The sequence below is a fragment of the Aulostomus chinensis genome, chromosome 19, assembly GCF_037954235.1.
Source record: "Aulostomus chinensis isolate RoL2024-O1b breed Wild chromosome 19, RoL_Achi_v1.0, whole genome shotgun sequence".
In the NCBI taxonomy this organism is placed as follows: domain Eukaryota; kingdom Metazoa; phylum Chordata; class Actinopteri; order Syngnathiformes; family Aulostomidae; genus Aulostomus; species Aulostomus chinensis.
In genome coordinates this window covers 12045472-12117560 of record NC_141338.1, presented here as the reverse complement: position 1 = coordinate 12117560, position 72089 = coordinate 12045472, and the positions used below count along the sequence as shown (strand labels likewise).

The 72089-nt window shown below is 41.6% G+C and overlaps 1 protein-coding gene across 1 annotated transcript; it reads right to left on the bottom strand.

Annotated features, from left to right (window-relative positions):
* Window positions 1-39301: 39301 nt before the first annotated feature.
* On the bottom strand, window positions 39302-59290 carry fgf10a (fibroblast growth factor 10a). Its single transcript, XM_086187814.1, has 3 exons — window positions 57924-59290; window positions 43481-43584; window positions 39302-40045 (listed from the first exon to the last, which is right to left on the bottom strand). Exons 1-3 carry the CDS (start codon window positions 58369-58371, stop codon window positions 39845-39847), a joined length of 753 nt encoding a protein of 250 aa, XP_086043940.1. The 5' UTR covers window positions 58372-59290; the 3' UTR covers window positions 39302-39844.
* Between the last annotated feature and the right edge of the window lie 12799 nt (window positions 59291-72089).

Genomic DNA, 72089 nt, shown 5'->3' with positions numbered 1-72089 from the left:
AAATATCATTAAGTTATTCACTGAATCATACTTCAGACATTGCTTAAATCTTACTTAGGGCTGAGATGATGGCTGGAAGACATCACATCCTAACACTTCTTTGACCATAACAAGCTCTGGGCTTCCATACACAACTATAAACGAAACCAACTGGTCTGAGAAACTCAAGCCGGGCTACATTTAATACAGGGGTGGATTTGTCATGTTGCCATTGAGCAAAAACAAGTAAAGTATCTTGACTGATCCGGTTGTGTAGCCGTGGCCTGTGCGACAAAGCAAGTTCACTTTGCCTCGAGTATCTTCAAGTTACCTGGGTTGGTGAACATCGACAATAACAACCTGGGTAAGTGGAACCACAACCATTGTTAAATCCCAGCACATTTACCCAAATCAAGATGCACAACATGACCAATCACCAAAATGGAGAGGTCAAGAGCCACATATTTCACTCCAGAACATCACACTATAAATCTGCACCAAAATGAGGAATATAAATCTATAAACCTGGCCAAAGGTAGCGTAGCTGCTGCAGCTGAAGAAGGAAGGAGAGCTGGCAACAAATAGCTGTCTGTGTGAGTGCCTCAATTACCAGACTTTTTGATATCACTGTTCCATCATTCATACACGAGAAGTTCTTACAAAAATCACCTGATCGTAATCACCGAGATTCACCTTTGATTGTCATTAAATGAAAAAGTGGTACTCAAATCAAGAAATGCCTCCCTCTTGAAGTTGCCTCCCTCTTGAAGTTGCATCTTAATACAACATCCGGAACTTGATCCCCCGCTGGGGTTTTATTTTATTTTTTTGAAGGTATTCTCAAAGGTCAGAGGCTTCAAACATGGTGTGGGACACTTTGGACACATTACTCATGAGTTAGTTTTGGGTGATTGTGTTAATAAAGGGTGAATCATTCCACCACTGGCTGGAGGTCTTTCCACCAGGGACTATTGTAAATATTTGAGAGGGACTGTTGACATGAAGATAACACTGACTAATGGATGTACAAGCACGGACTCAAAAAAGCACCGATGGGTCAGTGGGAGTGATGGAGAAGAGGATGAGATTGGAAGGGAGATGAGAAGAGAGCGAGAAGGATGGATGGAAATCTGGCTTAGGGAATGGAGTGGTGAAAAACAAGATGGGGAGGGTTGACATGATCAGTGAAACTGTGGGCGAAATGAAGACAGAAAGTGTCAGGGTGAAGTGTAACATTCGTCTCTCTGTTGTGCCCCTCTGTAAACAAAAAAACTTAATTCCATTTTTTGTTCACTTTGCTAACTAACAAAACACTAGAAAGCACTCAGAGAGCACGCACCTCTGCCAAGACCAACTTTTTGCCCCTTTTGTGCTTGGGCTCGTATGGAAGCTGCAAGCGGCAATGAGCGGACCCTCGCACCTCTGCTCACATCTGAGTGGGTATGTTCCGTTGAATGAGAGGGAGCTCCTGACGAGATTTGGATTTTGCATGAAGGGGCAGACTAATGTTACTCTCTGAATCCAGGTGGTATTACAGAACACGCTTTTACTTAATCAGTCAATCGCTTGGGTAATCGGGCTCATTTCCTGTGACCAGCAGGGGGCACTGCTACATAAATCCAGCTGGTAGAAGTCTTCAGGCTGCGACTCATCAAACGTGAAGTTTGTAAAGGCGGGTTTGTACAAATGTGACATGATCAGGTCTAACCACGAAGAGGAGTATATCAATGTGTTTCCTGTAGCCACCTGGTTCCAAAATGTAACGCAATCTTCCTTGGCCCAGACTAAATCTCTCCATCATGTTTGGTGAAAATCAGCCTCACAGTTTGTGTGTCATACTGTTGACAAATGCCATCTTCTGCAGAGGCGGTAAATACTGCAGCCTGCTCTCGGGAGGAAGGACTCATAATCTGAGGTTTAAATTCTTCCACTATACATTAACCTTGAGGAAAAATTCAGCCCTTTTGTTTCACTTTCTAGTCACAAGTTTTTCATTTCAGTAAATAGAAAGGACGAAGTGAAGGCAGGCTGGATGGGGAAAATTTTCCATTCCAGTGCTGGTGTTTAGTTTGAGATTATATCAATATTGATGATAATGTCTGTAACAGTGTTTTTAGACAGATTACGGTTACTATTCTGAGAATTGAAAGGAGTCGACAGCTGCTTTCTGATACACAACTTGATACAACACCTGCATAGTCTGTTTCCACGACAATACACATCTCCGCATCGAGATTGAAGCTATGGATATTTTTAGGATTTTTACACTCCAATGATAACACTTTCAGTGACTTCTACAAACACTGGAAAGGTTAGCATAACTGGCCCTGAGATTCATTTAACACAAATAATTTTGTCATTATTTCAAATGAACTCAAGCATTCAAGCAAAGTGTTCAGGCTGGCTGCAGGAGTGCACCTTACTTAGATTCCACCAGAGATGTCACAGCAAATCTCAGAAGATTCTCATTGCTAAAAATACACACCCAGTCTACAGGATGTGTATTTTTAGCAGGTTGTACAGAGCATATCAAGAAGGGCAGGAAATCAGACACAAGAATGTCATATTATCTTGACGGTTTTCAAAATAAAAGCCCCATAGACATGATCGAGATTTTCCAATCTAGAAAGTGACTCATTTTTTTAAAGGGGTTACCTTATTCTTAAACTAGAGTTAAATAGGAAAGAGTGACACACTCTGAATCACACTTTCATATTTGGAGATTCTTATTTCATACAATTTTTGTGACATTTGGGATTTTCTTTTTTTTTTTTTTTTTTGAAATAGTCACCCCATTAATGAAGCCATTCCTCAGGGGTTTGGTGATTCATGCAGCTTTCAGCTCAATAAATAGATTCTAAGTGGATGTTCTCCAGATTGATATCTCATAACAAAACCTGAGCTCATGAGATTTAGGGTGGCTTTTGCGAGACCAAACAGCGAAGCAGTAGTTGCAAGCAGGAACAGTACGCAGCAAAAGAGGAGTCAAACTCTTGCCCTTAAAAGGAGGAGAAGATGCTTATGGTCTATGCAAAGCAGTGTTCCCTTTCATCCAAGACTAATATTTGTGACATTTGGAGGATAGACGCTCTCTCTCTGGATTGTTGCAATCTTGATTGAGCTGTTTCTATTCTTGCTTGTCTGTGTTTGTTTGTCACTTTAATATGACTGTATTCCAGCCGACACACTCTCTGTCTTGCAAGTGACAAGCATTTTGTCTACTGTTTATGTGCATGTTTACTTATAGTCTGTCCTGAGCTGTGGGCATGCAACATCCTCCTAAGTTTCATGAACTTGCAAATAGCAAGTCAACATGTATAGAACATATATAGAAGTTATGCCACACGAGGGTCATTGGCTCCCTTTCTACTGACAACAAATGCAGATGCAAGTATTAATATGTGCTCACAATTCCGAAAGGGGAACATAGTACAGCTTAATGTAGCTCACAGTGTTAATTTGGCAATTTGGCCCTATTCAAGGACCTCTCTGCTCTTATAATATGCAATCCCCAGCAAGGACCGTGCTACAATAATATAAGATAGCGATAACTCACTTCAGATGCCGAGGACAGATGAACGGACATAATGGGGAGGGGTGAAGGAGGAAGGAGGAGGTAATCTGTTGGCTAGTCTGGGAGGACATGCTGAAGACCAGACAGAGTGTGTGTGTGTGTGTGTGTGTGTGTGTGTGTGTGTGTGTGTGCGCATGGGGGGGGGGGGCGGCAGTCTCTGAAGTATTTCCACATGAGCTGGTCCCTAGAATGAGATGTTTGAGAAGTATGCACTTGGTTGAACAGGAGGGGATGAACAAAAGAGTGATGGCATAGGAAGGTGAGAAAGCTAATAGAAGTGTCAAAGTTAAAGGTAGAGTGGGTCAACATATCTGAGACAAAAGGGCCAAACGGGTTTAAGTCAGCTCACCAGGTGCCTAAAGGTGTGGTTGAGGCGTGCCCTACTCCTGTAGCTAAGCTAATAATTTCACTTCATTATGGGAAGAGCAGTAAAGAACCTTACCAGGGTAAAGAACAGAGCAAGCAGCTTTGAGAACAGAAGTGACACTGATAAAGTCAGTTAGGGCATGTAAAGGAGGAGGGCAAGACAGTACTCAGGGGATGCAGGAGGCCTGGAGCAGTTTACGTGCGCACTTCATCTGATATTTGGCAATCTAGTTTGTGGAAGGGAATCAGCTGAGTCACCTGAATGCATGGAAGCAGTCAGCCGATATAGCAAATAGGCCTGTAAATAGCCTGAACTCATGCTCTGTTTTTGTCTTTGCTCAGTCCCTCCAGCATTGTACCTGTCTTTCAGTCCAAACACATAAATATATAGAACAATTCTAGGCTAACACTTATTTCCAGGGATCGCCATGGCTCTGTTAACCACCGTCTCCCTTCAGTGCACCTGCAGCGTTGTTGGCCTAATACTTGGGTTTATAGCCACATACCTACAAAACTATTTATTTATATAGCTTTATTTATATAGCGCATTTCATACACTAGGTAACTCAATGTGCTTTAAAAAGATTAAAAGTTCCACATTTAAAAGCATTACAAGGCAAGAACAAAGAGCATTTAAAAACAAAGAACAGAAAATAAAGAATACAATAAAATTTCTAAAATGACTGAAAAGAGCATACAGTGCAAATAAAAGATTAAGAGCTTGTAAAAGAGGTCAGTCATAAGCACAAGAGAACAGAAGAGTTTTCAACCTGGATTTAAAAACATTCACACTTGGAGCTGACCTCACTTCAGATGGCAAATCATTCCATTTGTGTGCAGCATCACGACTAAAAGCTGCTTCACCATGTTTGGTTTGATCTCTGGGCTGCACTATCTGACCAACTCAGCTGATCTCAGAGTCCTACTGGGTTTCTAAGGCACCGGCATTTCAGTAATGTGTTCTGAAATGAACAATTTATTATTTGCTGCAGATCAATCAGCACAGACTTCGTAATAATTTTAGGAAATCAGATGGTATTGAGTCAAGACAGCTAGTTGATGTTTTAAGCAGCTGAACCGTTTCTTCTACGGTTTTGTATCAAACTGTATCAAATTCTGACACAGTAATTGATTAAATTCAGGGTGGTTTTAGGAATTGGATCATTTTATCATTTTGCTTATCTGTGCTGATATTTGACCTATGTTGTATATTTTCACTAAGCTGGCAAGCATTCATTGCATTTATCTGCTGAGGAGTTCTGTGGCGATCTGATTAGAGGGGTTGGTGAGCTTATCAACCACAGCAAACAGATTGCAAGTATTGTTGAGGTTCTTACTAATAATTTCAGAAAAATGTTGCTGTCTAGCCCTGACCAACTCTTGGTTTGAATTACAATGACTTTTCCTGTAGAGGTCATAGTGAATTTGGAATTTAGTTTTTCTCCACTTGAGCTCTGCTTTCCTGCTGTCTGATTTCAAGGCCTTTACCATCAGAGTGTTTCTCCATGGTGTTTTAGGTTAGCTAAAGGTTGTCTTAGTTTTAATGGGAGCAACAGCATCCATGGCATTGGAGATTTTTCGGGTTAACTTAACCAAAGGTTTATCAATTGTTTCTACATTCACAGCTGGTGACAAAGCTATGGTCTCCATAAATTGTCTTTTAAGAAAAGGTACATAAACGAGAATACCAGCACTCAAAGAGGTAGCCTGAGCTTTTGGGACGATTCTGACTTCAAAGAACACACAGAAATGATCAGGAATTGCCAAGTCCTTAATGTCAATAGATAAATGTCAACATCTTTTGAGATTACCAGATCTAGAGTGTGCCCTTGAGTGTGTGTGCTTGGGGCCTTTCACATGTTGTGAAAGGCCAGAAGTATCCAGTATAGCAGAAAGTTCTTTGTCCTTGTTATTGTCAACATGAATGTTCAAGTCCCCCGTTACGACTAAGAAGTTGTAGTCAGATAAATGACAGCAGTTCTGCAAATTCCTCCATAAAGTTTCCATTGTGTCTTGGAGGTCTGTAAATTGTTAAAACAATAATCTTTGGATCACCTTTAACTAAAAAAACAAAGATATTCAAAAGAGCTTAAATTGGCAATAACAATTTCTTTACATTGAAGTAAAGATTTTAAAATGGCAGCGATTGCCCCACCTCTGTTGCCAGGGCTACGCTTGGTCATGAAACTAAAATTTGAAGGTGCTGCTTCAAAGAATGCTGATCCAGCTGCATTCAGTCCTAGATCATAGATTTGAAATGAAATTAAGTTTAGATTAAAATCCTGTCCTTTCTTTAAAGGGAAAGAGAATTAAGTGTAATTGATTTATTTCACATTCATGATTTATTTTAATGCCAGACTAAGTCCAAAACACAGCCATAGTTAAAATAGGAACTACAATAATTCTTCAATACTCCAGCCATGAAAAGGGCATGTCAAGAATTTGGACGATGTGCAATGCCAAGATTCAGTCAAATAACCATCATGGCAAAGTGAAACCACAATCCAGTCCTTGGAATCTCAACAATCCATGCAAAATGTAGAAAACTAAGACTGTAAAAAAGTAGACAAAAAGTCTAGGAGGAGAAGGAATGAATCGCCAGAGGGGGTCTGGATGGCATTCTACCCTGTTTTTACACTAAAAAAATTCAACACATATGCTGACTCTTGAACATTTATTCAGCTACATATGTGCTAACATTTTGCATTGTGGTAAATGAAAAGTAAAAGGTTTGTAACATTTAACCTATGATAGAAAAATAATGATTTATCATCAGTTTTTATTTCGTAATAAATTGAACCTAGACACTGATATACATCTTGATGCTTGACAGCCAAACAGACAATAACTCATTATGAATGTGAAATGCTTGCTTATTCTCAGTTTCAAATGAAGACAGACTGGGCGGCTCGAGTTCCTATCAAGGAAAACTTTGTTGCTTGATTTGTTTCGCCATGGAATCACAGCTTTTATTTGCCTTCTTGATGCACAAATTTGATTAAAATCAAAGCAACCTTCATGTAGTTCTCAGTGATTCAGTGGGAGACAGGGGCTGACTGAGTGTGTCACTTGCTGCTGTAATGGAACACAGTGTTTTAGTGGTTGCCAAACTTGTTGTCAGCAAAGCGTCCATGACTAGTTAAGTGTGTGTTTTTGTGTGTTTGTGCTCATGCATGTGTGATGTTAAGAGTTCCGGGAATCAAAGTGAAATGAGAGGGAAAAAAGCTGGAGCTCCAAAGAAACTTAACTATGCCTCGGAGGGCAAGCACCTCCATGCCCCCTATTCATTCACACACACACACACACACACACACACACACACACACACACAGCAAAATAACCTGTAGCCTGTAGATGAACCCCAGAATGAGGAGAGAATACAGCAGCCAGCTGCATGTAAAACCTGTCTGAAAGAGTAACTAAAACAAGATGATCAACACAGAAAAAACCTGAAGTCGTTTTAGTGTTCAAGGCACGCCAGACTCAAGTATTTCACACGCAGTCCTTCTTTTTTGTACAGTTTACTAAAAGGTTTGATTAACATTAGGGATGTTTATCAGTGCATTAAATGGCTGGTATATGTAATGCTTCTGATTATCCCTGATAGCAAGCGTCTAGCAGTAGGCTAGAATATTTGGGTTTCATTTGTTAAAGTTTCTATAACTTGCTCTTTTTCCAGGATGAAGTAGTTAACCCCACACCAGATCCCAAACTTGGTGGTCTAGGGGCAGCTTGGTCAGCCTGCTAGCCAAAACCCCTAGAGCTAGACAATCCCCACCAACTTCCTGACTCTCCCAGTCTTCCCGGATCTTCTTCAATCTGGTTTCAGTTATTCTCGTGTCATTTCTCCCTGTTGTCACATCGGCTTCATCTTTCTCCCCTTGTCCTACAGTTACCACCAAATGCGTCTGTCTTCCCTATTTGAACTTGAAATCACTGCATCTGTACTCTCCTGGGATGTGTCCTATCAATCTAACCACTCTTACCAGGCCTAAAGCAGGGGATCTCTGTCCAGACCCTGTGCACTTAACACCGATGTCCCTCAAGAAACTGTCCTTGGGTGCGCGCTATTCTCTCTATACTAAAACCCTTGCTTATTTGATCTTTTCTCAAGGATTCTCCTATCACTGCTACGCACTCTTTTCCCTCCTCAGGTACACAACCTGAAAGACTCATGAGACATCAGGGCTTGATTTTCTGCACCACGACAAGCTGAACTGTGAAAAGACACCACCTCTTCCCCCTCCCAGTTTCCCTCTCACAAACCTCTCCATCGTCATTGACAGCACCACTGTGCTACCACCTCAGACCACCAAGAACCTTCAGGTGATCTTTTACAACCACTGTACCTGCCATGCCCACATTGCAGATGTAAAGTTTCCCTCTACAACATTCACAAAATTCAACTATTCTCTTTGAGGGAAGATGTAGGATGGCCCCTGGTCCAGGCACTCATCATCTCTGGACTACTACCATGTTTTTCCAGTCCAGCAGTACTCCGAGGTCATTCTGTGCCTTGATTTTCTGGTTTTTGGGTTTCTTTAAAATGCTTTGTAGAAAATGGAAGCAGCATAATTATTTTTTCTGTCAACGTTTGACCACTCGAAACATGGATGACTAAGACTCCTCTCTTTGATTAACATTTAATCGACTCTGACGGGTCAGCCCAAAACACAGCAGGTCACTGATTAACAGTAAATGACCCACAACCCCTCCCTCTACCAGATTCATGTCTGCATCTGGAGGTATGGCGCTGTCCAGAAAAAGTAATAAGTAATGGGATCTAGTTTTGTGATTTTGTCAACGATATAGTAAACATTTTATTTCAGCAACGTCTGTGGTAAACTCCCAATACAAGTTCTGTAAATAAGAGGTCTCCATCCATTGAGCCCAGTCTGTCACGCATGGAACAGTCCTGTCCCATACCTGACACAACATACCCTCATAGATATGTGCTGACTGATCCAAGTATTGATGGCTTTGATTCAAATCCATTGGCCCGATTAACTGAAATTATGAATATGATTTGAAAGAAGGAGAATGTGACTGCTGTGGCGATCTCTCTTGTGTCACAAGATGTGATGACAGGTTGTGTCACTATGTGTTACTGAGGTTATCCCCTTGTAAACAGTCGTTTGGCTGACCACAGACATTGTCTTGACGAGAGCACGCAAACTGGGCAATAGCCAGGTTTTATTTTGCGCTGTCAACATGATACACTCAGAATTAATTTCACTGGAGAAAAAGTCGATAGAAGTGTTTGTTTACTGCTCTTTGCAAACAAGGAAGAGAAATAACAGATCAGTTGGCAGAGCAGATGGACAGTTGCTGGCACTGGTCAACCAAAACTGTTTTTTTCCTCAGCCCAAGTGCACAGCTTGACATTTTGGGGTGGACACAGTTATGATTATACACAAAAACAAAGGGGAGATTACAGATCAACACCTGACACACAGCTGCTCCGTTGCTCCACCCAAAGAATTTTTTGAATAAAGGAGGATATAATGAAGATGAGGGACTTCCCTGTGCTCGTAAACTTTTAGAAATAGACAAGTATTTTAAGTGTTGAGCAGAGTCTGAATTCTTGCTTGTGTTGTCCGTCGCTTTGGACAAAAGCGTCTGCTAAATGAAATTGTAGAATTGTAGAGTGAGAGAGGTTTAAGTTGCATAATGAGCAGTTGTTTAGTAAAAATGATAAAGAGCATGACAGTAACTTTTTATTTTCTTATTTTCTTCATTAAATGTGACATCAAAGTGTACATCAGTGGATTACAGAGAAGTCCTTGTAGTCAATTCAGGATGTCTCCATTTTTTTTTTTTTTATTTTGTGCAGTAACAAATCTGTTTTAATGTGCGTGTGTGTGTGTGTGTGTGTGTGTGTGTGTGTGTGTGTGTGAGTGTCTTTTGGTCAAGGTAGGACTGTGTGAGTCATGCTGTGTACAGCTGTGTTCCAGATGAAGGAGGCCACCTGCCCCAACCCTTCCCTTTATTTTCTTCTTACCTCCATCATTTACACATTCTCCCAGACGTACAAACAATATCCAATTAGGTCAACCTTGACTTGCTCTACACACACATACATACACATGCCACACGCACACCCTGCCACCTCATCTTGTTGATGTAGTTTGTGTGACACATTTGATTAATTCGCTGGAAACGCAACATCAATTTTTGATCTGTGCCTCATTGTGTTATTTGACAGCGTTTTAACCCAGGACTTCAGAGGTGATACTGCCCAAATTGAGATCCCAGACATAATTCTCCCAAAAATCCTCCACACCAACCCGGCTGACACTATTGTGGGTTTTGGCAGGGATGAGATTTAAAGTTGTGATCCAAGTCATATTAGTGCAAACATGCCAAATAGTGGGATATCCAACTTGGCAAGGCTGTTGTTTGACTCAACTGCCAAAAGAGACCTTGTATTTCCAAAAGGTTTGGAACAAAAAAACTAACGTTGCTGTTTCAAATGGTTATAATGTCTTACAGTATTACTATGCCGGAGTGACTTGACTTGCCTGCCGCCCCCCCTTTGATAGCATTGTGCATTCCACCAAATTAAACTTTTACATGAATATTTTCTCAGTCAGGAATGGCTGAATGCTTGTGGCTTGTGTGTTTGTGTCTCATTCAGTCACGGTGGTCGTTGGTTAGACCACACTAGGTGTGTGTGTGTTCCCCTCTGTGTGTGTTTTAGAGTAAAGCAAGGGATAAAATGTATTGGTGTGTGAGTTGTAGAGGCAGACAGGGGGATGCGTGCTTGTATTTGTGTGTGAGTCCAGTCTGTACCAACCAGCCATATCAAATCTGAAGATAAATAATAGGCATTGCTTTGCCTAATTTCATCCAACCAACCAATCAACCCCAGTTCAGTCTTCGTACTGATTGGTGGAGGAGATGTGATCTGAATTCCTGTAGGTAATGCTAATTACCCAACATGCTGTTCTAGTTGTGTTCCATCATAGAATTGGTTTTACTAGATCAGAGATCCTCTACTTTGGCTGTTTTTCATTTAGTCTTGTGCAACCTTGGTTGCAATCATCAGCATCTTAATACAGACATGTTTAAAGATGAACTGTCTCCCCATCCTCCTATCAAACCTCATGGTCTGTACTGGATGAATTGTCAGCTCACCGGAAAGATGCAGTATTTACGTGTAAATCTACACAGGAACTGCATTTAATTTGCTGTATTCTGCCCCTTCCATGATGAATGAATCACAAAAAGTGGTGCTCAACTCTGCATCCGATTCACATTTTATGATGCTATGTATCTCTGTTCCCTCTAAGCATATGTTAGTATCACATTGAAAAACCGCCAAGAAACCATTCCATCCGCTTTACCACACACAATAAAATTTTCTCTTGGTAATATGCATAATTGACTTCAACAATTCCATATAAAAATTTAGTAGCTAGAGAGATGAATTACAGATGTTGTTTTAATTTACATTTGATGTGATTTAAAAGCCAGTGTTGGAGCGAGGGATTAATGAAACCAAGCCAACAATGAAAAAGATCGACTGCTCCTGTGAGCCCCTGTGTTCTATAAAGGAGCATCAACATGTCTGGTCTATAAATGCTATTTCTGTGTTTATCCCTGTTCTCCATTTCAGCCTCCATACATTCCAGCCAAATGAGACCTCCCATTGGACCCAGTCAGTAATCAGCCCGCTTGCTGCTGCTGTTCTGTAATAATATTCTAATAAGCAGTGACTGCTGCTTTGATGAAGGCCTGCTACTCCTACTACTGATCTACTGAACTCACTCCTACTTGGGTAATTAAATATAGCTGAACACAAGGAAACGGACCACCAGCTCTTCTTGTCTCTGCTCTAACTCAGTGACTTTCTCCATCCTTTTCTCTTCTTTGCTCAGTCTCTTTTTCCCATGCGTCACACTTCTTTCCTTTTGAAGTTCCTCAGTTCTTGTTTTTCTAAGTGTTTGGCAGCAGGAATATGGCTGAGAGAGTATGTATATCCACTGTAGGCCTGAGACTGAGTACTTCCACTCTTGCTGGGGGTGTCTCTTGAGTTGTTGGTCCTATGTTTCCCAGGCCATTTTTGAAGGACCAAACTTGGGGCCCCCAGAACACTTTGGTGCATGCATTCACGCTCGTTCTTAGAGCTGTCCACTTCGGATTGGATCACCCAGAATGCACATGAAATTGAAACAAAAACAATTATATCTTTTAACATCCATCCACCCATTTTCTACCTCTTGTCCTGTTCAGGGTCGCAGGGGGGCTGGACCCTATCCCAGCAGCCTTCGGGCGAGAGGCAGGGTTCACCCTGGACGGGTCGCCAGTCCTTCACAGGGCCAACACAAAGAAGTGAATTTGAAGTATTTTGAGCATGAGACTGGACAGAGAAAACTCTGACTGTATTCGTCATTGTGTTCCAGACTTTGAATACCTTTTTTATAGATGCAATTTGATTGTTAATCTTCAGTAGCCAGCAGCACTTGATAAACTTTCAATTCACCAAGAAGTCACGCTGAGGACAAAAAATCCTTAAGAATTGAAGACATCCAACAGTTTGCAGCTGATGGACAAATGATGATACGTATTTGTAATGTCACCTTAATACCAGCTAATTTAGTTCAACTGAACCCTCCAATGGATTCCTGTTCAGGTTGGCTTCTGCTATGACAACACAAATGTTCATATGGTTTTACTACAGTTTGAGAAATTAAAGGGAAATGTAGCTTTAATGATACATCCACATTTTCTGTCATTAAATAGGTGACATGAAACCTATGGATTACTGTGCAGGGCAACTCTGATTTATGTGATTTTGCTGTTGAAGTTTAGTAGACCTAAATAGAAAATCAGCTTATACTTAACTGTAGAATATTTGACATGCGTCATTTTTCTCTTTTAAAGATAATACTCTGTCTTTGTTATTGTTTCTCTAGTTTGATGGAGGCCAAGTGCTAAACGTCTGCTCTGATCTCTCATTCTCTCTCTCAATTGAGAGAGAGAGACATTGAGAGAGAGAGAGCAATCACGACCACCAACAGATTTCTCATTTTTATGCCGTCTTTTTAAATTTTGGTATGATGACTCATTGTCTGTAATTGTCTCTTCAACATAGACGTCTTCTGTTTCCCCATGATCGCTGTTTTTCTCCATGGTTGTCTATGTCTCCCTCCCCTCTCAATTTCTTGATTGTCTTGAGTGGGTGAAACTGGCCAATTTGTTCTCCGAGGGTCTAAAATTACCTGCCTGTCTGTTTGAATGAGGAGTGATTTCTGCTTTCCCATCAGTGACCACAGCTCATGTCATTCAAATAAAATCAAAAACAGCATTGTTTGTGAAGGCTTTTACACAAGGTCTCTCCTTGAGAACTGATGGGGTTATTTCCTGAAATGATATCAAAGTTGTTTGCATTTGCTTGTTACTCCTGAACTCCAAAATTGGGCCCAGTTGTATACTAAAAAAAACTACAAAAACTGACTGGGAAGATGCCAAAAAAAGTAAAAGAAAGAGAGTTAAAATGCTTGTTCCATTTTGCTTAAGCATATACATTCCAACAAAAAACAAAAGGAAGCAACTCCCAACGGTGCAGCAAGGTATGTCTGCTCCTATTTACATGATGATGATGATGATGATGTTTGCCTCTTGAGGCGTGAAAGGAGATCGCATTTCCTGTCAGTACTACCTTGATCTTCACCACTTCATATTGTTCTCATTCTTCTAGCTTCATATATCCCTGAATATGCAGGTTGCATTTTTTTTAAAAATGCATGGCCTTATACTGTATATAACAAATAAAATCTCAGAAATGTTGATTAAAAAGTTTCAGTGATGACAATTTTAGGAAGGAACACTGGAGCATACTGGCCTACTTCTATTATTGGAATTTCATCCGAAATGTTTGACTACTCATTAAACTGAGAAACCATATTGGAAATGTATTTTTCGAGGCAGTCCCAAGTTGTTCTGGCTCTCTAGAAGTTACCAGTTCATGGCGATTATTATTGTTTCTTGACTAAATGCTCAATTCTTTCGTACAGTTCACCATGAAGAGACCTTAGAATGACCTTTTTCCCAAATCCCCTTCTTCAGTGCTCTGTTGAAGAAAGCTCCGCTGAGAGATGTTTTCAAGATCGCTGTGAATATGATCGATGAAAGTGCCCTTCGGTGGACGCTCAGCGAGGTGTGAGTGAGTACTCTTAGTCTCAGTCTTGCTGATGTCTGGCCCTCGTTCAGCTCCCGTTTCACCAGTCTGTCAGCCCTCATACTGGGGGTCTGGACTTAAACAAAACTAAACATAGCGCAGATTCCATTGCGACTGTGAGGTTTTTGCATGTGACTTTGTGAAGTCACAATGTCTCATTAACAGTGGGTCTTTTAGATGTATTCACGAGCCTCCTGCCTTATCCTTAACCCTCACAACTGAAAGACCAACCTAGCACTAAAGGTAGAGCCACAGAGGACAATAACTGTTCTGTAGAAGTGGTATGTTTCTGAGTTGGAGTGCTGCATAATCATGAATCGTCCTCTACTTTATACAGAGGACATATATTTTAGCATACTATTTAACTGTAAAATGAGAACGTTTGTGACTTTCTGACAGTTAATCAGAGGCGTAGCTACTGCATTAGCTGACTGAAAGACCCCCATGTTAGGTTGACCCCTGAGGGATCCCAGAAATGGGTGAAGCTCTATTGTATTGGGCATTCAGGCGTGATTGAGGATGCGTGAGGGATGTGTGCATGTGTGATGGAGAGCCCCAACCACGGTTAATATGCACTCTAGCCGTCTTTGGCACTGCAGAGTGAGCGTGAACCACCGACCTCTAAAGTTCCCGTGAAAGTGATGCGAGTCCAGTTGTGCTGCTCTGATTGTGTCCTCCAAATTGCCAGATTCTCATCTTCATCAGGTTTTGCCATGTTTATATGCAAAATATTTTTCTTCAAAGTAACTAGAAACCATATGGTTCAGATGTGGAGTTTAATTATATAGTACCTTTTTAAAAATGCAAATATTCAAGTCAAGTACAGATACCTCAGCATTTAACTTCAGTTACTTTCCACCGCTGCTCAGCTGCCATGTTTAGCACAGTCAAACCCAGGTACTGGCCAACTACATAGAAGGTCACCAATCGCATCACTGCTACTTTACTTGATGCGTCTTCAGCTGAACTGCAACCCCAACCCTAAAGCAGCTATTCAAACTTGTGGTGTCCAGCATTTTAGTTCCGCAAAATATCAGACCTCACAAGTATAGAGGGCTCCCAGTATTCAACCCCACAAATGCAGTTAAATGAATCCTCACGCACACACGCACACACGCAGATACTCAATATCCAGATGAAATAACATTGCCTTCGTGTTCGAAGAGGTGTATTAGTATTGGCTCCACTCTCTCTGTAAAAAAGACAGCAGATATTTCTAGACAGACCTTCTAATTTTACTACTTTGCATTAAAACTCATCGGGGGACAGATTTTTCTCTATCCTCCAAAGATCAACAGTTATTGTTTTTTGTATGGTTGTCAGAGCCAGAGTTTTGTGGCCACATCTTCCAGTCTCCTGTGTGCCTGGCCTTTTGTGCCGATTCTTTGTGTGAGGAATAGTTTTCCACCTCAGCAGCTGCAGCGCTCGCCTGTTTTCCCTGCTCATTCTTTGGATGGAGAGTGTGTTTTCTCTTTGCTAGTGTGAACATTATTTAATCTCGACCCCAGTCTGTGGATATTGTGGTGAAAAGGGATGACCTGAGCTCCAGAGGAACTGTGTGTGTCTGTCTGTATTGTGTTGATTTTGTATTTTTTAAATATGGAAAAAAACATTGAATATTTGATCAATAATAACCAGACTAAATTCAAAATTCAGCAACAGACAATGCCTTGTACTGAGGCAGGGATTTATTATATTCTGATCTATTTCATGCCCCGTCGACCGTCACTAAACCGTCTATTGTTGTTACAGCAAACTGCAGGAACATAGCAACCAGGGCTGGATGGATAAGCATGACACCAAACCACCATCCATAAAGTAACTTGTATAATTATTCTCGTATAATTATGAATATAATTAATTAAAGCAAAAATCCATATTCCATTTCAAAAATGTTGCGTGTGTGTTATTGAACTCTAAAAACAGAAGAAGGCTCCTGCGCACCGTCTCATTCGATTGCTCTTAAGTTTATTACAACATCAGTCCGTCTGACCCTCATCTGGTGTCATGTTTTGGTGTTCGTTAGTTTTTAATCGTCAAAGTGTTCCCCCGAACCCGCGTGTTTTCAAACCGGAAGTTCAACAACACAACAGCATTTCAGACAACGCCCTGACATTTCAGAAACACTACCATTTCAGAAAAAAGAATAGCTAGTGACAACGTGCTCTGATTGGACGTTGGACTGTGTCAATTTCTAGTTTATTAAATGGATGCCACTGGAGAAATGTCACAAGCGCTTTGTGATTGGTCAGCTACACACACCTGTAGATAATTTGATGGTGCTTCTTCTCTGCATTAGTTGGTGATGGTTATTTCTGAGTAGGATCCAGATCTGTGCAGCTCTGGTAAGATTTCTCCTCTGACTTCATTTGCTGGGTGGTAGTAGTCGCCCCATCTCCTCAGTCCTAACTCTTTCAACCATGCTTTCAGGTTTCCAAGGCACATGTTAATGTCATGATAGGGTGAAAGCATGTCGAGGATTACGTTTTATGCAGGTCCTCTTATTCCATCTCACCTTCCATTCCTTCCAACTCATTCATGCAGGGAAGCAGCTAAGTAGTAAAAAACAGAAACAGGAAATGATGTTGCGCTGTCAGGTTCCGTCTAATCAGAAACAAGAAGTGTCCTCCCCATCTTTATTGTAACCTGAAATGTTGTGTTATGTTAAGCGCCATTGTGCCACAAGACTACTGAGATGAAGAGGTCCTTGTGATGGTCATTGTAATCAAGTACAATACAACAAGCAGCAGTCCTCCAGGCACTTATACTGATAAAATCTTCACCGAGTATTGAAAAAGATTCAAAGTGACCCTTGAATTTGTACCTGTGACCGAACACCCCCCCACCCCATTTTTAATTTTTCCCTTTTCCCTGAGGTCCCAATAAAGTCACTTGTTCCTACGTAGCTGCAGCAAAGTCAGATTATTTCACAAGTAATTTGTTATTGTTTTTAAAGCTCTGTTTACTCTGCTCAGCCCCTCGAACACAGCACCTCTCTGGGCTGCGACCCAACAGCTTTATTAGCTAGATGAGTGTTGGGTGGCCATTGCAGATTTTGTGTGTGTGTGTGTGTGTGTGTGTGTGTGTGTGTGTGTGTGTGTGTGAAGAGAGTAAGGAACCATAACAAAGTTTATATATATATATATTTATGTGCCAGCCTGCTTGTGTGTATCGTGTGCTCGTGTGTATTTCTGTGTGCTCTGACCAGCTGCTGTGGCTTGCAGCTCTTAAAAGTATTTGTGGGGAGGTGATTATAGCCGCTTTTTGTTTGTTTTACAGAGTCCGCAAATGCAGACTTGTCTGGCTATATTTACTTCTCCTTACAGGTGAAACACAGGTGTAGCACTACATTAAAATACAGTATTCATTAGAGTTTAGGGTGTTTAACTGACTAAACAGAGTCGATAAAAAATGAAAATGCACACTAAGGAAAACAAAACAGGCTGTTGTTTGATCTTTGTGCTGAGTCAGATATATATACACATATATATATATACATATATATGTATATGTGTATATATATATATATATGTGTGTGTGTGTATATGTATATATATATGTATATATATGTATATATATGTATATATATATATGTATATATATATGTATATATATATATATATATATATATATATATATCTGAAGATTTTTTTAATCAAGCCAATTTTGTTAGCCTCAAGGGCTTTATACTCAATACAATGGCCTTATTGAGAACCTCAATTTAATTTTTTAATAGTAATAATATATTTTTTTAGGCACCTTTCAGGGCATTCAAGGTCACCAATACACAAACAATGGTGAAAGAATATAAATGCAATAAAACGAGAAATCAGAAATGGTAGATGACAATTTACAGTGAGTGGGTAAGTTTGAAAAGGTGGATTTTTATATGGGATTTGAAGATGGATAATGAGTTAATGTTCCTGATGTTGGGGGTTAGGGAGTTCTAGAGGCAGGGGGCAGAATGGCTGAAGGCTCTGGATCCTATGGTGGACAGATGGCGAGATGGCACAGTGAGGCTGATGGAGGAGGCTGACCTCAGTGTCAGGGAGGGAGTGTTGATGTGGAGAAGGTCAGAGAGGTATGGGGGTTGGGGGGTGAGGTTGTGGATGGCCTTGAAAGTATGGGGCAGGAGTGATTTGATTGATGGATGGGGTTCTGGAGACAATACAGGCAGCTCAGTGCAATTTATGAATGGGCTTCAGGTGGAGACCAAAGAGGAGGGCATCATGGTAGTCCAGGAGGGATGTGACAAGAGTGTGGACCAGGATGACAGCACTGTTGGAAGTGAGGGACAGATAGAGGCGGTAACATTATTAATGTGGGTCTAGAATGAGAGCTGGCGAGAACAACACCCAAGCTCTCAACCTGAGGGGAGTTTTTTCTCACTAGAAAGACACATGAGATGAGTCTGAATCTCCAGGAGGATGAAGATCCAAAACATCTGGGCTTTGGTTCTGACAGCAAAGACAGAGAAAGAGAAACGCCTCTTCTGTAAGTGAAATGAGGACAACAAACATTGTTGGAGACATCTGATGTCTCAAAACTAAGCTCTAAAATGTGTATTGTAAAGATGTGGCTGAAAACGGTAGGAAATGTCCCTTCTGGGCAGCAACAGAATGCTTACTACCTGTTCAAAGGAGACGTGATGCCATTGAAAGGCAACCGATTAAATTAAAATGACAGTTCTGTCTTGTTAAGATATGTTCATACCTACCAATTTTTCAAATCTGTAAAAATCTATGTCGTAACTCGAAAAAGTGGGGGTTCAGATTGTCTTAGAATGTTAAATTGGTGGAACTTAAGAAAACAAGTTGAGGTACTTTTGTCTTTTTAATCATTATAAAATTACTGTACTTCTACTTGTCTTCTCAAGTTCCATAAATTTAAAATTCTTATGCAACTGGGACGCCAACTTTGTAAGCTGTAACACGTAGGTTTCTGTGCAGTGTACTGGAAGTGTATTTCATTGCCACATTTACATAATTTCGGAAAAAATACACATTGCTGCTTTACTCAAACCAAACCTTAACTATGATATCAAGAAAATCAACACTGATTGGAGAATCAGACAATAAAACGCATACATGTGCAGGATGTTTTCTTTTAGTCTGAGGAACTGATTTGTCACTTCATCTCTTTGTTACTGTTGCACCGTGTTCTTTATAACTTATCCCCTTCCTCTCTCTCACCGTCCCTCCATCTTTCAGTCTCATCCTCTATCTCCATTCTCTCTCTTTAGTGGGTCAACATGTCCTGCTTCCACTCTGCATTAAATGTTGTCTTGCTGTATCACGCAACCATTCACAGCTGTGGCTCATTAGACCTGTGTTTGTGTGTGTGTGTGTGTGTGTGTGTGTGTGTGTGTGTGTGTGTGTGTGTGTGTGTTTTCACCAGACTAGGGTAATTCCCCCTCTGTCTTTGATGAGCAGGTTGGTCCAAGGCTCCAGGCTCAGTTCTGGAAGAAGATTCTTCACACTTGTACAATCTGCTATTTTTTGTTATTTTCCACAGGTTGCCTCTATCTCTCCTGCGTCATATCAAAAGTGTCACAGTGAGAAAACAGAAAACCTGAGGAAACATTAATATAGCATTTGGAGCCTGTCAATCCCCTATGAATTACACAAGCAGCATGTTTTTAGAAAAGCATACATATAGGTTTTTTTGCATTCGGTAACAGACATGATTTGGAGAGACAGCCATGCACATGAGCAAATGCTGATATGAGAATTTGTAGGGCTCCTTTGACATTTTGGAAAAAATGGAGATGACAGCATCATTGCTATAAATGTATACTGTATGTTGATATTTTGGCAAATTGTTATTGTGCAAAGAAAACAAAATAAGGCTGAGTATGGAGCCTTGTGTGACCCCTATTACCAATAGCAGTTCAGCTACTTTCTGTTTGGTCCATGTTTTGGCAGGACCATGGCCCATAACCAGAAATGGAAAGTGTACATTTATTTGTCAAGTGGAGGTAGAGTACATATGCTGTTAGAAAACAGAAGTTCTGATTCAATCTGTTCATTCAAGTAAAACAAAAGAAGTACTGGCATTTGAATGTACGCGAAAGTACTAAATAAAAAGAATTGAGCTTTGTTAACACTTCATTGATTTTGAAAAACAGACGGAAACAATTAAATTGAATATTAAAATCATTTTTGAAAGAAAATGTTCAGGGTGTAGTGCATCTTTGTGCCAACATTCTGACAGCTCAATGAAACAGTTCTTAGAATTTTTATATCACATCATCCCACTCAGCTGTAAAGCTAAAACAGACAGTTTTCATTAATTTCTCTTATTGTGCCTTTTACATAGTTTTGTCTGTTGAGCTGAATTCCTAAAGTAAGCATCTTGTTCTTAAAATGTAAGGAGTAGAAAATACAAATACTTTTGTTAAAATGTAAGGACTAAAAGTAAAGTTTTTAAGGGAAAATAGTCAAGTAAAGTACAGACACTTGAAAAATTGAGACAAGCTAAGTCAAGTCATTTAATTTGTATAGCACATTTAAATGCACAACAGTTGACCCAAAGGGTTTTACAGGTAAGGCAAAACGGTATACATGCCTTGAAAACACAAAATCATGCATGCAAGACACCATAAATACTGTAAGGCAAAATAAACTCATAAATTCAATAAAACACATGATAAAAGGGGGCATAAAAAGGAATTAAAAGCAAGAGAGTGAAAGTGTGTCTTCAGGTTAGACTTAAACTGACAATATCGTCACATGATTTTATATGGGGCGGCACGGTGGTGCAGTGGTCAGCACTGTGGTCTCACAGCAAGAAGGTTCCAGGTTCGAGTCCCGGCTCCATCACAGGATCTTTCTGTGTGAGTCTCCATGTTCTCCCTGTTGCTGTGTGGGTTCTCTCTGGTACTCCAGCTTCCTCCCACAGTCCAAAGACATCAAGAGAGGACGAGGCTGATTGATACTCTAAATTGACCGTAGGTGTGACTGTGAGTGTGAATGGTTGTCTGTCTCTATGTGTTGGCCCTGCGATGGACTGGTGACCTGTCCAGGGTGAACCCCGCCTCTCACCCGTAGCCGCTGGGATAGGCTCCAGCCCCCCCGTGACCCTTAACAGGAATAAGCGAAAGACAATGGAGAGAATTCAGAAGTTTGGGGGCTACAACAGTGTGTCTGGGGGATGGAAAGGAGCTGTTTTGTCAACCTAAGCAACCTGGAAGCAGAGCGCGTAGACAAAAGATAGGAGATATGTAGAGGGGCTTTAACCATGGAGTGCTTTAAAAACAAAAAGTAAAACCCAAAACCCCCAACCTGCTGCCCCCTATTGATTTTGAGGTTCTGAGCTGTACAAAGAATAAACATGATAAAATTGATATTAGTCCCCTACGAACTGCCTCCCCTTCTGGACATTACTAGGGTGAGTCCAGGTCAGGGCCACGATCGTCTCGACAATGCAGGTTACACTTAGCTGGAGCCTGATGCACCTTGGACAAGAGAATGCTCAAATTAGGAATTTTATGGAAGGCAATATATTTCTGTATTTACAACTGGAGCCTCACCAAGGAAAACATACATCACTCTGCACCAATAGTGTAAACTCCTGCAACTCCAGTAAGTGACCTCCTGACAGCGCTCGGCTTAATTTACTTTGCAAGTAATTCTGGTATTCTGATTTTCAAACATATCTTTAGCCTACGTTTTTGCCAGTTTGGACATGAAATATGTCTTAAATTGCATTCATAATGTTCTTAAAAATGGTCCTAAATTGACCTTGTTGAAACTAGCAGTAATCCTGTAAGGTGCCATGATTTTGGAGCAGGTCAGTTTCCACTTTGCGTCTGTATTTGATATAATTTTGGAATAACTGGCATTATTGAACTTTAGCGCAATAGCACTGCCAGAGTTGCGCAACATTTTCACCTTCTTCTTTCTTCATTTTAATAACCCAAAAGTCAGGTTTTGTTGCCAAGCTGTCTCCTGAATTTCGGTCTTTCCACTTGATCCATTACCTGATATCAGATATATGGTTTCATTTGTGCCATTGAAACACACGCAAGTTGTCTCTGACATGCGAACAAATGCAGGAGTTGAAACGTTAAAACAGAAAAAAAAAAAAAAGTTTGGCCAGATTTTCATTTGCATATTACCACTGTCATAATTAGTCAGCAAACATCTCTGTTACTCATCAGAGGAGGTTAGATGCATGTGTGTTGGACAGTGCATCAGTGGAGATCTGTGTTTCAGAGACTAAAGGAGATCTACAATCAGTGCATCTGGCCCTCGTTATTCACATGGGAATGAATATGTTGTAAAATATTTAAGAATATTACACTGCGCACGCAGCTGCAGGTTGAACGCAAGATGGTATTCAATGGATAAATGTCTGACAAATGACTTGTCGAATATGTATTTTGTTCATGTTTTATTAGCTTAAAATCTCAAATAGGTTGAGTTTGAGAGATAACGTTTAAAAGGTTGACATCCTTTTGCAAAATACAATAAACGCCTTAATCTTGTATTACATTGAATTTAAGGTAATGAAGATTATTGATTCAAATGAAATTCTTGGTCTTTGTTGGGTTGCAACTCACCATGCATCTTTTGCAGTATGGCTAATTTGAAACAGAAAACAAAACAAGAAGTCATGTGTGCGAAATGTCTAGCAGTGTGACAGTGACCTTGACCTTTGACCGCCAAAATCTTTTGACTTCACTGTCGAGTCTACATGGACCTTGGTGCCAAATTTCCTCAAAGCTTCCTGAGGTATTCAGTTAAGATAGATGACGACTCACAAGCTAACCCAAACTTTACAGCTTTTGCCTTTTACTGGCAGAACCACACAATACACCTTAAACCCCTCCCATCATCACAAGAGCTCTGAGATGCTGGTATCCCTCCATCCTACCTCTTTACATTTCAACATCTTACATCACTATGAAAATTTGACGAATTTATGGTGTAAAATACATTGTTTCATACTTTTGGAGACAAATGACCCTGAGGATAACGCTGTCAACTTCTATCGTCAAATATCCAGCGATTCATCAACGTTGAGCTCTGGATCAGCATGAAATTTCCACACAGCGGAGGAACCCTGATGAAGCACATAAATAAAGCTCTAACAGTCATTGTGGGATCCATCCATCACAGTTTTGCTTCCATTCCGCCTGAACATTGTGGCAGCAGTGTTTGGATCATACCTTCACCAAGCTTTGTATAATAACAGGCCAAGGACTCCTCAGGGTTTGTAACCCCCCGCAGCATACCTCCTGCTTTGTCAATAACACTATCCTGCCATTGTTCTCTGGCTGCCCTTGTGTATGATTTATGGATCAGTGCAATGATCCATAAATCGTGTCGTGGAGGGTTTTATGAAGCAAACCACCGGTTGGGGATGGCAAACATTTGTATGAACCAATTTATGGGACAATATTTTACAGGAGTAACAATATAAGTGCACATCCACTAAATGTAAAATGCAGAACCTACAGTAAGATGGACTTTGTTTTATGGTCCCTTTGCACACTATGGATAACAACTCCTCTCTCTAGCTATCTAGCTGTCTAGCTGTCTATCTAGCTGTCTATCTATCTATCTATACAAAGCAACTGCTGCTAACCCTTATGTTTGTTGTTGTGTTGTTGTTGTGGAACCAACTGTACTACTCTGCACTCCCGTAATTGCTACCCACAGGGATAAATAGTTTTCTGAATCTGACGGTTATCATTTCTTGATATTTAATATCATGTACCACCAGTACAACCAGTGAATTTATGCCCAAAATGTATCATCATTGGTGTGGAGCTCAATCGACCTTCCTCTTCCTCTCTCTCCTTCTCTTCTCCCCCTCTCTCCTTCTCTCCACGAGGTCCCCCATCCCCCTCTTTTGAAGTCTACTCTCAGTCCCTGACTCTTTTTAACCTGAGTTTTAAAGTCAAGGTAAGATAAACTCTGACTATAGAGTACATCTGGCTGGAAGAGCTCTGCTGGTAAAACAACAGGAGAGAGAAAGGAGGGCAGAAAGCCAAAGAGTCAGGGTGAGGGCAGTGGCAGCCAGGCAAGAAGAGCATGATGGGGGAGAACTGGTTGGAGGAAGAGAAGAGGCAAGATGAAATGGGGGAGTAATTAAGTCCTATAGCTTCAGGGAGCTTGTAGGGCTGTTGTGGTACATCACCGTCTTACTCTAAAATGAAGAAATCTCTGCTTTTCCAAGTCCACTTGTCTCCTCATCCATAGCTGAAACCACTGGTCTGATAAACTAAATAATTGATTTGATTAGATATTTATTTAAAATGTCTTCTTTTTCCACTCTTCCATTACCACCCACTTAATAGTGGAAAAATTATTTTGCATCAACGCAACATTTTTTTCACAGCGGTTAGAAATCTTTGTTGATGTCAGGTAGCAATTGCAATGCTGCAGAAACTCTTCAGTCATACAACCATGTACCATGGATATGTCAGAACCTCAGGTTGACGTCAAATAGAAGCCAACTACAGGCACATTTTTCAAGAAGGAACATATAGATAAGTCACACACTGATACAAACTTGTATTTTCTCCATGTCTTATTAATTGACCGCTTCTGTTATTTGTCATATCCTCAAGTATTTGTTTTGATGTCATTACTCAATGCTTTTATTTCCTTGGTCATTTGTTGTGCTATAATTTTGTCTGGATGCAATACAACATGTTCACTCTTTTACTGCAAAAAAAAACCATCAATAGAATAAAACAGACCAGGCTTTTGTAAAGGCATTAAAGAACTGCAGTGCTTCCTACAATCACTCCCGATAGTTTCATGAGTCAGTGACTGTTTATTTGCATGTCAAATCCTATACACAGGTCTGTGGTCTGCAAGGTCACAACATGCACATTTTCTCAAATCTGCATTTAGTTGTGATGCACATATGCTGGGTTTGGACTATGGCATAGTGATCCTCATCCTGTTTCCTTATTTATGTCACAGGGGATTGCATGCAAAACAATGACTTATTTCCAATAATGATTTGTTTTTTCTTTCATCATTGATCTATATTCTTATTCACGTTATTGGCTTCATATTTTCCACTCCAGACAAAAGAGCTTAAACAAAACAAAACAAAAAATTGTAAGAGAAAAATTTAAGTTCAAATTGAGCATGGAGTGTCTCTCTGTTGGACCTACCTACTGGTATGTTGCCATCTTTACGGCTGTGGTTGATGTTGAGACATGGCTGCTTTCTTGTGTGTTGACATCCTGAGTCTAAGTGCATGGGTGAAGGAGACCACGTTCTAATTATCTTTGGCCTCATGTGAAACTCTCAGGAATTCCTTGGTCACGGACTCTGCTTGTTGTCATGCCCCTTCCTCTACACAGTTTCCCTTGTCCTACTTTTCTGCAGGTGGTCGAGACTCAAGCTAACTCACAGATGCTAAAGCTAAGCTAGCCTCTGCTGGTGTGGCAACTTAGCCTCTGAGTTAGATGTTAATGTTGCAAGGCACAACTGTAATGGTAGATGAGTGGTGTTGGTACAGTCAGTGGTACGTTCTGTAGTAAGTAAGGGGACATCAGTTCAGGTAAACACTACAAGAAGACTAAGCAACTTGTGCCCCTCAGGTCCACCCAAATCAGTTATACATGCACCCCTCTACAGCTAAGATGGTAAGTTTTGACATTGAGATTGGCCAGTGAATCAGGCTTGAATGTTGGACTATTTGGGGTTGCCCCAAGTAGGAGACAAGTCAAGTCAATTTTATTTGTATGGCACCAAATCACAACAAAAGTTATCTCATGACACTTTACAAGTAGAGCAGGTCCAGTACCACACTACTTCAATGAATTTACACCCAACAATTCTTCATGAGCAAGAACATCCTGCAACAGCAGCGACCAAAACCTTCCTTTTAACAGGCAGGAATGTCGTGCAGATCCAGGCTAAATGGGGACGGCCTTCTACTTTGACCGGTTGGGGGGAAAGAGAGCAGGAGAGCGGGGCAGAGACAAAGACAAATAATGGAGAAAGACAGAGAGAAGGAAAGAGTGGGATAGAGATTAAGAGAGAGAAAAAGGGAAGAGACTGATGGACAGACAGGGACATTAGCAGGTGGTGCTATGGGTGGCCACTTGAGCCTCTTCAGGTCTGTAGCCTCCTCCAGCAGCACCTGGAATCTGGGATGCGAAGAGCCCAAAGGCTCCGGGAAAAAAAGACGAGTTAGTAACACATATGAGTATGATTTATATATGACATATATAGGAGGACAGAGAGGAGGAGAGAGAAGCCCAGTGCACCATGGGAGATCCCCCGGTAGTCTGAGCCTATAGCAGCATATCTAAAGGCTAGCCTAAGCAGCCCTAACTGTAAGCCTGATCAAAAAGGAAGGTCTTAAGTCTTTCCTTGTCCTGTAGACAGGCCTCCAGTTTAGTCAGCTGATTTGTTTCATGTGGATGCATTGATAAGTACAGCTGTGTATCATCTGCACAACAGTGAAATTTAGAGTGTTTCCTTATAATGTGACCTAGGGGAAGCAGGTACAGAATGAAGAGGACTGGTCCAAGCACAGACCCTTGTGGAACACCATAACTGACTGCAGTGGTTTCAGAGGGTTTCTCATTAGTGAGTATGAACTGAGATTGACCTGGTAAATATGACCTAAACCAATTTAGTGCAGTTCCTTTAATGCCAATGACATGTTCAAGTCTCTGTAGAAGGATATGGTGGTCAGCGGTATCAGAAGCGGCCCTGAGATGTAATAAGACCAGCACAGAGACCAGTCCCTCATCTGATGCCAGTAGGAGGTCCTTGGTTACATTGACTAGTGCTGTTTCTGTGCTATGATGAACCCTGAAACTGACTGGAAATCCTCTAATAGGCTGTTGGTGTGGAGAAAGTCACAGAGCTGTTCAGCAAGTGTTTTCTCGAGAATTTTGGAGAGAAAAGGAAGATTTGATATTGGTCTGTAGTTGGCCAAAATGTCTGGATCCAGGGTTGTTTTTTGAAAAGGGGTTTAGTTACTGCTACTTTAAAGGAATGTGGGACGTAACCAGATAACAGCGACACATTGATCATGTCCAAGAGAGAGGTGCTAACTAGAGGTAGAGAGTCTTTAAGCCAGGCGGACGGTTCAGAGGAGGAAATTATTGTACTAAGCTCATAAAGGCTAATGGGAGAAACTATCAAAGTGTATGTCTGGTCCAACAGCAGCCTCTAAGGCTTCTGGGTTTATAAGTGCCGTGTTGTCAGCTGATGGCAGCAGGAGAAGAATTTTCTTTCATATAAGTAGAATTTTGTCATTAAAGAAGTCCATGAAATCTTTGCTACCCAGGGAAACAGGAATACTTGGTTCAATAGAGCTGTGGCTCTCTGTCACTCTGGCTACAGTACTGAAGAGGAACCTGGGGTTGTTCTTGTGGGGTGTGCATATAGGCATATCAGTGACTACATGTGTGTGAAGTGTCAAATACCTAGAAAACTTTGGAGGAAGCCCAAGTTGTCATAATTTCTATTTGATCCATGTCACTCAAGACAAGACACACCATAACGCTCACCATGTGGAGCTTGTCAATACGAAAATAAAGCACAAGTGGCATAGACTTGAATGTGTAGGAGAAGACAGGGTATGCCATCATTCACTCACACACACACACACACACACACACACACACACACAGCAGGGATATTGGACAGTTACCAGGGAGAATCACAGATAAGGAAATTGAGGGGTCTCTTTCTTCTGTCTCAGTCGGTTGGTTTTCTCTCTAAACAAACACCCCACAGCAGCACAGCGTTTAAGATCCCTTTTATGAAATAGTCTGACATCTCTATTGGGACACACACAAATGGAAAAAATAACCCTGATTTTCACACACACTCACACAAGCACAACAGAGGTTAACTCATTCCAGGGAGATAACACTTCCCGCCAAATTTAGCAGCTGCAAACTGAAAAAAGACTTTGAACTGCTGGAGGTCTCCACCAGACGCCACCAGAGTCACTGTGGGTTATGAGCCATCTCACATCTGGATCTGTAGGTGACCTGAGGGGATAGACAAAGAATGCCGGTCTGAACCACTGCTGTCCTCGCTTAGTCTCAACACTATGGCGATCAAACGGCGGGGTGGCTTTTCCCGCCGACTCTAAGCATGACGTATGTGAGAACACATGGATGCTGTAGAGATTCACACATGAACGTATAGATGTGGCACTTTAAAGAGACATGTAAATATCCCCAGTTTCCACATAGCGCTGCGACTGACTGTGTGGCTGCCTGTCCTCATGTTCTGCCATAACCACTATTCTGTACACAGTAAAAAGACTGAGACTGACTCAAGCCACAAAGTCTCCAGTGACCTTCTGTTCTCATTAGTCAGCCATCATTTTTGACAGACTAATAAAGCCAAATCTTTTCAGGAAGGGGGTTTCCTTTTGTTTTCTCCTGTTTTGTTTTTTTGTTTTTTTTTTTGTTTGAATTTTGAAGTCGATGTCTGGTGCTATTGTCCGCATTGACGAGAAAAATATGAGCAAGAATGATGGTTTTTGTCTTGAGATTTATTTGTTAAAGCTGTCGCAGAGTAGTAGGGTGCCAGACTGTAAGGACACCTTTGGGGTACTTCAGGACAGTAACTGTAGCTACTGTATCAGCAAGGAGGTACACTATGATGGTTCCACCTGCATGGGCTTCAAATTTATACAGTATTTGCTCTAAAACAGTCCTCCCCAATAAAACTATCACTTCCTGTCTAGTCAAAAATCCACCGTAATGGATTTGATATGTCAGGGACTGAGGAGGTCTTCCTCCCAGCAGGTGAGTGCTGTTCCTGGGCAGCAACACCCTTCACCAGGATGGACTGCAAGAGAGAAGCCAGAGTATTTAAAAAAAAAAAACAACTTTTTCCTGATTTCTGTGCCTTTTTTTTCTCTCCCCAAGTGTGCATAACCTATTATACTCCATTTCAAAGTGGTCCTGATTGTGGCCCCATCTCCTCTGCCGCTCTGGGAAGCACAGTGAACTTACCACATGCTTTCTTCCTCACACGTGGAATTGTCTTTTCACCTGATGACGAGGAGTTTCATCAGAGGCACATGGTGTGTGGGAGGATCATGCTATTCCCACTCTTCCCCCAGTTCCCCTCCCTTCTGCACAGGCACCCTGACCAACCAGAGGAGGTGCTGGGGCAGTGACCTGGGCATTTATCTATTTGCATGTTTATCACAGTCCCAGTGAAAAATGACATTTTCTTACACTGGCTAGCTTACACTTTAGCTACTCTGGACTCTGACAGTTCAGTGCAATCAACTATTCCACAATTTGGACTTGATCAAAATAAAACACTTACATTCTTGCCTGAAAGTACAGCAACAGTGATGGTATTCCTCTCCTCTTTCCTGAGAGGATAATGGTAAGTTACGGAGGATTCCCATGTCACAGGGACAAACTAATGAAGCCAAACTTGAGCAAGGAGACGGTGACAAGTTTGAGCTGGACTTGGAGGTTTCAGTCCACTCTGGGATTTCCTCACCAGTGAGTCCAACCGTCGCGTTTCAGGGAGCAGCCCTGGCCCTAGCGCTTCGTTTGAATCCTTTGAACTAAGAAATATCAAAAAACAAAATAATAGTCTTGCATTGTACCCTCTCATCATGAGCCAGTACAGCAGTATGACCGCCAACAACTTCTGACTATCACATAATAGGAAAATCGACTTATTAGCAAAGATTACGCTGTGCTTTCACACGTGACTTTGATTACTGCTCGAACTGTAATTAATGGCGAACAATTGCATCTCGTACAACCTTGGGGGCTTGAAAGGACCATAATAAATAAATAAATACATGCAATAAATGTGTATTAAGCAGTCATCATTGCTATTATCTCCACTCGCCCTGTATGACGGCTGGAATCGGGGACATGGGGCCAAAAGCTGTTTATTGCTTTCATATGGAGCCAACATGTGTTTCACATTTTCTAGGATTTTTTTTTTTCAGTGTAGTATGTACACTCAGGGTGCTCTTACCTTTAGAGTTCACCACGCTGCCTCTTTTGCATTAATACTAAAAATATGAAAAATGATTGAAAACCTACAGTGTTTTGATTTCTACATTTTACGTGTTTCTCAAAAAGAGGGATTTTGAGGTAAGCCTACTCTCAACGGGATGAGGACGGTTTGTATTTTCTTCATCAAGAAAAATTAATTGCATTTCTTCTGAGAATGTAATTTGACTATCATTTTAGAATAAACAAATCCAAAGTAACCAAAAGGTTCTTTCCTGCATGGTGTCTTTACCGATTTGGAGGGAAGGCCTCCTAAGTGCTCCGGCCTGCCTCGACATGGCGAGCCTGGATTTTATTGCTGATCAGTGGACGTTTCATGGAGCAGAGCAGAATATGACATCAATGGGATGTCCTCCGTTGTGCTGAAAGGCAAAGTGCATCATTGAAAACCTCATCAAGGTTCTGTGGGCTGTTCGGACCACGTGCGTGTGTGTGTGTGTGTGTGTGTGTGTGTGTGCGTGCGTGTGTGTGTGTGTGTGTGTCTATATACACCACAACCTAACCATCAGAAGACTCATCTTCTCCATGATTACCATTTTGTGAAGAGGAGCATACATGGCTGAAATGAAGCAGCCATTGTTTTATTCTGAAGCAGAGAAGGACCAGAAGAGGACAGAAGGAAATTTGACACAGTTGTTTTGTCAACACTGTGTCTCGTCTCAACAATTGAAATTAGCATGTTAGCTCACTAACTTAGCCTTTTAGTCCTTAATCTTTTATCCATAAACCATCACGTCGAACCTCCTCCATGCTAGAGGGACTCCGTGAAAACCTGTTAAGAGGTCTGCTGACACGTTGGGAAACTGTAGATGAAAAACACCCAGGATGCAGTCAGATCTGATCATTGACCATACTCAGAGGCCCTCTGCTCCGCATGCGGTTACATTCTTTTACCAGTGTGAATGTGTCCTGGGCCACATTGACCACCTCATCAATTTTCTTTTTAAATATGCACTGATTCATGGGAACAATAACTATTATCTTCTAAATTTCCAAAAGGTCTTAGAGACATATTTGGTTTGGTTTTCCAGGAACACTCAAAGGAACAGATGGAATTCTCTCTCTTCCACTGTTAAAATCGGACCGATAGACACGGGGAAAGTATCGCTACATCAGTCTCTCTCACATGGCAGGAATTTTCTATCTCTCTGTGTAACTTAGACAAATGCTAAACCAGCCAGATCATTCAAAACAAAGACCTTATTTCCTTTTAAATTGAAGTACTTTTTTTTAATATTTGGTCACCCCCCCCCCCCCCAAAAAAAAACCCAAAAACGAGTGCTACTAGATCTTAGTTCAGAATGCAAACAACCTTTCGCAGACTCCTTTCAAGATCAGGTTAATTTCAGACAGAAAAAGCTGCTGATCAGTGGTCGCAATTTATTGACATGCTATTGATTGTGCTCTGTTGGGGGGGGGGGGAGAGCTGGTTTCTGTGTGTGTATCAGATGCAAGAATAAGAAGTTGTTGCTCAGGAAGCGAAAGATTTTTGACACTTCAGACACAGAAATGAAGAGAAGGGCGTTTTCTTTACAGAGCCTTGTTGTTCCGTTCTTCCCGGCACACGTGCTTACATAATCAAGCAGGTGAAAGGAGTGTTTCACGGTGCGTTTGTCTCCTCCAGAAATGGAGTCCATCAGGTCTTTTTTTGGATTTAGGTCCCAGTCTGTAGAACATGCATGCACTATAAGACATTTATTAGAGAGAACATCAGTGTGAACAATGTATGGAGGTGTGCATCTGGCTTCAGGCTAGTTGAGAAAAAAACAGAAAACAACACGGATGTGGGAATTTGCACGGGGAAGTTATTGTAACACCATTATTTCAAAAGAACAAGTGTCTACAGTGTCGTTTCATGGTGACTATATGATTCTATATGATACAGGCCTAGTTTCAGATGGTTCTGCCAATTCAGGAACAGAAGATGTGCTGATTTTGGAGAAAGGAGGGTCTCCCCCCCCCCCCCCCCCCATGTACTTCTTCTTCTCTTGCTTAGACTTCTGAAGTAACTTCAGCCGCTCATTGCAGCTGCACATATTTCATTTTGTTGGTGCTTCTTTAGCTGCGATGCCAAACATAATAGTTCTCCTCCTCTCAGCCTCTCTAACCATTGTTTCAATTTCACATTCGGGGAAATTGTTGTTTTTTTTTTTCATTGCTGTTCTTTTCCTCGCCATATTCAAAAATGAACGAACAGTGACAGCAATTCCTAAAGGAAAAGAAATTCGGAAAATTGTTTCGTTTAGGAATTTACACAGAATTGTATCCACTCGACACGTCTTTGTTAAGCTGCAAAATCTGGTATCAGAATGTTCACATTGTCTCAGCTGTCATAAGGGACAATGACAGCAGCGTCTGACCCTCCATCTTAATGCCGCGTGGTTAAGTTCCTAAAAGTGCCAAATACTGCCAATGGCCGACTGAAGTTAATGTCTACACCAAGAGATGATATGTAATATTTACTTCATGAAATTAAAGCAGCACACAAGCATGATTATCATTACGGATTATTACTATGGTAAGTTTTGTCTATATTTCCATTTGTTTTAGCATTCATTACATATGTCAGAAGTTTTGATTAAGTAAAGTCTTTGAGGGAACAGAAATATATAAAAGCTGTTTTTTCCTTTTTTTTTTCTCTTTTTTTTTTTTTAGCGTCTCAGTCTAAAAGGTGAAACCGATACGATTGATGAGCACTAATCACAGGCAACAAGTATTTGCCAGAACAGCAAAGTCAAGATCAGAAGAGATTTGTTCTAAAACAGCCTTGAACCTGAAATCCTTTTAAATTAAAAATGGTCTTATTATGTTCGATTCACTTGAAATTCTCTAACTGAACAAAATGATGTAGGTTTTATTTCAAGTTGTATGATTTAACAATTCTAAAATAACTAGGAAAAATAAAGGAGACCGTTATCGTGAATACACTCAAACAAATATTTTTAATTTCTACATGACCACAGAATCATTTTTTACATTATAGAAAACAAAACAAAAAAACACTGAACCAACTTTTGATCATTTCCAGTTTTTAAATCTTAACTTAGCAACGCACTAAGTGTATGACATGTTTGATGTTAGTACATTTGTAGAACTTCACTAAGAACAGTGTACTTTTTTTTTTTTTTTTTTTTTTTTAGGTTTTGTCCATGAAGTAGTAGTAGTTTTGGACCAACAAATTATAGAACAACAGTTTAGGATACCAAATATTTGGTTGCTTAGTAAATGTTTTTTTTTTAATCTACGACATCATTTTTAAAATCACTTAAGGCTCAGTAGTCATGGAGAAAAAGAGGTTGTTAGTTTCTGTTTTGTACCAAAAGTACTCGTGCTTATAGTTAGATATGACTCGAGTTAACTATGTTTCCAGTCCTTTATCTTTAATAAAATTGTTTCTACCTTTCAAACATGATGTGTTGTATAAGACATTTATCCGTTTAGTCATTCTGATATCCTCTAATCCAATTTCAATTAGATTAGAGGATAAATCTATCTCTCTATCTCTATCTATCTGTATATGTATTTATTTTATAGATTATACGTGCATGTAAATGTGTATATGTGTTATATATGTATGTATGTGTATATATGGATGTATATACACATACATACATGTATATTTATTTATATGTAAAATATATGTATGTATATATGTGTGTATATGTGATATGTATGTAAATATGTATATATTTGTGCAAATATGTACACACACAGACACACACACACACACACACATATATATGGAGAAAAAAAAACAGGAAAATGAATATTGATGTGCCTTTTTACATGCGGGCACCCAATAAATTAGTCTTTATTTGATCCCATGTCAGGCCCTAATGCCCTGCATGTTGCCTCTGCTGTCAGGCAGCCAGTGATCAAGGACTAATAGAAGCTTTCTGCTGCCATCGCTGCTTCCAGCGACCCTGGGTCTCAGGCTAAATCACGCCAGTGGAGTCGGAGCAAAGGAGGCCAACAAAAACAACAAATATATTTTCATTTAGACTGCAGGCATATTTCTCTGGAGAGTCGGGGGTGGGGGGTGAGGAGGTGAGGAGAGGAGAGGAGGAGTAAATCTGAGGAGCAGAGGAGAGAATGGAGGAGAAAAATGATTTAAGTGAGACAGATATGAGAGATGAGAAGAAAAAAATAGAGGAGAAGAGACTAATTTGGGGGTTTGGGCCCTGCTCTGGATCTGGAAAATGTTTCTTAAGTTTATCAAAGTTTTTCTGAAATATTCGTACAAAATTCATGTTTACATTCTTGTTTTTATCTTGCAGTAAATGCATTAAGATGAAGCACACTTCAGTAGAGCGAGTCATATTTTTAGGGCCGTTGTGTCAGAGTGACTTGCTGCCATGCCTCCAAGTTTGTGTGTGTGTGTGTGTGTGTGTTTTTTCTTTCTGTCTTCCCCCTCCCTCTCTGCGCTCTTTCCGAATCGATAAACAGAGGCCTCACCTCAGTGCTGGCCAAGGCAAATGTTTGAGCCACCTGTTGCAGGAAACTTGAAGCCCTCAGGAGATGTGAAGATGGAGCTGGAGTTGAGGCTGCGCTCCAGGTACCAGAACAGAAAGGGATGGAAAATGCAGAGCTGTGTGTGTTTGTGTTAAGGGCCAAGCAGGGGATCAACTACTTGATGTGATCGTGTGTGTGTGTGTGTGTGTGTGTGTGTGTGTGTGTGTAAGCACATTTACAAATGAGATGGAATTATGCTTATTTCTATATTTAAACTTCAAGTTAGTGAAGTTTGTATAGACCACACTAAAAAGAATAAAATACATCCACAGGGGAAAAAAGAAACAGAGCTTTTAACTCATTACTTTGCAACTGGGAATAACAAAAAAAAAAAAAAAAAAGAAAGAAATTTGACATTCGTGACATATCAAAGAGGGCGGCACGGTGGTGCAGTGGTTAGCACTGCCGCCTCACAGCAAGAAGGGTCCGGGTTCTGTCTGCGGGAAGAAATTTTAGTCCCTTCCTTAAAAATTCATGAAGTGACAAGGCTAAGTAGCAGATAATAGAAACAGGAAGCAACGTTGCTTCTGTCCGAGTTCCGTCCAATCAGAAATAAGAAGTGTTGTCCCTACCTTTTCCATAGTCTGAGACGATGTTGTGTTTTGTTAGTTGTTGTGATTTCGACCTTTGTGGCCACTGTGGTTATCCATCATTTAGGTCTTTTGACTGGACGACTGTCATTGTCCAGGTGTGCATGAATGGAGAAGAATCAATAGTTTGACGGAAGTTTGTCAATAAAATCCCCCCCGCAGCTCAGTCAGATTCCAGAAAAAAGTCGAGATGTCCAGAGAAAAGATGAAATGTCCAGAGGGAAGGTAAAATAAATCAAAAAAGGACTTTTTTCGTGATTTCGCATTTTGTTAATAAATCCAAAATGTCATGAGCAAGTCAACAAAGCAGCCAAACCCTTTTAAGCTTGTGATTGTTTTTGTTTTTTCCCCATCTGGACAGGCAATTTTTGGCACAATTTCTGCACAAGTCCTTATGCCGACAGATTCACTGTGTTTATGAACTAAAGGAGAAATAATCACTTGTTTTGTTAAGCTGATTCTGAGGAAACAATTCACAAATTCATTCATGCAGGACCTTTAGTGGAGGCAGTCACATGCGCTGTTTGGTATTATCTCAAATGGCTGACTTGAATCTCAAAATGTCAAATTTAATCACATTTTTTTTTAAATTCTCTAAATACACAATGCAAAAAAAGGATTCCTCTGAATCAGTTTGACTTTATTCTTGATATATCATGTTTTTATTCAACATTTCAACTTTTTATCTTGAAGTGCATAATAAAAAAAAAAAAATCCCCCCCCCCCCCCCCCCCCCAAAAAACACCCCTTTCATTCCTGCTTTAAAACTCCTGGAAGCAAACATGTTGAATCCAGTTGTATTTCATTTTAGGTTTTGAAACAACTTGGAGATTCTACATTTTTTGTATTAAATACATCTCGGTGCTATTAGCGTGTCATCCTCACAGAGAAACTTGTGATCAACTGTCCATGCAGCCTGCAAGTGAGTGACTGGAAACGGACAGAGAGCAGACCTTGTCTTACTTTGAAATGAAAACCTCTTGCCCCTCTGCCATTTTTCTGTCAGCCAAGGCAATGCATGATGGGATATTGTTTTTGGTCAGTGACCATCAGCCGTACACTAATTTTCCTGAGGCATTGTGGGGTAGTTTGAGTCATCGATGTTGGGTATAATTATATCTCGCTCAAATTGGTGAGCATACAATCAGCGGTCATAGTGATTTCAGACACAGCCAATAAATCCACTTTTCACTTCGCTGGAACCAGTTGTTCTTTACATAGTTGTTAGCTTTGAAACTCTGAAAATGACTGATTCATCAAGTTTTAATTAAAGAAGTTAAGATTTCTTTCATCAACGCGAAACACAATGACGAGGAAAATGATAGAAACTTGCTATTTTAAAAGAAGAAGTAGAAGGAATGGAGCGCTGGAGGAGGAGGACTCCTGGTTCACCTCCAGTGTTCCAGGAACTCCTTTGGTCTGCATCCAATGATTGCCCCCAAGCAGCGTTGCCCCCCCACCTCACCCCCCCACGCTCTGTACCTCTGCAAATAACCCTTCAAGTCACCCCCCACCCTCGCCGTCCAACCCCAACATTTCTGGCAAGTTCTTTAATCGCCCCCATCACCCCTTCTTCCTCTCAACCACTCACCCCCTCCTCCTCTCACCCTCTGGCATCCCGTCTATACTGCTGCCCTCTCAGCTAATGTCCCCCCCTCCCCCCTCCACTGCTGTAAATTCCCCCAGGACTGTGGTTCTTTCAGTAATACACCTCTACTCCAAACCCACATCTCTCTCTCTGATTCAAAGCTTACAACTCTCTCTCTCACTCTTTCTCTTTCTGCCTCTCTCTCTTTTTTCCTTCTGTCTCTCTCTCTCTCTGTCTGTCTCTCTCTCTTTCTCTCTCTCTCTCTCTCTCTCTCTCTCTCTCTCTCTCTCTCTCTCTCTCTCTCTCTCTCTCTCCAGGATGTAAAATATTCACAGCTGCTGCTGCGGTCAGATCGCACGGCCACAAGCTTCTCTGAGCAAACAGAGGAGCTGTGAACATGTGAAGCTGATGGTGTACGTTTCATTTGAGGTACGACACAGGTCCGATAGATCCTGATGTAGTCAAAACAGAAACCGCATACTGAGCCTCGCCGCATGCCTCAACAAACCAAACACTAACCAAACATACCCAAGCACAACACGACCAAAATGACATTGGCAAACAGCTTTTATCAAACCCTATTAGACACACAGTGGAGAAACGGGAGAAATGACGCGTGGATGGGTGACACTGAGCAGGCGAACTCAGATGTCACTGGGCTTGATAATCAGTGTGAAGCATCTGTGTTGAATAAATGCCCCGCTTTTAAGGTTTGGCCTTGTTATGCATTACGGTTAAAGGCAAGACCACATTAAGTCATGTCAAAGTTGCAATAAAACTGCATCGAACTATTTAAAAATGATCTACGCGGGCTTAAGGCTGAAAATTTTATTCCAGAAAAGGACATATATATAGGAGAGGACTAAAATAAGCTTGTATGGGAAGTTTATGTGTATATGAAGTCGTACCACCAAATAATAAAGACATCTTGACTTAGGAATGCCAGCCCTTGAACTTTACGAGGGAAGGAGGAGGAGGGGGATTGGTGTCTTGAACACATTTCAAAGTAATTGTACTCGATATGTCGTTTACAGAACACCCAAGTAATCATATAAACAAAGGACTGGATGCCCCGGGAGGATGAAAGGTAATTTGAATCTCCCTCTGATGCATCATACTTACTCACTTTTTGACATGAACGTTAGACGCCGAAGACTCCTGAACATAAAAAAGAGAATCTAGGACCTTTTTTTTTGGTAATAAACACAGCAGGACCAACTGACTCTGGTGGATTCCATCACACACACACACACACACACACACACACACACACACACACACACACACACACACACACACACACACACACACACACACGAACAGGAACAGATGGCAGTGAGCTGAAAGTGATGGATGCAATGAACAAATTGCAACAACTGCAGCACTGCAGCCCTGGGCAGAGAAGGTGTGTGTGTGTTTGTTGTTTGTGTGTGTGTGTGTGTGTGATAACCTTGCTCTATCCCACTAATTGTTGGAATCTTTAAACTTTTTTTAAAGTTTAAAAAGCTGTGCAAGAGAGAGGAGGGGAAAAAAAGTGTGAACACGATGAAGAGAAATCACGGGACCCAGACAGTGACCACATGAGAGACGGAGTTAAAGAAAAAGAAAAAAAGCACAGCGAAAGAAGAAATAAGAAAACATGACATCATAGTTAATTAGAATCAGGTGATAAACAAGGGAGTGATATTTACGTTACACCATATGCCCTGATCCATGTCCCCCCCCCCCCCCCGCACTCCCCACCCGTCTCCGTCTCGGGGGGCTCAGCAACAGGTTTCAGACAAGTAAGGTCAAGGAGGAGGCTTTACCCAGCTGCTAGACCACACTGATGCACACACACCTCCCTACTCAACCGCCCAAGTGTCTGTCTCCCTCTGTGTGTATGTCTGTGTGTGTAGCAGCCATTTCTAAAGCCTGTTTTGTCTTCGTTGTTATCACTTATTTATCGTCCAGGAAGACGTGTGCGTGTAAAGTGGGAGTTATTTTTTCGCTGTGTTCATCAACCACTCTGAGCGTCTGTAACCTCAGCTTGTTACAGACCTTGTTTACTTAGATTAAATAGGATTTTGATGCTTTAAATGTGCCAGATAGTTTGACATTTTAAGTGTGGAAATTGAAATATTAGATTTTTTTTTTCACCTTTCCTTGATGGACCAAACCACATGTGCTGATGAAGACTGTGAGATGCCGTGGAAAGCTCTGGAAAAAGCCAAATCAGGATTATTTAGTCTCCCTCTGTCACGCCCGTTCTTTATATAAGTCGTTTGTTTGATTTATAATCAAATAATTACAGCACATAATGCTATTGTATAATCTATTTTGCAACATTAGCATTCCTTGTTCTATTTTGTGTATTTATTTCTGCCCCTTAGCTCTATATGTATATATATATATATATATATATAATATACACACACACACACACACAATAGAGTAGCCAGTAACTGAATCATGAAAATACCAAAATAATTCAAAATCACGCAATCAAGTTAAAGACAAATGTGTTTTTTATATTTATTCAGGTTTACATGATTAGTATTCAAAAAGAAAGGCATAAATGGTAAAAAAAAAAAAAAGAAGAAAAAGACAAAAAGTTGTCCTTTGTGTTTTTTCTTTTTTGTTAAATACTCAAAATAAATAAATTTATGAGGGTTAGACTTGTTGGTACTTTCTTGATTCTCCCTCATTTTTCTCTGTCTCTCCTGTTCTCGCTTTCACCCATCGACTTCCTCTGTCACGCGCTTCACATGGACACAGATCTATAGAAATGTGAATTACAGATCACATTTTGGCACAAGTCATTTCTTTCATATTTCCTACTGTGCCAATGTACTTTATAATTTAAGACAGAAAATAATATATACATTGTATACCAATATATCTTTTTTTGTTCTTTAAAAATAGAAATGTCTTTCATCCAACAGAGACACAATGTCTATAGTTTCTATTCATTTCCTCCTCAGTGCATCATTCAGGTCTGATTCAGATCTGTCCAATGTCGCCTCTTCTGTCCTCTTGTCCGATGCCCTGCAGGCGTGGCCGGTACGTCCCATCACCGTGGTTGTACCACAATGGGCAGGAAGTGAGTGGTTGTGTTTTTCCTCCTCGTCTTCTTCCCCCTCATTGGCTTGCCATTGGCATTGAGTCCCACAAACATGTGCTTCTTCTTGTTGCGCCACTCTGCTGAAGCGTAGGTGTTGTACTTGTTCTCCTCGATGCGTTCAATCAGGCGGCAGTCAGGGCCGAAGTCCCTCTGCAGAGGAAGAACAGGCGGGGTCAGTGGGAGGAGCACAACAGAGGTCAGAGACAAAGTATTCAACATCTCAGTGCAGGCAGAGATTTGAAGCTTCTCATTGTGTATGAGGTTTCCCTTTAGTTTGAACACATGAACGTGGTGTGTGACAAATAGTTGAAGCTGACAGTGTTGAACAGACCTGGGTATTTTACGGCCTGTGGGCTACATCCGGCCCTTTGGCCATCCCTGTCCGACCCACGGTATGTCAGTCATTAACACGAATGAACAAGTACTTATGCTGTGCGTGCAATGAAACAGTGTTGCTTTTATTTTGAAAAGCTCGGCATTTTAATTATTTACTTATGGAGTCAGATATCTGCGTCTGTCTGCACAGCGACAGCTACCAGCCAGCTGCCCCTGAACCTGAAAAATATCAGCTCATGTCAAAAAAATAAAAGTTGGAGGCTCCATCACAGGATCTTTCTGTGTGGAGTCTCCATGTTCTCCCTGTTCCTGTGTGGGTTCTCTCTGGTACTCCAGCTTCCTCCCACAGTCCAAAGACATCAAGAGGGGACGAGGCTGATTGATACTCTAAATTGACCGTAGGTGTGAGTGTGAGTGTGAATGGTTGTCTGTCTCTATGTGTTGGTCCTGAGATGGACTGGTGACCTGTCCAGGGAGAACCCCGCCTCTCACCTGAAGGCTGCTGGGATAGGCTCCAGACCCCGTGACCTTTAACAGGATAAGTGGTTGAAAATGGATGGATGGATGGGTGTTTTAACCTTGGCTGAGGACTCTGCTAGGTATTTTCGTGGCAGGATATCTCCAAAAATAAGGACATACTGTAGGTCAATAGAATTTTGAGAGATTGCTAATGGTACAAGGAACAAACGAGTATCTTTTTGAGACACGAGTATCTTTTTGAGACGATCTGGATCAAATTGTAGATCCTGGACCCTGAAGACGGTTCTAGGCCACTGGCAGAATAGAATTTTTTTACAGTTGGCAATACTTTCCGATCATGTCACCTATTCCATATGAAATGGTTGGCACCTGGAATGTATCCTTCTCCTTTGACCTTGAATACTTTAACGTATTTTTCTCCCTGAAACATTTGAACATATTTTGACTAAATTGGTAGAGGTGATGTATGTAATTACAGAGCTAAATATGAAGCTCCTGGAGATGGTATGGAGTTTGTTACAGGTCAGCGTCATGGGAATACGAGACCGTGTTCATATTCTGCATCCTGGTACCGTTCTTGGCAGACATTTATGCTTTGAGTGCTTTCTAAATCATGTTATTTGTAATAAAAATGTCATCCCGACTGTTCCTGTTCCGGTTGGTTGTTTTTTGTTTTGTTTTTTTTATATAAAAAAATAACTAAAAGTCACTGCTTAGTTCACAACCAGGAAATGGATGATATTTACACGCAGTGATAGGATTTCTCTGGCTCATGTTTCTTCTTTTTTCCAACCTTGTAGTCACGAGACTCTTCTTGTGAGTCTTAAAGGTCGTATATATTTCTCTGTTTAATGAGCAGCTGACTACATTTCATGTGAATAAATTATACCCTCATAATTTCAGTTTCAGGGTGAGTTCCTCTTTGACTACAAGCCTTGAGTTCATTGAATCTTCTTGCCCTCAGAACTTCTTAATCCTTCAACTGAATGATTATCTTTTCATGTTAGAACTGTGGCCACAAGTGATTCATCTGCTCTGGAAAATTACAGCAACATCTGCTTGTCAATATTACTTTTATTGTTATTTTCATGCTCATTAATGTTAATTTAGTTCCTTTTGGTCTCAACTAAGCAAAGCGACAACATTTTAGTGGTCAATAATCACCAGTGAAATGAAGGCCAACTGGACATGAAAACCATCCAGTGTGAGTGTAGTTTGTGTGTCACGGGGCAGAGAGGTTTGCATGCCATCAAATTTGGGCTTCTTGTCACCAGCAAAGTGGATCGTGCCGCCATGTTTGTGGCTTACATGCCACAGTGACCACCCACTGGTATACGAAGAGAAAATGATCTGAGAGAGTAACGTTTGTCCTTTTCCTGGAAGATGCCCTCACGCTTCAGGCTAATGTCTCTTGAACAGCCAGTTGAATGGATGCATAAGCAAAAATGTACTGAATGCATGCATACACACACACACACACACACACACACAATACAACTCTCTCTCTCTCTCTCTGTGCATCTGGCCACAGCTGTTCAAATTGGTTCCAGAAGTAAAACTGAATGTTCCCAAAGTGAAATGAGAATATTTTATAGACACTGTGCAGCAGATCTTGCAGAGTGTGTGTGTGTGTGTGTGTGTGGGGGGGGGGGGGGGGTAGAGATAGAGAGAGAGAGAGCCATTCAAATAAAATGACTTGAAAAGTGGATAAAAACTAACAAAATTAAATTTGCCATTAAAGAATCCATCCTGAACACTAACTGTATCATACCATTTTACTCAATGGCTACTCTGATAGAATAAAAAGGTTAAAAATGTAATTCAATAGTTGGGGAAAAAAATGTTTAAATAAAGTTCAAACACCCCAGAACCCCACTTGAGTTGTTTATTGTTTATAAGAATCCAATAAAAAAAAATTCAATCAGCGTAAAACCTGAAGGCACTTGCTTGTATCAACCTGGCAATATAATGAAACAATGATTTTATTTGATTAGGGCTGGATAAAGAAGTCACTGTGTAGAGCCATCAGGTGTAATCGAATGCCAGCCCTTCAGCTCTGTGTTTCTGTGACTTGAGTTGCAGCGAGCACAAGACGTCATGGGAATTCAGTTTCAGGCCATGCAACAGAATGCCTCTCTGTCTTTCTACCGTGTGTCATTTCATCTGTGGTGTGGCTCCAGAGAGACACGCTGAAAGTCAGTCAGGTCTTTTCAAAGTGAGGAAAAGAGGGAAAGAATGAGATGAAGAAAAGGAGGGAGAGAGAGAAAACGGATGAAACAAGGTCTGTTCTCCCCAGAGAGGCTTCAGCAGAATAGAGAAACTGAAGGATTGTGTTCCCTGTTTCTGAATGGAGCGTAGAGGACAGGTAGAGAGAGAGAGAGAGAGAGAGAGAGAGAGCGGTGCTAACAGTGCTTTCTATTTCTGGAGTCCTGCTGCCTCATCCATCATCTGACTGGATTCATAACAATCAAGAGAATGTCAGAGTGAAGACTGATGCGGAGGGTTCGAGGGACATAAGAAGGTTGGGTAACACTTAACGATAAAGCTACATTAACAAAGGTTAGTTCATGCATAGTTAAGCTGAATTGCCATTACTTAAAAATAAAGAATCATTTATTAATGTTCTAGTAACCTGTAAAGTTAGCAGAGTCATTTACTAATGATGTTCGTTGACCAACAGATTAGTAAGGGTTAACTAAGCATTGACTAACCGTTGCCAGTGCACGTTGACGGTAGCGTGTTAGCGAAGGTTCTGAAGGAACAACTCACCGCTCCGTACAGCTCTCCTTTCTTGCTGATTGCCAGGTAGTAGTTACTGCTGAGACCCCTGATGGCCACAACTCCCACATCCACAGACTTGATCTCCAAAATACCTGGAGAGACAAAAACGTTGAGTAAAATTTCAAATCCGATTCTTTTGTCATCTTTATGTACGTTCCTGCATAAAAATGAAACAAACTTGCTTTAAAACCCCAGATAAAAACATACAAAAATACAAAGACACTGCCAGGGTCAATAAACATAGTCGCTAAAGGGATTTGTGCTGATGGTCAAACAATACGTTCAATTTGTAGACATCACCTTGTGATGACGGTAACTACAAGTGCACGTAAGGAGATGGAACCCCTGACGGCATCTGTGTAATATTTCCTACAAAATGAATTCAGATTTGTCCATTTTTCCCTGAATGGAACCGGTTCTTCCTTGACCCATGTTGCACCCCAAACCAGGTTTCATTAAACTCATCCAGACAGTCAACATGGGTCCTTGATGCTGGAAGTAAATCTGAATCAAAGTTCAGAGCTTTCCTCTCCCAATACCACTTCTAACAGCTTACAGCTGTATTTTTTTGTGGAAGAGAAGCAAAAGTATGTGTTTCTATCTTGGAACTTTTAAGGTCTGCATACAACACTCTGGATTAGGCTCTGTAATGTTCCAAAATGGAGCATAAACCCTAAAATTCTGCAGGAAGAACCAAAATCTTCTCAATTTCTTGCTCACAAGCGAGCCCCAGTCTCATCTCCCTCGCCCCTCTATATGTGACAGTCAGACCTCAGACCGGCCTCTTGCCCCGTTCATTCGCTGGTTAGCTTGTTGGCGGCGTGCCCTTGGACCGAGGTGTAAGCCAGGAAAAAACATTTCTCCATTCTGTGTTTGTTTTTCTGACCAGGGGAGCGCAGGCACGCGGACAGGACAGAGAGAGACATTCTGGCTGCCAGACTGGCAAGAGGTCAAGGCATCCCTATCGGCTTTCAAACCTGAACCAATTATTGGTTTGAGTTGTGGTCGCCGGCCCTTTCTTCTCTCATCCTAAAGTCAGTTATCACGAACCATAAAACTATCAGAGCACTGAGAGGATTTGCCAGAGGGGCCAGTAGGAGGTGAAGCCAGGTTGCAGGGGTAGTAGAGGACGGAGCTAGAGAGAGTGACATAGATCGACTGTGGTGTGTTATTCATTCTCCTGCTGAAGAGATCAGTACACTCAGGTCAAGCAGCATCGTTGGACACCTGGAACCTCCATTTTATTCAGAATGAACTAGTTGGATAAAGTTGTCATATATTGACCTAACTGAGGATAAAGAAGGCTTCAGAACATGTAACTATTGTTTTTATGTATTTGTATTTTGTATTTAGATAAGTGAGAATCTGTCTGTGTTTGTCCTCTCTCGTGGTTGAGCAGATGTATTCATCCCCCTTGGCTGGTTTGATTTGGAGCGTCATAACTACAGATGAACCATCAACAGAATGTGTTGGATGAGTCTTGGCGTCTCAGATATTGAGAAAACACCAGCCGCATATTTTTTAGCTTGAAACTAATGGAGGCCGACATTAAACAAAAGCAAAATGTCCAAAATGTCTGTTTACAAACTCTCGAAAACACATCATACGGAACAATCCGCATCTTCTGTCTCTTGCTGTACACTCAGTAATCCACAAACGATCAGATCTGAGCTAAAAACAAGCACAGCGGAGCACTTCCTGCTAGGTGCGAATGTGGCACAAGTTCAACTGGATGAATTAGCGGGTCACGGTTAATCACAGTCGAACTGAATTTTTCTAGTTCTTAGAGCTTGTTTTAGTTTAAATCAGAGTTTGTGGATTAAAGGACTGGATAAAGAAGACTTGGATGATACGGTCCATGTATTCGAAGGTTTGTAACTGGAAATTTTGAATAGTTTTGCTGTTTTTAGTAGTCAGTCTGCAATAGCTTAGAGCTAAATGTCTGTGGCTGGCGTTTTCTGACTTCTGCAGTCTCAGAGGTCATGCGGGGGTGGGGGGGTGGGAAGGTGTGGTCAAGACACCCAACACTGAGAGAGGCAAAGCGCAGTTTTTGGGTGCAGTATAGCTTTAAATACAACATATTGCTAAGAATGTTTTAGCTCTATGCTACACTTCCCTCTTTTTGTAATATGTAGTTCTTGGCACTAATCCATCCAAACTGTCCCCTTATTTGGTCCAAAAATAAAAAGCTGTTAAACTTCTTAACCTCAAAGGGATTTTGTAGCTCGTGGAGCATCATGTTGGCTTGTTACATTAACTCCATTTCTCATCTAGACAAGCATTAAAGTAGCCACCGCACCACAACACAACACTAATCCCTCAGCTTCGTCCCGCTGCACCACATGTGACGTCTGTCAATTGCCATCCGTCATAATAAGGCGACGTGTTGTGCTGCGCTTCAGGCTGATCCACCTGTTCAAACCCACTCCCCTCCTCCTGTTTGATGTGGTTTGTCAAAAACCAAAGCAAGAGGGCTCCTTTATGGCCCCCTTTACCAGTTACCAGAAGCAGCCCGTCTGCTCGGGAGTTAAAAGGCCGGGCTGCAACAAAAGGTTTAGATTGCAGCAGCGGGGTTTATGGCGAGGAGCTGGAGAAAAACGGGACATGCAACACACAGACACATAAACAAACCTGGTGGTAAACCTGGACTGCCCCTGAAATGGTTTATTTTTCTCTCATTTTCCTCACTGAGCACTTGGACTAACGTGTTTAGACGAATTTCAAAAGTTCAGTGGTAATCAGACTTAACACAATAACATCATGATAGATGCTAAAACAAAACCAGACCTCCTAACAGTGAGACCGTTCATCAAAGTCTTCATCTCTGTGTCAATTCCACAAATAGAGATTTTCTTTTAAGAGCGCACACTGAAAAGCAGCTTTTGTCAATTCAAACCACTTCTGATCTGGTCTTGAATTCGTTATGCTCTTCATTTTCGATCCATTCTGTGAATGATTGTTGTTGCTTTGTTGTCTGCTTACATTAGACTTTCTAACCTCCCGCTTTCTAAGTGAGATAATTTCTCAATCTCGCAAAGCCAAGTTTCCACCCAGAAACAGCAGCGTTAATTTTAACCAAATTTCCATCAAATCAGCAAAAGTCTTCTCCAGTTATCCGAATAATATCAAGATAAACAGTTGGTAGTGCAAATTCCTCAGTCGGCGCAATTAAACCATTGCACTAGAGAGTGAAGAGGGATTATATAATCAAAATCCAAACCTCATTCGATGAGAAATCGCTAAGTGTTCTGGAAATATGTTGTTTTTTTTAAAGTTTATATCGTATTCATGTTTGAGGAACATTTCATTCTCCTCACAGATGTGATATTTTAGCTGCTAGCATCTCTTCAGAGGCGCAAATTCCCGCGGTGCATGTCAACCCTGATATATTCTCCTCTGCACACTGTTATGCTTTATTTTTATGAAAAGACCAACTTAACAGTCGCAGCCAAGGTCATAAAAAATTGCGGTGATATTTGAACTTGTTTTTTGAATGGTCGGAATAAGTTTTTTATGTGTGCATATGTATCAAAACAAGAGAGAATCTTGCTCTCTGCCAGTGTCATCTTTCCTCTCTGTGTCCTTCATCCAGCAAAAAATACTTAGAGCTGATTTCAGGGGAGCTACGTCAACAACCATTTGAAGCTGTCTCATAGGAAGAATTTTGCCCCTTTCGCATAGAAATTCATTTATTTTGGTAAGTGGCCACGGAAGTACAGAATAATTAAAGTTTACTGGTATTTACATTTCAGCGTAGAGTGTCTTTATATTTCATTTAAAGTGTAACCACTGGCCTTTTGCACAGATAGTGGCACTAGTGATACAATTCTGACTACAGTAACTTCATAAAAACAGGCAGGGACTCTCACACACACACACACACACACACACACACACACACACACACGTAGAGTCAGTCCTCCCCTCGACCCTCGGCCGGCCTCTGTGGACAAACTGAACCTAAGGGTTAAGGGAGGTTGTGAAAATGTTTACGCTGTTTCTTCGGGGGCTTTGAAGAAGCTCATCCTGAGGTTGTTCACATCCAGACCTTGGACCCCGGACAGGAACGGACACTGAGTCGAGGTCTTCAAATACTGATGCTGAGTTGCTGACTAGCTAGTGTCATGAACCTCCCTCGGTGAGAAGAAACGATTTGGTTCTTTTAGGTACTGGCCTTGTTTAGACTGGTGGCAATCTGTCTGTCTGTCTCTGTCTGCAAGTAATGATGGGACCTGTCGTGTCTGGACCTTGGCATCTATCCAGATGGGCTGCCGAGTTAATGATTATAGAGTCAGTAACTACATATGCTGCATTATCTCTTGCACTGCAACCAAGACCTACAGAGGCATCCCCCAAAGTGCTAGCAGACTCTGTCATTATCAGCAAGGGCTCATGCAGTGTTGGTCTCCGTATTGTCCTCCAAATTTGTCCATGTACTGTTATCTTTAGCTTAGCCACATGGACGCAGGTTAGAGGCTTTGATGCTCTTGTGTCGATCTGGCTTTGATGTGTTGTGTGTCTCGTACGCTGATTTGCACTGGCAGTTTGAACAAGGCCACGGACACCGCAATGAAGACCCATTTTCACAGCTATTTGTCTTTGTTTTAATTTTTTTTAATCAATATCTTATTTGCACCAGAATAGAATCCCTGATGATGTACAGTAGATTCAGTGCTAACCTACATCCATGCACCGGCCGGAGATTCAAAGGAAGAATTTCAAAACAAAACATGGGTCGCAACATACCTAAATAAAATAAAATATATGAAAATAAAATGGGTGCTTTGTCGTTTGAGGCCGTTGTTTTACTGAATTTTCTTTACATTATAGTTCTTTTCTCTGAATCCAATGAAGAGGAGGTCATTATCAAGAATTTTTCTCACCAACAGGAACTAGTTGGTTCAGTCAAGAGGTGGCGCCTGGGTAAAACATGCAGGAAGTGTCACAGAAAAGGATGCAAAAATGGATACAGAACCACCTCGTATCATAACTTTCTGTTGTTTGAACATCTCCTGCGCCCTGCTGTCCAGAATCTCATTCTGTCTCTACTTTAATAGTAGATAATGGTAGATTAAATGGCGCTCATTCTTCACCCCCAGCGTTTTATTTCTTTTTCTGTAGCATCTCGTCCGCTCAACTGCGGGGATTTTCATGCACCGGCTCATTCGGACGTTGAAGTCCACCTTCTGTCGGGTCAAACTAATTCTGATGTCGGGCTCATCTAGGTGATGTCTAGATGGATCCCGATCGCCGTCTATGTGTGACAGCAGATTTAGAGAGAGAGAGCAAACATTGTTTTGGTTGTGCAATTTGCTTGGCGAACGCTGGTGAAGATGTTGAGTTGAGTAGAAACTGTTGTGTGTCATGTGTTTTGAGGCGCGTTGAGGTTTTGGTTTAGAATGATGTGGCTAACAACAGTATCACCCTGTGTGAAGCCGCCACATCAAAGTCTGTCTGGAAGACTTTGGTTGACCGGGGATGAAAAAACTCAGGCCTGTTTCTGATTTTCAATATGGCCTATTTTTTTTTTTTTTGTATTTTATTTTTTTAATTTCGGTAAATGCATTTGTTCTCCAAATGTGTTTTGCACATATTAGATTTCTGGGTTATAAATCCTATTAAGTAGATATAATGGGTCTTTTGTGCATTCATTGAATTGCTTTCTTTATAAGATTTTCTTTAAACCAGAAGAATTGTTCTATTTGACCTGCGCTCGCTGTATTATTTCACTTATTCTTGCCCCCATAATGGTTGTATTTTCTTCCCTGACAAAACCGCTCACATCGCTGTCTGTCTTGTAGGACAGAAATAACCGAAAATGCTTTGTTCAAGCTGTGTGTGAGATTTCAAAAACTGGCTTTGGTGAAAAAAGAAAAACAAACAGATGATTTCAAAATCAAACAAACCAAATCACCTGAGTGAAAACCCTGGGTGTGTTCAAACACCGGCACGCTAACAGATAGCGTCAGGTTTCGTCAGCAAGGCTCATCACTTCAGCTCCTTTAGAAGTGGAGATCACTTTCCAGAGGGAGACCACAGCCAGTTATGTCACACACAAGTTTAAGAGCCGCTGGGAGAGAGCCAAAGTAAATTCACAGAGATGTTAATAGGGATTTGATCGAGCCGAGGGGCGAAAAAAAAGAAAAAGCGCAACCACCGGAGATATTGTGATTCCTTTAACACAGTTGACTTTGTAACGTGATAAAGCGTCAACTCTGCCAGTTTCTGTCAAAACATTTCACAGGCCTGACACGGCAGGAGTTATGATTTCAGGTAATGTGCTGTGACTGTCGTCTGCATTTCACACATTTTTCATCTACAATTCAGCTGCCAGTGTGATGTTGCCCAACTGTTGTGGTTTGAAATGCTGGCATTGGACTTTGAGCTTTAGAGAAAAGTTGAAATAAAGCAAAAATAGTATATGTAGGCAGTATTAGTCTGTTTAGCATTATCACTTTCTTGATCTCATTTTAAACATTTATGCTCATACAGTCCACACACACACACACACACACACACACACACACACACACACACACACACACACACAGTAATTAGCTGGCATTCCTGGCTGCTCTGTTCAAACAGCCAGGCTGTCCAGATGTCTCCCTGAACCCAACTCTGAGCCCTCAGCTCTACCTTTGATGACTCCATTAAGAGCCTCACTTTCATGCAAGTGTGTGTGTGCGCGAGAGAGAGAGAGCCAGAGAGCAGGAAGCACGTTGTGTCTATATGGCAGGAGCCCTGGACATTATCCATCACAGATGCTATTCTTCACCTCCCACTGCTTTACTGGGTTTACTGGCCATTAATTCTGCTTGTTCACATGCACCAATTTAACACCAAAATGACACTTTCAGTGTTAGGCTGCATCACATTTCTCAGCAGAGCAAATACACACATATGAGAAACTTGTACTACAGTATAATTAGGTTTTTTTTAATTTTCTGTCTTGAAACATACATTTATCAAAAGATTTTGGCTGCAATAAGACACATTTTTGTTGCAATAACAAATATGAAGCTTGATGGTTTTCTTTATAAATTGGCTGACCTTTTAGCCCTTACCTCTGAAGAGTTTTAGCTATTTTTGAATAGCTTATTTTTAACATTGCCTGTTAATACACATTAAAAATGGCATTTTATTGCCGCATGACCTGAAAATAAATTTAACAGCTGCTAAGAGTTTAGAAATACTAGGAAAATACCCAAATTGGCTTCGCTCAAAGTGACATTTTCAAATATTATTTTTTTTTCTTCCATCTACTGAACTTCAAACACTGTCAATTTATTGTGATGGAGGAAAAAAAAAAAATCGAAAAATCCCCACTTATTAGAGAAACCGAAGTAGTCATGCATGGCAGCCCGAAACATTCATCAGGAAAAGCTCTTTAAATGTTTATCAGACAAATATCATGTTTCCCACAGCAAGAGAAAACTTCTCTTCTGAGTTTAGGGTAAAAATGGTTCTATATGCTGCTGTAGAACATAAAGAGGGAACCCAACCAAGCCGCTCATTTAGCTGCACATGAAGTAATCTAGCAGCTTCACATTCAACACTTTTTTCCTCTCCTCTCCTCTTTTTCATGTGTTTTTCATCTTTTTTTTCTTCAGCAGGGAATTACCCCCTCCGTGATGTTGCTGCGATTACACAACATTACAACATGAAGCCATAGACAAAGAATGTAGTGCTGCTGACATAGCACATGCTACATGTTCCAAATCATGCCAACAGCTTAACCATAGCTGTTTACTCCAAACTGACATGTCTGTGGTTCTGTTGTTGTCGAGTGTAAGGATTTGTTAGACTACAACAACAAACAAGGAGGTGTGACACGAGCCAAGTTGAGGTTGTTTTTTTTCTTTGTGCATATAAATGGTAAAAATCGACATAGAAGTCATAAAACATGAAGAGTAGGTGCTCTCTCTGTGCTCACAGGTGTTCTCACAAATGGAAGTAGTGCACGTTATGACATTTGAATGATGATTCACAGTAATTAGAGCTGCTCAATGAAACAACTCATTGCATGTCTCCTTCCAATTTCTCTTTCTCTCTCTCTCTCTCTCTCTCTCTCTGGGATATGCATGATCATACTCTGCAAGAATCCTCCAAGATAATATAAACAATGAAAAAGGACATCCATCAAAGCAACCATGTCAGTCTTTAAGATTTCTCTGTGAAAAAATAATCAAGTCTGGATGTTTGGAGCTATTTTCTCTTCAAAGAGACAAAGTGCTCCAAAGCAGCAGGAGATCTTACAGACACATGATTTGCTGCTCTGAGGTTTTTGTTTAAGGTGGTGCCTAACTGGTGGGGTTTGTGGCAGGTCCGCCTCGGTTGGCCAACAAAAATCTGGCTCGCCGCCGACTCGCTGTAACCGACACGTTCATGGTGAGTGTGATTTATTGATGGGACAATATCAGGCAGCTAAATAAGTGATGGGAAGAAAAATCACTTCTCGTTAAAAGTATAAAACTGCACTTTTAATAGGTCTTCAGTATCTACCACTACAGCTCTGGAGGGTTGTTCTGATCCATTTCAGTGCTGCGTATGTGCCTTCAACATTCCTGACATCTACATGCACCTCAAATGACCCTGTACAAGCAGTAATGGGGTCAAAGGGAGCTCATACATCTGTACCCCTGGACCTGCACATTCACCCCTCTGTGTGAGATGAAGAGGGCTCTGAGTAGCGCTGATGAACGGGGGCAGGGAGAATCACCACCGCGTTCTTACACTTGGTCTTTGCAGTCAGTTTGGAGGTAAATGACAGACAAAAGGCCTGCAGATTTGTATTTTGTTTTCTAAATCCATGCGGTCATATCAGTATAATAGAAACTGACATCACATTTCATACCTGATATTTATTCAAATTCAGCTCATTCGACTTGTTTTCATGACACGGAGAGTGATTTCTACACGTACGAGGCAAAGTGGGAGTGAACTAACATCCTTTATTTGCAATAATAATGAATACTATATAAGAGGTTTTGTAGGAAATTGACAGTTTTGTACCTTCATGCCAGTCAAAAGAGGCATGAATCACGCCTGTCATGATTTGATCCCGGCTGTATTTGACATTTTGTGTAAAAAACAAACAAACAAAAAGGTAATTGAAAAGCACGCTAAGAAAATGTAAATTCCTCAAACCTACTCTTCTGTTCCTGTGGGTTTCTTTTCAGTTTCGAGGTCAAAAGCTAAAAAAGGTGACTTGTTTTTTGTTTTGTTTTTTTTCATTTATTGTGGTCACATCAGACAGGTAGCAAATGTTATGTCTGACATTCATTACAGTTCAATTCTTCGGCTTTTTTCAGCATAGAGAAAACAGGAAATCACGGTGTTTGTGAGGTGGATTCCAGGAAAACGGGCCATGAGTCATACATGACATCTGATTCAGCCGCATTTGAGATATGAAATATAAAAAATCAGAAGTTTTACCTTAATTCAATACTCCTGCTCTTCCATTCTGGTGAATTGTGGCTGATAGGATATTAAAAACACCTGTATAATGTTTTAGAATGTTTGTTTCTAAATGTAGAAAGGCTCCTGTTTGTCACACAAACCATGAACAAATGCTGGTGACTAGCTAGTCGTGGCAGGAAGGTGGGGCCAGCGTGCAGGTAGGCAGAGGGAGGGAAATGTTTATAGAGCCCAGCTGAATGGCCTATGTGGCTCTGGCAGCTTTAGCATTTACGGCGTGATGGCTGTCACATTTTTTTCTGAACAAACTCACTCGGTGACTTTGCACACCCACTTTATTTGCGAAGAGAGAAGTCCATGAATCTGTCAGAAAAAAAAAAACTTAGAATAAAAAGTAATGCTGACACTAACCTTTGGTGCATCCCATACCTCCTCATAACTCTCATTTATGGGCCACACTGATACGCTTTCCCATGAGAACCCTAAAAACACTCATCGACAAGAGAATGGGGGAAAAGGATGACTGATGCAGACATAACAAAATAAAAAGAAACAGAAAGGGGAAAAGGCTGTGACTAATTTTCGAGTGGTTAAAATATTCGAGAAGGGCAAGCACGTGTCGCGTTGTTGCCTTGTGTTAGAACTCTGCTGGCTTGTGAGAGGCTTTTAGAAGCTTAGGAGACAGAGAAATGTTGGTCCTGAGCATAACTTCATACTCAAGTAGTTTAAAGTAACTGCATTGTACTTGTAGGCTCTTAAAAAAAAAGTTTGGATGCCTGAGTGAAAAAAAAAAGCAATTAAAACAATGTTTTAACCACCACAGATACAAATTGACTGCAGCCTTACAGCTAACCCTAACCCTAACAACAATGTGAAATTTGCATGCCACACCACATAGCTAAGAGAGTGAAGAGAGCAGCCAGCAGTGATGCACCATGACTTTTCCATTAACAAATCTTCCTGACTCGGGTCTTAGGGTCAAACGGAGGGGGGGCTGGACCTGTGTAATTAGCCTAGACATGGAAAATGTGGAAAATGTGCACTAAATCAGAATAATGGCCAGTGAACACACAATCCATTAATTGTGTTACGTTCATTAAAGCTACTGGCTAATTTAACAATAAGTACAACCTACACAATTGGTGTGGCCACAGTGAGAACGAGAGCTCCCAGTACAGGACAGGACAGGCTGGCACCGGTCACTACGACTGGAGGCATGTGTGACCTTCCTCTCTAACCATCCCTCATAGAGTTGAACTGGTGGTAGTCAATCTTGAGACTGCATGTAGCTCTCAGAGTTGAGATGTCATTGTCACCAGGTTCACAAACCCTGGCGTGCTGTTTATTTACTGTACCTAGTCACTGCTTTCCTGTTTTTATTATTAATATTAGATGTGGCATTAAATTATAAATTCCATAAGAAAAAACCCACCTTCAAATATCTGGAGCTAGTATGAACCACGGACCTTACTTAAGGTATTTCACCAGAAACCCATTGACTCCTAGACGAGGGAACCAGAAGCTCAGCGTGGTCCCGGGTTTTAGGACTCATTCCTGAGCCGTTCTATTTGTTTCATTGCTTTATTTGCTTGTAAACACAATGAGATACTCTGTGGACAAAAGTGAGGGAATAAAATGAGACTGGTTTTGCTACTACTTGTAGTCTGTGTCAGGATTAGTGCTAATCACATTTCCTGTCCAGGCCTTATGAGGTGCGATGGATAGATGAGCAACGATAACATGGACACAAAGACAAACATGGCAAACATCCCAAATAAAAGCCTGAATGATGCTCTTCCTTAAACTTTGACAACGTGATTTGACAAATTCAGCAGTGGAGGAGATCCTTGACCCTGGAGATGGACCCAAAACTTCCTCATCACCTCTGACACCCTCTAATGACGCTCATTTGCAAAGTGACCCCTGGAACATTACCAGATTACAGACTGATAACCACACCAACAAACTCTGCCTGAAGGAATGGAGAGGTTATTTTGCTTTTTTGTTTTTCAAACAAACTAGTTGTAGATGAGCAACTCTTGAGTTTGCTCTATTTCATATATGATCGCATGCTATATTTACTGCAGACTGTGTGAAAACGAGCTTTGTATTGTCTCAACAAAGGGCATGTGTTTTTAATAAGGACACAAAGACCAGAACTATGAATCAAAGAACAAATTTGTACATTTATGCAAGATGTATCCCCTCTAATCCTTTACAGCCTGAACTCATGAATCAACCTAACATTTAAAAATAAGCTAAAAGATTACGATAGATATGATAAACCCATCAGACACTGATCTTAATCTAGTTACACACAATGTCAAATATTCTCAGCCAGAGGAGTAGAGATGATACAGAGCCTCATTCATGAAATGTTCTTATGCACAATTGTTCTTACACGCCACAGGACAGTTTTTTTTTTTTTTGTCTGAACAGACAGGAGGCAAAGCCTGTATCTGCTAGTTACATACATAGTAGAAGCAGGAGTCTTGAGCTCACAAAGATTTTTTTTTTCACTGCTGCATCATATATTTGTGACTACAGAATGCAGAAAAAAGGCCAGCCACGTAGTTTTAGCTTGAAGCTAATGGTGACCCAAAAGCCTCCTGTTACAAGCACCAGCAAAACTGTCCGGAGACATGACTTCTCTCAAGCGCACCATTTGGAATAAACCACATCTTCCTTATTCTTATCCTTATACTCAGTAATCCTTTAAATGCTTTGATTAGCTAAAAACTACTCGTTAACTCCGTATGGTCTCACCAGGCTAGTTACAAGTAGCCACCAGGCTTCCTGTCTGTAAGGCTAAATTGAGGGCTAAAAAGTCCCATAGTTTTAACAGCAAATTTAGGACTAAGAACCTTTTATCGGAGACGCTCATGTACTGTTTGTTTTTATTTGGAGGGTACAAGTTGTTCTCTGGTGGTTTTCAGCACACTAGTGGGAGGTGGTGCATTAGCATATGCCCATACAAGCGTGTCCACAGATGCATGTAAAAGCACGCGCACACATGATTTGATCATTAGCTCATCACATCTAGATTATCAAAGTTTATCACCTCATTTCCACCGGCAGTGTTTTAGGCTGAAACATCTGCATTTCTATCAGGTGGATACCAGTAAATTCCTCCTTCATATCATGCCAAGTCAAGTCTGCTCTCAATGGCCAAGTCCTCGTGTTGTCTCCTCTAGAAAGTTTTCCCTTTTTCCCCGCTGAAAATCAAGTCACAAGAGCTGTTGAAATTGATGGATTGCGCCTGTAATGCCTTGACCTGATGCCGTTATAGCTGGTGACACGTTGCACCATTATAGCTGAGCTCTGTATTTGTGTGTGTGTGTGTGTGTGTGTGTGTGTGCGTGTGTGTGTGCGTGTGCGTGTGTGTGCATATGTGCATTTGTGTGTCAAAGAGGACTGCAGGCAAAAGGGAGGGAGGAAGAGACGCTAATTGAAATTCCTTCAGCCACAGCCATGTCTGGCAGAGCCTTGGTGTCTGAGTGGCACACACACACACACACACACACACACACACATATATATTCACACTGGCCTGGGCCCTAATAAAAGTGGGCTTTGCCATATGGAGGCCATGTGCAAGACTGGCCTCTCTGTGCTGGTGTGTGTCTGTGTGTGTGTGTCTGTGTGTGTGTGTCTGTGTGTGTGCGTGCATGTGCTCTCAGCAGGAGAAGCTTGTACAACGCCACAGACAGATACATAGAAATCTGTGACATGAAGGTGTGTGTGTGTGTGTGTGTGTGTGTGTGTGCGTGCGCGTGCGTTCGATAAAGATCCATTTGTGAAGATGCATTCTCAGACACTCGTGTTTTACAGACTCAACCAGTCGTGCAGCAAGACCCGGTCGTTATAACAATTAGCTTGTGCTTTGGACTTCACCCATCGCATTCAGTGAGCTGGCAGAGAAACTCGAGGCAGGTAAATGTGGGAGTAATGTTCAGTTCTCCCTCAACAACTACTCTCAGTGCACCCTCGGGCCATGCAAGCTATTCTGAGCTGCTCAGCGGCCAGGAGACTGTTCATCCCAGAGAACTTCCAGATGTGTTTAACTAGAAGATAAAGATGTGGAGTACAGAATGATAACAGCTCGTTTTCTGCTCTCTATCAGTCGTACATAATTGTGACGACCCCAAGAAGTTGTTAAAAGACTGGCTTCAAGAGATTTACATGCCGGTCCTGGTGCTGTGGTGTTGAGAGCATATTTCACTCCAAGTTAAAGTACATTCTTTACAGACATCTTCACTTTTTTTACACTGTAAGAGAAAGTTGCATTTAGTCTGTTTTCTTCTTCTTCTTCTTCTTCTTCTTCTTCTTTTTTTTTACACATATCAACATAGCTGAAGATGCTTGAAAGGAACCAGTGGGAGAGTCTAACGTGAATGAGCAGGAATATGATTGTAAAGCTGAGCGGTGCTGACAAAAGTGCACGTGTGCTCACTGACCCTTCTTGGCATGAATAAAGATTAAAATAACTGTCTGCAAAATGCATAACCCCCCCCCCCCAAAAAAAAAAAGAAGGAAAAGAAGCAGCAATCACTTTATATCCGAGACCCTCATGCCCTCATTCCCTCCAGCTGGAGCGAAGAAGCGGCGGCAGCAGGGAGTAAGTGTACTTGTCCTTCTCCCCAGGGGCTTGGTAATAGCTGTGTTTGAGATATTTCCTCAAAGAGGAAGAGATTTCACTGGGCAATATCTAATCGGTTCCAGGGGATCATCTTTCTGTCTATTTGACTGCTCTACTTGTTTCATTTTTCCTCTCCTTCTGTCACGCTGGCAAACATGCCTGCATCCGCACATGCCAAAAAGTTGGAAAGTCTGTTACTTGTTCTTTTGCCCAGTCACCTGTCATTTGTCCACCACTACAGGAAAAATAGAAAACTCACTACTCACAGATAAATGCCTGACAACGTGGGCTTCCTTTTGTATAGTAACAGTCTGTAATTTCTTCCTATTAAGTTTTTAAAATATGGAAAAAAAACAAAAGAGTCAGACTTACTGTATGGATCGTCCTCACTTTTGGTGCCATTAACTTTTCCTTTCTTGTCAATTCGAAGGAAGAATTTCTGGTAGGAGAACAGTTTCCGCTGGCGAACGTCCCCTTGTAAATGATTGTAGCTGCTCCGCACATGACGTCCGACAATTGTTGCAGAAGACGATGACAAATTGGTCGCCCGTGGCAACCTCGCAGAGGATGCATGCAGCGGTGTGGGTGAGGAGGAAGGTGACTGGTGTGAGATGAAGGCTTGAGGAGGGGTCCCTCCCTGTGCATTGTGGTTCTTGTCAGAGTCAGGCGATAAAGCGGACAGGGGTGAGGATGAAGAGGGTCTGAGCAGGACGAGCAGGAGAAGGAAGCTGAGGGACAGGAGGAGTGAAGGAGGTCTGCAGCAGGGGCAGGAGGAGGACCAGGCGACCGGTGCACCTTGTGTCACTGTCCATCTACACATGGTAGTGGAGCTGGGAGAGCTGTGGAGGTGCTCAGGGGCTGGGGCATGCTGAGCTGGGTACAGGGAGAGGGAACAAGAGTGGGAGAACCCCCCCCCCCCCAACTGACCGACTAAACCGCCTCTGTCTGGGGTCCCACAACCTCACTGGGACTGTTCTAACCTGTAGAGGAGCAGGAAGCTGAATCCAGTCAGAGCAGATGAACACTGATCAGTAACAACTGTGACAGAGACGCAGCTCTCACGGGAGCCTCAAGTTCTGCTCACTGGTGCTGGTGATTCCTCAGCAGCGCTGCAGGAATGCGTCAACATCCATAACTCAGATCACCTCGCAGCAAGAACAACTGGGGGCTCGCCTCAAAGATCTCACCTCCTCCTCCCTCTCAGCCACACTTCTCTTCTGTCGTCCTCACACTCAATATTTTAAAAGTTTGACCCTGGACCCGGACATCCAAAGACAAAAACCAGTAAATTAATATATACTTCTAAAACCTACTCCATACACATGTTCCAAACCAGTTATCCTCTCCAGTCCAGGGAGGCGGAGGAGGTTTTGATAAAGATGCTAAACTGCTTCGTCCAAAATTAATAAATACAAATTTGGTTAAAACGGGACTAACGCTGCTTCTTGTTTAATGTCCAGAGGAATCCACACAAGGCCCACCACACACACACACACACACACACAAAAAGAATCCAGACTTCTTTTTCTTTTCTGTCTCTTTGGTTCTCTTGTTTGGTCGGAGCTGGTTTGAAGTTACTTGAGGGTGTAACTGAGCCTGGAGAGCTCTCCTCTTTCTCCCCTCTCTCTTGCTGAGCGTCTGTCAGTGAGCTGAGTTCCCTGTCTCTCCTCCGTCCTTGCCTCTCGGAGTCTGAGCGCTGGAGCGGTGCGTTGCCTCTCTTCTTTCCTCCTGTGTGTGGCTCCCTCTCCTTTGGCCCCCTCCCTCTTTCCTTTGCCTCTCCCTCCCTCCTATCTCTATCAGCGCTGCTCTCTCTGGTTATCTGGAGTTTCTCTGAGGTGACTTAGCTGAGTCCTTCCCTTCACCCTTATTTATCTGCTGCGGTTCCACAGTTGTCATCTCCTGGTGCAATTGGAATGATTTGTCTTTGATGAACTGTGTGTGCATGTGTGTCCTTGTATACATCTGTGTGTGTGTGTGTGTGTTTGTGTACGCGTGTAGGGGGGATCTGTCACACCCCGTTTTCTCTTTCCCTCCCCTGTTTTTCTGTCTCCTCCCCTTCTCAGACCAAACCCTTCCAGTTGAGCTGAGAGAATGAAAGAAAACGTTCATATCCTCCTTTTGCCAGAACTTGTCCTCCTCACTACAGATGATTATGAGGTGAAATACCGGTTTGTAATGAATATGAAATTTATAGTTTTAGAAACATGTTTTTCATTTAACAAAATGAAAACAAATTAAATTATCCTATCTTAAACTTCTCTTTCCCTGATCAGAAAATCAAGTCAGCACATGTCAGCTTTTGATACTGTAGCTTCACTTGGTGTGATGCTGAAAATTTTCCATCCCTTTTTTTTATACTGCTTATCTGTTAAGGGTCGCACACGTGCGGGGGGGGGGGGGGGGTGGCGGCGGCGGCAAGAGACAGGTCTCCAGTCTGCCGTGTAATAATTTCGTTTTTGGAATGTTTAATCTTGAAGGATCAGCATGTCATCAGAATAAAAAAATGTCCTTGGGTCACATGAAAGGTGCAATATAAATCCAAAACATTATCACTATTATTATTATTATCAAATACATATGGTGCCCTTCTGCAACATTTGTTTCTACTTTGTTGTTCAACGTTTCATTTCTTGTCTACTTTCTATACTGAAAGGAATGATGTCACCATTCATACATAAACATCACCGACTCGCTCATCAGCTGGCGCGAACATCCCGTCACATTCATGCAGCTTCACACCTCCTCCACCACCCAATCACCTTTTAATGTGTGAAGTTTATGGTGATGTTGATTGAATTAAAATGACATTTGAATCTGATGTTGCTCAGAATCACTCCCACGAAACTTATTACCTTTCTGACTGTTTGTGTGTTTGTTTGTTTTATGCACGGAAGAGTTTTGAGCTGAATCAAGTCCCCCTCAGCTGTTTTGACAGATATGATGTCGTGATTTCTCTAACTGGATCACTGAGAGCTTAACCTTTAGATAAACATCACCCTGCACGTCCTGGATGAAAGACCGTGGATCTTACGTGTGTTGCTGCATTTCACTGGGTCGCCTGTCTGGTTTCAGCATCGTTTAATTTCCTTTTCACATTGCCAGACAACAGCCATATCTCCTTCTCTTCAGTTGTCTTCTCTTCTCTCGTCTACTCTTCTCATCTCTTCTCTTCTCAGTTTTTATTGGAACTACTGATGCTCTGTAACAGACGCATTGGTCTTATCACGGTCCACTGCTTTTTTTCCCCTCATCCTGTCCACTAGAGTTAATCCATCATGCATTAGTACTTCTACCTTTTCAAACAACTCCTTCTGGGGATACACACCGACCGCACGGCCAAAACTATGCGAAATAGAAGTTCTGCACACAGAATTCAGCCATCATGTCCATGTGTGTTGGTTGAGATAGTACAGATCCACCAACAATCCGTCTTTCATGTCCACTTTACAGCTCTCCGTTTCCTGAGAGTCTGTCATCATTAGAAGAAGAAGAAGTTTTTATTGTCATTGTTCATGCCTCGCTCAGGAGCATTAACCTACTTGTTATTTCAATTCTGGGGGGAGCCATTACCTTGTCAGAAGGACGGATTTACAAGATGCTCGGCCAATCAGCACCCTCTGAGTTACAGGGGGATGGTTTAGATGTCACAACAGCAACACAATGGCGACTCCTCAGGAGGATCGCGTAGATGGTGCCAGCTTGAGTTATATTAGAGGGGGAGATTACTGGTATTGATTCTTCTATTGAAAGTGGAGCAAAGATAGCACTGAAGGGTTTTGGCCATGCAAAAGATGTTTTTTTACTTATTTTCCAACTGGCTTCAAGTTCTTTGATCTGATTGGTTGAAGTTATCCTGCGATGGACAGATGGTTCCTCCAATCACCTGTCCAGTATTTCTTTAAATCTTCTGCCCCTTTCTTAACAGTTGGAACTCTCCAGGTGGTTCTGTGTCAGGCTGAGAAACCCACACAGAGAAGGGGTGAACGTGGAAACTCCACAGAGGCAGAAAGAGACAGCTGGGAATCCCACCCGGGACCCTCCTACTTTGAGGGAAGAAATGTGCCACCATGCAGTTAGTGGCATCCATTTTTATTGCACTGGCAATCTGGAATACACATCTGAATATTTTTGTACCTAAATAGCAATAGATAGAAATAGTGTGTGCTTGTGTGTGTGCGCACTTGTGTGTGTATGTGGGGGTGTGTGGTTTTGGTACCTTTTGGAGACCTCCTCTGTTATAAACACTAAACTTATCAGGACCTGTAGCCAGTAACCCGTTCTTATTTAGAAAATCCTAATTATTTGTCTTTTGTCCATTAATTGATTCATCTGCTTGTGCATCCACCAAATTATTGAATTCTCTTTCAAATTAAACAAAACTTATAACGGAGGAGCACAAAAGAGAGATTTGGTTTTTCAATGACCGTAAACCTTAAACCTTAAATCAAAGTAGCTCTGTCCTCCTCACACACAGCACGTTCACACAGTCAAGGTTCAGAGGACCATTTAAACATCAACACCTGCTGATGAGATTCAGCACCACGGACAGCACTTTACGATGTCCTCAACATGCAATTGAAGAACCTCCTCGTGGAAGTCATAAAAATTCGGGAGTTCAAGAGGAGAACCTCAGCGGTGTGCATGTATGATACCGATATCCTGAATTGATCTTTCAAACAGTAAATAAATCATTTTTATCATTAGTGTCTGATCCCCGGGGGCCTGTGAGCATGTTTTCTACATTAATCTTGACGAAAGAACTCCAGATATTGGACAGAATCTGCCAGTTACTGGTAGTCAATAGTCAAGGCTAATCAGCCTTTGCGAAGAAATTAAAATCAAAACTCAGAGGGTTCGAACACAGAAAAAAAGAGTGAGAATGAGAGAGAGAGAGAGAGAAAACATCTGGCCAATGGCTTTGCGGCTTGAATTTGGGGTTTAGAAGGTTTGCACACACACATGCACACAACACCGCACACAACGTACACACTCATGCACAAACACTCACAGAACAACCATCTTGTTAACACACCGGAATTTTGACACTGTTTAATAATTGCTGTGCTGTAATAACAAGCAAATCCCTGTTGAACTAATTATCATTTAGTGATAAATAATTGCCCGAAGCCTTCAATGCCTCACCCTGCACTCTTGTTCAGTGTAGCAGTCTTAACAAGACTCAGATGTTGGAAGTCAGTCGTGCATGAGGGGAAAAATGTTTCGTCACACCAGAAAACAATTTGTTGGATAGCGTGTAGCACCACATATTCAGATTTGTCCTCTGAACTACTTCGGAAGGCTGTAGGGGCTTCCCTCTCTGGAAGGGATTGTCAGTCAAATATTGTTTGCATTACAGTAAGTTATGCAATTCAAATTTGATACACGTTATTTGAAGAGATTTTAAAAACAGATAAAAGCTGCTGTCAAATGAAGAAACCATGAATGAAGAATATAAATTAAAATGTAAATATTATTTCAAATTTTCCTTTTACTTTTCCTTTTTCCTTTCTAAAAATGACTGTGTGTGTGTGTGTGTGTGTGTGTGTGTGTGTGTGTGTGTGTGTGTGTGTGTGTGTGTGTGCGTTTTACATCCACCAAGGAGGAAATGTTTTACTCGCATCTGTCTCGCAGTCAGGATCTGGCTGACTTTCACAAACCTGGTGGAGGGATGTAGCATGAACCATGGAAGAAGAGAAACCATTAAATTTTAGGGAAGCGTAGTTTAATGGGTGTGTGTGTGTGGGGGGGGGGGGGGATCACAATTTTAGTGCCTCGCTGTCTGCAGAATGACCCAAAAACATGAGTGGAACTTGGACCAAAGATGAAACTTCTAAATGGGGACATTTTAGTTTCCCAAAAAAAAAAGTCAATTTCTTTGTCTCCTGTTGCTGGCTTAAAACACTGTGGCTGAGCTTCAAAGTCTGCAGAGTGGAAGTGCTGATGTGGGGTCAGCACCCAAACAAAGGGCTATGATCTTCTTCATTCTATTAGACGCAACTACGCAGACTTTCGATCAGCACAAGTTTAGAGGCTGTGTGGTTTCCAGCCTTCAGGTTCCCTCTGGCTCCGTTGGTCATGCCTTGGATAAGTCTTGATTGCTCAGGCCTAGGAGGAGAGCACCATTAGCGACCATCAGTTCGGCTCACTGATTCTAATTGTTTCATTGCGGTTGGGCTGGTGGCTTTGAACACATTATGGTCTTCAAACCACCTCTGCAGAAACAGGCCTTGCAGTTCAGTTAAATTACAGACACATTAAAGCACTTACAGACAGAGAGGGAGGCCTAGGCTAATGTACAGATACGCTAATTCACATCACTTTGATTAGAGAAGACATGTTTCGAACCCAAGAATGAAGAATCAGTCATGATTTTGAATTAATCAGTCCTTACAAAGCCTGCTTTGGTTCCTCTCTCTTCTCGGAGCATTATTTCTGTCATTCCATTGGAATGTACAACACGCATTGGAAATGGAAACAAACAAGGATCAGTGTGTGAACTGCAGCAATAAGAGAACCATAAGTAAGCGCCTCTTTGTCAAGCAGCCTCAGAAGGCGCGCCAGACTCCTGAGCGAGGAGATACGACCTTCAGATCACATAAACAAAGATGTTCTTCTTAGACTGACGTGGAACAACACTACGGCTGCTTTGCTCCAAGGGGTGTTTTATGATTCCAACTCCTACTCGTGTTGATATTATGGCAGTTTAATAATCATGGACAAATTTCTTCATGCAGTTCAGTTAATTTCAAAATCATCTCGTCTGGGGATCGTCATTGACGAGTTTGAAAATAGACATCAACCCTTCAGCTGTCCTTGGATGACTGATAATCCTCACAGACATTGTTTAGAAATTAAATAATGGAACATAATATATCCAGATGAAAAGGTATCACCAGCAATCTTTCATGAAATGGCTCCATGTGATCCATCAGAATAAACGCACCTTTGAAGGTCGGAGGGCTCAAGTGTCATTTCCAATGGAAACAACACAGAACAGTCTGGTGCAGGGCTGCTGTTCTTCTTCATCCATGACTGTCCTCTAAAATGGACAGAGAGGAGGAATAGTTGAATTCTTTGGGCCATGCTGAAAATTATGACCCACTATGAAGTCATAACACAGCTAATTATACATTTGAAGGAAAGTGCTGCCATATTTTGGTTTTTAGACACCAAACTGAGCATCTGTGAAACAGACATAACCCCCCTGACATCTGCCGTACAGATCTATTCATTTCTATACACCAGCAGCTCTGATGCCATGATGAACCACGCAGTCCAACAAACAGTACCCAGGAATATAAACGTCTACCAGCATACAGCAAGTGTGTGCAGCAGGTGTTGGTTTTATTAATGGCTCAGGACTTTCTCCATTGTTGCTTCTATTGTGTGTTGGCTCAGTTAGGTCAGTATAAACAAACATCACCATTAATGCTTCATGTGGTTTCAGATAAATAATCACTGTCAATGGAAATGCGGTGTCAAGCCAGCAGGATTCAATCAAAGAATCTGAACTCCAACTGGATTCTTGAAACCTTGAATGGAAAAGCACAGAAGCAGTATAACAAGTAGAAAGCACTAAAGGAGGCTAGTGGATGTAGAATATAAACCTAGCAACATCAAAAATGGTACAAATTTATTGGATGAACCAGCTTCTTAAACATCTGTTCCATCAAGAAAAGCCCTCCGTGCTGTTCTTTCCTTTCTCTCGAAGGAGAAATGCCCTCCAGTTCTGATGTAACTGATGCTATAGCAGCGTCCACACTACCTGCCATTGTTGTTTGAACTTCCGTCTCTCTGAAACCACGCTCCTATCTCCTCAAAGATGCTGATTGGTCCAAACTAGTGGTGCATGACTTGAAGCCTGACAAGATGGTTTCTTGTGTGATGTCGTGACGTACCAAAGTTTCATCCCAACTGACGAAATTATTCTGCACGATCCAGTTTACAATCGAGATGATTTCTCGAGACTGAAACGCTGAAAGCTTGGTCCTGCCAAAGGCCGAGAACAGTCTTCAGGATCAAGGATCTACAGTTTAATCCAGATTGCCTCAACAAGTTGAAGGAACACAACAACTATTAGATATATGCATCTCCCAGTCCACACAGACAGATTGAGACAAAGGTAGAGAGGTATGCTAACACTGTGCTAAGCTAACTAGCAGTCAGACAGTCTCTCAGGATCTCTGCTCCCTAATGCACACACAGAGGAGAGAAGGGCAGCTGTTAGAAAATCACCTGTTCTTCCACCAAATTTCAATCCGTCCATTCATTTTTTTAGATATCCTGCTGACAAACGAACACATACACGCCAGAGCGTCTGATCAATTTTGAAGTCTGGCATCAGGAAACTACCTCAGGTGTGAGTCAACAGCCAGTCACTCAGTGTATCTACTAGACTTCCATCAGGTGGTGCCAGTCCTGCAACCTCGTTTACCTTTTAAAATCATGCAATTACTGCTTGATCCATGCAGGGATGTTAAACACCACAGCCGTGGGAAGGCTAATTCTCCTGATACAAATGCCGGGGTGATGAATTATATTTTGGCCCATTGTGAAGCAAAGTGATGTTCATTTCCAACACTTGGCTGACTGTTAACTTACTGGCAGCCACTTTAATGTCAGTGAAATGAACTCCGTAACCTCAGGATATCCATTTTTTTTTTTTAATGAAGAATCTCTATCTCAGACAAACACAATAACTGTTTATAATCTAGTTTAGCTTGACGGAGAGGGCTACATCATGTTACAGTTTTGAGAGGAATAACACATTTTTCCCGACTTACCTCTAGTTGTATATCATTCCCATGCGTGTCTTCTGTAAGCCGTTTGGAAATGATGCAAAGTAAAACCATACATGCTGTAACTCTACCAAGAAAATCCATAGATCCTGTCTGTCACACACCTTACTATCTCATAATAGTGTTTGGCTGAAGCCCAGGGGAGCTGCATAGCCTTCGCTGAAATATTGATGATGGGACGGGGAGCGTTGGTTCCGGGTGAATAATGCAACAGGTGGATCAGATCTAGTTTCAGAGAAAGCGAGCAGATGGATCGTAAATTAATGATCATAGCTCCTTCCGTCCAGGTCTCTGAAAGACTTAAACAAGGGCGAAAAGAAAAGATGATCAATTGAAATGTACTCATACTGTTTAGATTTACGGTATGCAATTTATAAATGTGACACAGAATATATGAACAGACCAGGGATAACTGACCTAAAATAAACCACCGTTAAAAAAACCAAAAGCTTGTGTGCTTTTGGATCATGAATCTTTTATATATTAAATATATTTACATCTGACGTACTTGGCAGTTTGCACATCCAAAATGAAGTGTAGTATTTGTACATCTAACCTAGTCTGGAAAAACAGGGATGTTTTTAGAAGTGAGCACCTTCGACGTGACTGTAATGAAGTTTGACATTCAGCATAAACCGACACACGTGTCACAGTCCAGACCTGTAAAGAGAGACCAAAACAAAGATGGGTGAGGGGACTGTAGGGTGGGGGTGGGGCTGGGGTCCTCTTTGATGACTGATGATTCTCACGGCTTTCTTGTTTATTTCATCAGGCAGGAAGAAGAAAGCAGAGTATGTCTGTGACCAATCAGTGGTCATCATTAAAAGGAGGGGATGAATGCCAAAACCAATCATAGCCTGGTTCTTTGAAAGTCAAAGCAAGAGAGACAGAGGCAGTCACGCTGTCTGAAGGCATGCAGACACACACACACACACACACACACAGGAGGTGGCTGTGTGTAACACAACCAACCAGCATTTCTCAGATACAGTGCATTGAGAGCTTGTTGTCATGTGTAAAATGCGTCGTTACAACCGTTAACACATATCTTTGTGATCCCTCGCTTCAGGTTTTCTGTCAGTTCTCCAGAGGAGACAGTTGTGGATTAGTTAACACAACATATACATCTAAGCTTGAATTACAATTTTGCTGTTGTCTGTCTGCCATAGTGACCTTAAATTATACCGAAATCCTTCCAGTTCATCCAAGCAAAATTTAGAGTTACTCAAGGTCATTATGATCATTAGCGGTGATCACAATAGACCTGGGGAGGTCATGTTCTCAGGGGCCTTTGTTTACCTGTGAGCAGGATAACACAGAAACTATGTGACTGAATTTCATCAATCTTGGTGGAGGGATACGCGGACCGAGGAGGGACCCTCCACACCGCTGTATAACGTAACAAAAAAAATTGTCTTTTTTTTACATGGAGTTTGGCTGAGGTTACCTCAGTGATGGTAGGCACCCTTCAAGTACCTTCTTGTTAGTTGACGTGGTTACATTTGTTCTGTTCTTATCTCCATCTGTCCATCCATTTATCCATTTTCTAGACCGCTTATCTGTTAAGTGTTTCGGGGGGGGTGGAGCCTATCCCAGCTGACAGTGGGAGAGAGGCGGGGTTCACCCCGGATGGGTCGCCAGTCCATCAGGAGCAATTAAGGGGCTCAGTATCTTGCTCAAGGACACTTGGACACGGTCACCGGCAGAAGTGAGGATCGAACCAGCGACCCTTCGGTTGCTAGACGGCCACTCCACCTCTGAGCCATGCCGCCCCTTCTGTTTTCATCTCACATTCCGTAGTAATTGATGCCCTTTCCATACAAACATACCCATCATATTGTTGTCCATCTGAGTACAGATACACAAACAGATAATGCTGGTGGGATGCAGCTAGATTGTTCCACATCTGCTGTAGGAACAACACCTATGACTAGAACATGAATATGAAGCGTTACCCACTCACTCTCACATTGAAGCAGCAAGAGTGAGGAATTGTGCTCAGCGCAGTAATGTTCACCTATTTCACCAGGTTTGATAAGCGCTAACAAGCTACACACACACACACACACACACACACACACACACACACACACACTTGAGATTAACACACAGCAGTGGCAGCAGCACTCCTCCATTATTTTGCCTATTGTTGGAACCAGACACCTGCTCCTTGTAGTGAGGTTGGATTTCAGGTGTCGGGTTTAAATCAGCGACCAGTGAAACACCCTCCCTTCTGTTTCCCCGCCTCCCAGTTAGCAGGTGAGCACCCGTAACCTCTTCACACCTGTAAATGAATGACATAGAGAGTAGAGACCCCGCCCTCCACCACACGTGCCACATCAGTGATGGCAACAGGACGCCAATGATCTCTGATGATGAGGACAAGCCTTCTAATGTTCCACATGCAGACAGTAGACACATAGACACTCCAGGCTCAAATGATCAATGTACCCAGTTAAAGTACCCCATTTCACACTTGTCTCAGTTGTTAATACTCAGTCTGCTCAGGAACAGTAGTTTACAGGCTTTGTGTATGTTTAGGAAAAAGCAGATATTTTTTCATTGCTATATTTATTTTGTTTGTTTATTTATAGAAGGAAGAGAGCGTATTTTAATGTGTTGTACACCAGATCTGCCCCGGCATGTTACTCTGTCATGCTCCACCCTTCCACTTAGTCTCTGGATGTGTTCTTTCCATTGAAGAAAAGTGTTGTACTTTAACAGTTCAGTACACACTGTACTGTTTCCTCCTGTCAAAGTACTTTAGTTGACTGACTGATCAGTTGACATGGGTCTATAACGTTTTACTAGGCTGCGCCTGCAACCACGTGTTCTGTCTTGTATTACACGCCCTTATCACACGCCGAACTTGACAAGAACACCAAATGTCCCATCATTAGTAGAAGTAATGCTACGTCAGACACACATGAACCTGCGGTTTGTAGAACCACAACAAACGTACGTACTCCAGGACTGATGCCACGTCTGTGCTGTACGTTGTGTTTACTCCTGTTTACGCTCTCCAGTAATGATAGGGCCATTACACACGGGACTTGTTCTCACATAAAAGGAGTCGTCACATTTCATCCGCCTGTGGCTGCTAATGAGGACTTCCCTTTGTTTGGCTGCTGAGGCCTCGACTCATGGCTTCCTGCAGCCGCTTCCCCCTCACATGTTGTGACTGAAGGTGAATCCCAACACACCCTCTTAACCAAGAGACTGACGATGTGTATGTATGTATGTATGTATGTATGTATATATGTGTATTTATATATATATATATAAGCGTGTGTGTGTGTATATGTGTGTGTATATATGTATGTATGTATGTATGTATGTATATACACACACATATATATATATATATTTTTTTTTTTTTTAACACATCATTTGGATCTTCCTTATACTTTTTGTGATCCACTGAGTGATTTTTTTTTTTAATCTAAAAATCATTGTGAAACATCCTTCTGTAGTTGACTTTGGTCAGAAGTGGTAGAGATATGCAGCTGCACACACACACACGCGCACTCACACAAAAACAGATCTCACCAATGTATTCCCACAATCTTTCTCTTGGCTTTCTGTCACCTTACAGATTTTGTTTCGATGTGTTTTGGTTTGCTTGGATTTGTTTCCTCTGTGTGATTGATGTGTTTCCTCTGTGTGATAACAAACCCAAGCAAAAGGAAGGACCACTCCAAGGTGACAGGCTCATCAAATGATTCGGACCAGAGCAAACAAGCTAAGGCCCTCAGTCAGAGCTCCTTGATGGTGCAACAAACTGTCAAATGTCCTCTGATCAGCGGTTCCTCTCTCATCACCTCCAACACCTGCTTACTGGAAAATGCCATTGCTGCTTTATCAGACCAGCAGAATAACAGTTACGTATCATTGATGATTGTGTGGTGTGAGCAAGCAATAGCCTGTACATCGACGTTCTCACTACGCCAACTGAAGGACGGCAGCAGCTGAGTCGGCTGCAAAATTAAACAAGACACATGAGCCACCTGCTGTGTCAGAGAGAGAGGCAGGTCCTTTTACAACAAACTCACCCCGAGTAGTTTCTTTCTCCTCATAACTGTTAGTTCTGTAATTTTCCTGCAGCTCAACAGGAACACTTCTAATCCTGCTGTCTCACACCTGTGGCAGGCCTCTAGTGAAGGCAGGAAAAAAATCCTTGTCTGGATGGATTCGTGTAGAGCATCCATGCATGGCAGGCAGGCAGGCAGGCAGGCAGGCAGGCAGGCGGTGAGAAATATTGCATCTATTTGCATAAATGTATAAACATATAAATGTAATACATGGTCACTCCTGCAAAAAGTCCTTGCTTGAAACTGGAAAAGATTAGTTGAAGATTTTCTACATCTTTTTCCAACTTTCGTTGTCACGTATTTTTCTCCTCTCTCCTGAGGTGATGTAACTGAAACACATGCAGAGTGAAATAAAGTCCATCTACAACTTCCTTCGCCGCCCCTTCGCGCTCCCTCTCTCTGTCCGACCCCCTCAGCTTCTCCTTTATTTATGAGTTCCATAACCTCTCCTCTCACTGATAAATCAGCGTCCTCTTATGGTCTGCAGAGACCACACAAAACATACTTGTACCACATGAACTTTAAACATTGCGACACATTTTAGGATTGGTTTCTTGACACGCATTAACAGTGAAATTCTCTGCCAGTCTGATAAATACTGGACCTTGATTGATAACGTTTCCTTACTGGGTGAGAGGCACGAAAATCATTTGAGAAATAACCCTCAGCCATTCCCTGCTGAAACTAAAACAAACACACGTGATTGGATGACTACTCAACCTTCCCCTGGTGCGGATTACTGTACTTTGTCACAGTGGGCTGCTGGTTTGAAACCTCATTATATCGCCTTTGATTCTGGATTTAATTCTGAATCTGACATTGATTGGTCCACTGGCCCGAGACAAGACATCCGCTCACTCAACAGGAGGGACTTGGATCGTGGCCCGCTCAAGCTTCCACCAGTTGCTAAATTCACAAGTCTTTCCCCCCGTGTAGATGATGGACAGCCGTGCTACTGATGGTCTGGATCAGAAGGACTGGTTCTAGGAAGCGTGTAAGAAGGGTTGAACATTTAGAACAAACTGTTTTAAAAAGACAGATGTCTCTGGTGAACAAGCAGCTCTGTTAACGTGGGTCTGCATCCACTGAATTCAAAACAGCAGCGGCATATATAACTCTTACACAAAATATTAGTTTTTTGCACACAAGATCTTGCATAGTGTAAAAATGAGGACGTAGCAAGTATGACGTCACCCACTGTCCTTTTCTTTTATTTATTTATTTTTTTTTAAGCCTTGAGTTTGGTGTTTTGGCCGTAGCCATCTTGTTTTTTTTTAAAGGCACATTTGAGTGAGAGGTTGATGTGCGCCTATTGTCCGTTTTCTCAACATCCTATAATATTGTCCCAATCATTTCATGTATTGTTTAGTTCTGAAAAGGCAAAGCGAGTAAGACCATGAACTCGTGAGGTAAACATTTAATGGGGTAATAAGTAGAGAGATGGAGGTTCATTTGACATTTCTCTAAAACGAGTGAACTCTGAGTCCCAATGACTCATCAAAACGCATTCTGGATCATCTCACCTTTAAATGATCTGAGGACTTTTCTGAAGAGTTCCTTGTTCTCTTGCTCTTTACGTTGCCTGTACTTTACATGATCATCTGCTCTGTGTAATCGTTCTAATGCTAGGATCTTTTTAGAAATCAATT

Excerpts from the sequence above, each read along its gene's own strand:
- fgf10a (XM_086187814.1), bottom strand. The coding sequence starts at position 58,371 with ATGTGTAGATGGACAGTGACACAAGGTGCACCGGTCGCCTGGTCCTCC. Across the intron at positions 43,585-57,923 it reads AAGTGAGGACGATCCATACA|GTATTTTGGAGATCAAGTCT; the intron begins GTAAGTCTGACT and ends TTGTCTCTCCAG. Across the intron at positions 40,046-43,480 it reads AAGGAGAGCTGTACGGAGCG|AGGGACTTCGGCCCTGACTG; the intron begins GTGAGTTGTTCC and ends CTTCCTCTGCAG.